The sequence below is a fragment of the Ambystoma mexicanum genome, chromosome 1p (genome assembly GCF_040938575.1).
Source record: "Ambystoma mexicanum isolate Mex_15411 chromosome 1p, UKY_AmexF1_1, whole genome shotgun sequence".
In the NCBI taxonomy this organism is placed as follows: Eukaryota; Metazoa; Chordata; class Amphibia; order Caudata; family Ambystomatidae; genus Ambystoma; species Ambystoma mexicanum.
In genome coordinates, this window is record NC_090921.1 from 1208449517 (window position 1) to 1208521605 (window position 72089).

Consider the following 72089-nt stretch of genomic DNA (forward strand, 5'->3'; position numbering starts at 1 on the left):
GAAGGTACCAATTCAGAATGTTACATTCATCAGGATATGATTAGTTATCAAAATGCATAATTTATTACTATCAACAAAATCATATAAGCAATCATAAAAAGCCTCCATTTCATTGTCCTTATTTAACCCATGTGTTGTACTCTCTAATCTGGAGGTGAGTTTGGCCTCTTCCTGTTTTAGGATTCATTCACAGTCTCCCAATCTGTTTCTGCGATGTATGTGTTTCACTCCAATAAATTTCACTTGTTACTTGTTGTCCATCTGGTGTACCACGTCCCAATTCTCTTGCAGTGGCAGTCTTTTCTCTGATGTAATAGACATCTTCAAATGTTCTCTGATAAGAAATCGTAATTCTCTAATTGTAGACCCAACTTCCAATTTGTTGCAAACACATATAACAATATATGACAAATTTGATTCTACAATTAATTCAATCCAGTATTTGTATCCTCTGATTATCTCCCGTCTCATATGTTTGTACATTATTTAATGCCTATTTGCACATGGTGCAATTCATACACTTGAAAAAGCCCTTTACAGGATTGCCACTCACTTCACCCCTTTTTGTGCAATCTACTAGTCATAAAACTGGGACTCAAAATAGTTTCTAATGTTGGGGCCCTAGTATATACAAAATCTGTTTCATCTTCAATATAATTTTTCAAGGCATCATCTAATTGCAAAATCGGCCAATGATTTTTGAATATTTTGTAAATTGTTTGGTTATCCCTTGAAAATTGGGTTATCATCCTAGTCCTTTTGTCCGCTTTGCAAAATCTTGCTTTAGGGGTTTATAGCATATCTCTATTAACATTGTCTGTCCTATTCTGAGCATCATCAATAATATACATGTAATATACTTTTTGCACAAATCTTTCCTCAATAATTAGTTTCTCATTATTGTAATCACACATTCTGATACAGTTCTGTTTTGCATGTATAAATTCTCCCTTTGGAATGTTGTCTATAACACGTTTTTTGTGACAGCTAGTGGAGTGTAAGATTGAATTTACTTTTCTATCTTTCCTAAATGTCCGTTTGTGTAAATTATCATCCTCAATATTAATATGTAAGTGCAAAAATGTGACATATTCAGTGCTTTTTTTCCAAAGTCAGTTCAATGCCAAACTCATTTAAATTGAGATATTCATTGAAGGCTGTAAATTCATCTTTGGTACCTTTCCATATTAACAAAATATCATCAATATTTGTATTTGTATTTTATTTATTTATATAGCGTGCCTGGCCCAAAGGCATCTGGGCGCATTGCTTGAAGAATATAATATATATATCATATATCTCATCCATGTACATACTTTATTAGTCACATCAGGATATTTCATCACGTGTATTCAAATTCTCCCATAAACAAATTTTCTAGGGAAATTGAGTAACATGCCTCCACTACTGCACCCTTAGTCTGTTTATGCAATCCTTGATCAAATAAAAAATATTATGATGTAAAGTAAAAACAAAAAAACGCTTTCAACATTGTAACCCATTTCAAGTAGGAAGCAGATTTGGCATCATAAAAGTAATCAATTGTTGACAGGGCAAATTGATGATCTATAGACATATATAATGCCTTGACATCCATTGTAGCCAGAATTACATTTGTATTCCATTCAATACTTCTTAGGATCTCTGGCACATGCATAGTATCCCTTACATATGCATTCAATTTCAAAACTTCAGGTCTCAGCAAAATATATCCATGAAATTTGACATGTTTTTAGTTATCCAACTGTTTCAACTTACAATTGGTCATACATCAGGCAGCTCTGCGTTTGTTTTATGCACTTTGGGGAGAAAGTAAATGGTAGCTGTACGTGGTGTCTCACATACCAAGAAACCCTTTTCCTCACCCGTAATCAATTGCATTCTATACCATTTATCAATGAGCTGTTTATAACCTGAAATGCTTTTGATCCAAAATTCTTGATTAGTTCTCTCATAACAACCCTGTTGATGTAAATGTTTTGCAGCCATTTTAATATAGTCGCTTCTATTAAGAATGACTATGTTTCCACCTTTATCGGCCTTTTTAATAATCAAATCATCATAGCTATACAGTGTCTTGACAGCTGCTTGTTCTCGATGGATTAAATTGCCCCCAAATGGGATACCTCTCTTGCTTTTTTTGTCTGTGAGTTTGTGGATGCCATTAATTACTGTTTGATGGAATGTGTCTATCAGTCAGTCGTACGAAATGAGACTTAGGTTTCAGATTAGTCTCAATCATTGTGTTACTTTCAATCTGTAAATCATCCAGGATCAATTCCGGTGTTGTTTCTGAAATGTCTAATAGTGACATTGCAAGTGAAGTGTTCTGAACATCTTTAATGGTGAGAGTACTTAGTTCTGGGTGATAACGCTTGTTTATGCTTTTCCATGATGAATTGTGGAAACACTTCTTGAGTTTAAGTTTTGTAATATATTTATAGATATCAATCTGTATAGTAGTGTGGTCACACTCCTTCATCTGTGGAAAGGACAGACCCAGATTCAAGATCCTCAATTCCGTCTCATCAAAGATACGATCCAATAGGTTAAGTACCAAATCAACTTCTTCCCTTATTTTTGTGGTTTTCTGTGCTTCCTGGCTTTTGATCTGGTCAACACACCTACCTTGTGTCCTGATGATGTGTTAGATCTTCTGCCCCCTGTTTGTCCCTTGAATGGGTCTTGGTATAATATTTGTATGTACTGGATTTTGGAATCTTACATGTTTGATAGGAGTGCGATTGCCTATGTGATAATGTTTTATTTGATCTAAAAACCCTTTTTTAACACTAGGATTGTTCTGATTGTCAGCATTATGTAGTTTCCCATCTCCATCTGAGCTGACTGGTGATGAGCCTGGCATACTGCTTATGGATGAGACCCTAGTTTGTTAACCATATTTGGGTTGGAAGGTGTACACTCTGTCTGACCTATAGTCCCTGTCATCATGTGATAGCGTCCTAGCATTTGTTAATTTGACTTCCTTCTGGTGTTTCTTGACAATTTCATCAAGTTTCTTGAAATTCTTCTGCATGGTAGTTTCCAAAGCCTCCATCTCCTTGATCTTCCTCTCTACTATTTCCATATTGCACTCAAATCTTTTATGTTCCCTATCTGCATGTTCAATCAAAAGTTGTATCATCACCTTTGAACTATTATTGTGATTTGCTCCCCACTGACCAGCAAGATCAGAATCCTCTGGTTAGTTAAAATTAGGAAATGTGAGGTTTGTCACCTGTGTCCCTTCAAGAGATAGTATAATTTTGAAGTGTTAGCTACCGGGACACAGCGCCCTGCTAACTAGTGATTATTCAGGAAGACTTTATCTAATTTTGAGAAAAAGCAATAACATCATTGCCTGAAAGGGAAACCACTACTTCAGCAACAGTGATTTGGTGGTTGAAACACACACAAAACAACATTCCCCAGAACAACAATATACATCCCAGTGACAGATTGGGCGATGGTGAACGAATCCTAAAACAGGAAGAGGCCAAACTCAACTGCAGATTACGGAATACAACACATGGGTTAAATAAGGGTAATGAAATTGAGATGTTTTTATGATTTATTATTTGATTTTGTTGATAGTAATCAATGATGCATTTTGATAACTAACTATATCATGATGAATGTAATATTGCAAATCGATAGCTTCTGGAATTGATGGAATGAGGATCTAAATAGAAGCATGCTAAGAACTTTACATCATTATCAACAATAATCAACTTTAATTTGGGGACCATACTTGACACTGACTCAATCACACCTCCATATGGATGACAGGCTTGCGCGTAGTCACCTATATTAATATCATGGAATTTTACTTATTCTTTCACCATAATCCAAGTGTACCTTCAGATGTATAATTTGTGACAAGCTAAATCGTATGTCAGAGACTATACCACTATTACAAAGAATATGTCAATCATTATTAGTGAAATCACAGTCATACAGCATGTGGTGTTACTAAATATGGAAACGCTATTCATTGTCTGAACAGATTTCGTTATCTTTACATGTGTCTCATGAAAACCAAAGACCTTTAGCCATTAAACCTGGTTGTAGTGGGTAAGGGTGGGGGTTAACAACTCCATGTATTAGCACAGCGAATATGGCCAAAACAGACATGGTGCATCAGTACAGTATGGTGCGATGCCACAAATGATGTCACAATGACACGTTAGGTAATATGTGATGCCATAAATACTGCTCCAAAGATGGCGGTGGTGATCCTAAACGAGAGATGTAGCCGCCAGGAGGGAGCGAAATGAAATTAAATACTTATGAGAGCAAGCTAAGGTAATGAGACTTTGAGCAATAGTGAACTTTGAAGCTAACAGTCTCTGCACTGTGTATACTTTTATTCTGATTGGCTTGGTAGAGTTCTAAACTGAGTTTTCTTTAATTCTTCAGTAATCCTAATCAGGATACAGAACTGAAAATACAGACCAGGATAGACCTTAATCACATTTATTGTAATCCTTTGGATTTATAAACCTGTTATAAACCTATTTCAGGTAAATCTCTTTTATTCTTCAATTTGTGTTACCCTTACGGATCAACTGATATGACACTATTAATTTAAAAGATAATTGACTCAATATTGGAAATGCTAGTTACAATGGGCACTTATCTAATACATGAACTGATTTACTGTACAGGACAGAACAACGGTGGAAACTACTTACAGCATACGTGGCAATTTGAGGACATGCAAAGGTACACTAGTTAGGTAAGATTGGTCAATTATTTATCCAATGTGGAGGGATTGAGAGGACAATTATGAATTTTAGCTAACATTACATCATAAGTAATTCGGAGTACCATAAGGGATGCAATAGAGGCCTAGTAGTGGGTGCAACTATAATCATAATTACAACGTATGTATGAGGTGCCATTTAGCTTAATATATAGTGTTGTGGGTTGCTATGACAGGGGTGCAGGCTTAGAATCCAAACTAAATGTAACCCAATGCATTAATTGACTGATGGATTTGCCCATTTCCTCCTTTGATATCTCATGAGTTGTTTTCAAGTCTCTAGACTCTATAAGGAATTATGAACACAAAGTAGCCTCGAGTTGTTCTGCTAAAACACAGGGTTCCCTTTGATACCTCATAAAGCTATGTGCTTTTTTCTCCCTTATCCTTTAGATCATTTTCTTTAAAAGATCATGGAACATCCAGGGCAATTAGAGCTTGATACATACCATTCGGTTTGACAAAAATGAACTGTATATGTAAATTGGAAATGTGTTTTTTGTAGAAAATGTACTATTGTGTGTGTCTAACTATACACATTAATTCTGACATTATCTAGACAAAGCTCAGTTGGGCAAAACATTGCCATATGCTGTCTAATCAGATATTGTAGGATATGAACATGTAGGATGTAAATATCAGGATATGGTTACCACTATTGACTTAAAACCACAGCTCACAAGTGTCTGCCCCTTTCCTTTTCCTTGTTATTTAAACCACAGCACACAAGTGTCTGGCCCTTTCCTTTTCCTTGTTATTTACATTGGTTGTTTTATAGTGTTTCAACCACCAGATCACTGTTGCTGCAATAGTAGTTTCTAGTTTGGGCAATTATGTTATTGTCTTTTCTCAAAATTACAACAAAATTCTCCACTTGAGCACCCACCCACAACATTCACACACAAAATTACAATGATGCCCATTCACCCACCAGTCACTCACACATACACCTTCTCTCACTTTCACTCAGACTGCATTCTGTACACAAGTACCCACCCAGAACATTTACATTTACATAGGCAGATGGGGAGCAGGTGCAAGTGGATCTAGGTCACCTGGCCTAAGCCCCGCCCACCTGGTGCCTTTCTGCCTGCCGCTCTTTTTCACCACTTAGCAAGCGCCACCCAGCTGGTGCCTTCCTGCTTGCCGCTCTTTTTCACCACTTAGCAAGCCCCGCCCACCTGGTGCCTTCCTGCTTCCCGCTCTTTTTCACCACTTAGCAAGCCATGCCCACCTGGTGCCTTCCTGCTTGCCACTCTGTTTCCATACTTAAGGAGCCCTCCAGCTTCTTTTCCTTTGTAGATGGGGAGCAGGTGCAAGTGGATCTAGGTCACCTGGCGTAAGCCTCGCCCACCTGGTACCTTCCTGCCTGCTGCTCTTTTTCACCACTTAGCAAGCCCCGCCCACCTGGTGCCTTCCTTCACCATCACTGTCTTGTGGCCAATGCTGGATTTGACTTTAATGGACTTCATTCATTCACGGTGCGTCACTCTTTCTCAACTCTCATGCTGGACTTCCTTTGCATCTTGTACTCATGGTGACCCCGAATCATGCTGTTCCCATCTTCATCATGTATCCTGGCTTGCAACATTATGTGTTGCTACTGACTTCTGCAATTTTATTCGTTCTCCACGCTTGCTTCTCCACTCTTTTTGACTGCTTACTCTCTTTTCTCTCCTCCTTTCCCGTCTCCCTTTTCCTATCTCCTCCCCTTACTTTCTTCTATGCACTTACTCTATCAGAATTGTCCCTGGACCTGATATGATAGCAACCTCGTCTGTTTCCTCCACCCTCCCATTACTGTTTTTTTCCTCCCCACAACCCCTCCAGCACTATCTGAAATGTTGTCAGGCCTAGTATGATAGTCGCTTGTTTTGTTCCTCCCCTCCCTTTCTGCACCCCTCTCCCTCACCTTTTGTTTTTCTCCGGCTCTACCAGAAATGTCGTCAGGCCTAGTAGGTAGTCGCCTGTCTGTTTCCATTTCCTTCCCACTCTCCCCCTCCCTTCCTTATCTATGTCTTAGCTCTTGCACTATCTGAAATGTCGGCAGGCCGAGTACGATAGTTAATTTCACATCCTTACTGTTCATGGCCTGTAAGAATGTGGTTGTATTTTCCCTTGTTCCCTCCCTTGCCTTGAAGCACTTTGAAACACATTGTGTATAGGTGCTATATAAATAAACAATCATATCATATCACATCATATCATATCATATCATTCAAGCATACATTGACATTCATACCCATTCACCCAAGAGACAATCACCCATGCACCATCTCTCATATTCACTCACAGTGCATTATCCACATGAGGCAGTCACCCAGTACATTCACACACACACTTATTCACATTCATACCCATTCACCCACCATTCACTCACCCATACACGTTCTCTCATATTCACTTACAATGCATTGTCCACACAAACACCCACCCAGAATACTGACACACAATCAAATTCATACCCACTCACCCAATAATCACTCACCCATACACCTGCTCTCACAATCACTCACACATGAACCCAGAACATGCACACTACATTCTCCACACAGACACCCACCATGTCAAATGTATACCGATTCATCCACCAATCACTCACACATACACCTTCTCTCACAGTCACACACACTGCATTCTCCATATAAGCACCTACCCACAACTTTCACAGACGCAATCACAATAATATCCATTCACCCGCCAGTCAATCACCCATACACCTTCTCTCACATTCACACTTCATTCTCCACATGCACAACCACCAAGCACATTCACACAAATTGCATTCTCATTCACCCAACAACAGGCACACTCACATCCATACATACAGACAACTCACATGCACATGCATACATATACATAAATACACATCTGACATGCATGCCTGCATCATAAACACATGCAAACAACACTTATACAGATTACACATACACAAAAAATACCCGTTTCCTGTGTTGGGTCCACTGCAGTGCCCCATGTCCATGCCTCTGTCTCCCACTCTCCACCCAAAAAGGAACACAAACCTCTTTAAACTTCCTGTCGTTGTCTGGATGGAGAGCGGTATTCAGAGGCTTAGAGATGGAGCCGCTCTGCCTCCCGCACCCCTGTGCACATCTGACATGCTTGGGGAGGCAGAGGTGGGGCGGCCAGGCAGGGTCAGTTGGCCCCAGCCCTTTGCACAGTGTTAGAGCTGAGGCGGGCCCCTCCTTCAGACATGGCGAAGCAGGCCATCTGTACCACGGGAGCTGAGGCAGCCCCCACTACACCACTGGAGAGAAGCCAAACTGTATAATAATGTTAGACAGAAAAGAAACAATAATAATGGCCGATTCTGGTTCTGATCTGACCATAATATCCTTAGATAAATACAAATAAATTGTAGGAAAACACAATGTTACAGTGAATAAGATTAAAAAACAATCAAAAGTCTTTAGTTGAGCCAGCATTCCTGAACTGAGGTATATAAGATGCCCTATGGAGTTCAAGAACATTAGAGCCGAAACAAAGTGCATTTATCAAGAACAGGTTTTACAGTATTGGGATTAGATGATTGGGGCAAACTGGACATCAAGTTAGAACCAAACAAAATTGACCAAGAATTGTCTATAAAGAGTGAAGAAAACTCTTTTTCTAAAGATGAATTTCCAGAGTTGTTTTCGAGTCTCTAGACTGTATAAGGAATTATGAACACAAAAGCAGCCTTGTGTTGTTCTGGTAAAAACCAAGGATCACCCAGTCCCATCTACCGCCTGATGATCATAACAAGGGAATTAATAAAAAAGGCTGCATTGAACCAGTGGAATCATCCAAATATGTAAGCCAGGTAGTCCTTAGAAAAAACATTTGAAGGCCCCAAGAATCTAAATTCACCTAGACAGCATGAACCATGAGGTGGTTACGGTCTGTTGCCCCCTTCCAAGTACAACAAACTAATATTGTTAGTGAAAGAAGTATCATCCTTTTGAAAATTAGATGTGTAGAATGCATACCATCAGATTGAATTGCGCAAACTATCAAGACCTCTCACAGAATTCAGCTCTGTTTGGAGCATACCAGTTTAAACCTATGCCATCTGATTATTATCATAAACCTCTTTTCTTAGGAGGATGATTGACTGCATACGAAGCAACATTGGAAATGTTTCTTCTTTGCAGGATGACATTTTGGTGGGAGTGGAGGAAGTAGAAAGCACATGTTAGAGTTTTAAAACATTTCAAGTGCAACATTAAATCACAGAAAGTAGATTATTTGAAGTATATGACTTCACCCAATGGAATTAAACCAAAGAGATACTTGCTACAAACTATAGTTAATGCAGCTGCATCAAAGAACAATGATGAATTGCATTCTTTTCTTGGGATGGCACAATATTATGCCACATGTGTTCCTAATTTTTTACATCCACTGTGCATATTAAACAAATGGGATACACTTCAACTGGTCAGACAGCCAAACGCAGAATTCAAAGAAGAGAAAATAATGATATTGAAGCAGTGTTCCTTAAGCCATTTCATCTGAAGTGGACGACATTCATCACAACAGATGCTAGGGAGAATAAAACAGCAGTATTCCTAAAACAGAAACAAAGGGATACGAATACCAATTGGCTTTTGTGTCAAAGTCCCTGTCCAAATCAGAAAGAAACTACTCCACAATCGAGAAGGGGATGCTAGCATCAGCCTAGTCTGTGGGTCTGTGGAGTAATTTAGATATGATGTGTGGGGACAAAGTTCAACCTGGTCACTGACCATACACTATTGATACAAATGCCGAGTGCAGAAGGCACCAAAACCTCCACACCCAGATTATCCTGCATTGCAGTGAAGCTTCAGGAATACACATTTGATATTGTGTATATACCGTGATGGAGGAACTCCCAGGCAGATTATGTGTCAATAATACCATTGAACGATGAGAAAGACAATATGTTCTTGAATGATTAATGGGTGTTCATTGAATAATAAGACAAACGCCGTTAACTTGGAAAACAAGTCCTTGACTCAAATCTCTTTTACTAATGGAGACATGTATCCTACCACAGGGACCTGCAGGACACTTTAACAAGGGAGCTTGTAGATCTTAAGCTAGGACAAAAACAGGTTCCCTCGGGGGCAAAATCTACATTGTGGAGCAAACAGTGTATTCATTTGTTGAAAAAGTACACAACATCATGGAAGACCTCAACTACCTGTATCAAATTATCCCAGATCTCCATGTGAATCATTACGTTATTGAACATCAATCCTGGCAAGATAATTATCTGAAGTATCAGAAAGATAATACTAAATGCAGGGGTTTAATGGGCATTCTAATTAAACCCTTCACCAATCTTCTGCCCAATGAGCCGGAAAGCAATAGGGAACTGGATATAGGCCACAGGATCAGTTTGGCTGAGGCTTAAGTGCATAATTACCATCTCAAAGAAATTCTGTTTACACCTCACAATTCCTCTTTTAAAGAAATGCTTCTGTGAGCTGCCATGGAGCATGTCATCCCTACTTTGTAACAAGGTTCTAAACTCCTTGTGATTAAGAACAATGCAAACACAGCAGCCCTCAATACCGAAAGACCCAATCTTGATTTGACCACCGGCGAACAGTAAGAATAAAGACTAGATTTTTGGGGAAGAAAGATGCCCTAAAATCTGCATTTTGGTTACAAATCTGATAAGCAATGAAATTCCTAATTGAACATCAGATCTTAAGTCCTAAACCGGCATTCACCCAGTGACAGTTGACCAAACTTTAAATATGCCACATAAACTCTCTCAGACTGGAGCATCACCACAACTATATATTTTCATTTTTAGAGACTGGTGGGTGGTTAGGACACAATACAGATTTCTTGTAGAGTAGGATCAATGGCCTTTAAAGCTGATTCATAATATACAGAAAATGATCAATGGGAATACAAATGCAAATCTAGATATTAATTGTAAAGTGTCATCCAACGAGTGACATCAATGAGTTAATTACATTGAGGTTGTCTATAGACAGACTTAAAGCTGGGGATATTGTTTTAGCCAAGTGGTACGGCTCGGCAAGTCCTTGTGGTTTTGCCATTGACAGAGTTTGGTCTTTAGCTTCCTGGGATGACCTGGTGGTTATACCAAGCAATACTGTTTGATATAGCTGATGCTCTGAGTCCAAAATCCAAAAGTTGTCTGCTCATAATTGCTACCAAATTGAGTATGTGCATTGGAGCATCTTGCTACATCAAGAGTGGCATAGTCATCAAGAATAGACTGAATTAAGGTGTATTTTGCTGGTAAAGAAGGTAAGGAGATAGAGTAGTCAAACACGTATTGTGAAATGGAAAACATCCATCACCTTGATGGCAGATAATGTATAAAACGCACTAATGTTCTTTTATTTGTTCCTAATGGCATCTGTCACCAGGGCCAGGCAGCTAATGTATGCAAAGCACTCATATTATTTTATTTATTCCTAATGGCATCTTTTACCAGGGCTAGGCAGTTCATGTATGCAAATCATTGCTAATGTTTTATGTATCCCCAATGGCACCTGTTACCAGGGCCCTGCTGTTAATGTATTACAAAACAATTATATTCCATTATTCATTCAATACAGATTTATCTGGTATATCTCTTGACCGGTTGTGTGAGATCATCATTTGGAGGCGACATATACTGAGTTCTGTTTCCACAGCTATTTCCAAACAGGGGACTGGCAGCTGGTAATTTACTCTCTCTCTGAAAATCCTGTAACCTATCCCCACTCAGGATTCTTAGACACGCACTGTGTGTAATAAGGTGTTTGGCCCTTTTCTTGTTCCCCAACAGGTTGCTAATCATAAATACGCTTCCCCCTATCATGGGGTAAGTTACGAAATAGGAACATAGGCTGAGAGAGACACTTAACTATTGATAAGGCTCTTTGAATAACTTGTTAAGACTGTTTTGTGTACTAGTGGTGTTAAGCGATCGACAGACTTGATCTTGAATTAATTGAAAATAGCATTGGAGGTGATCACCTCATTCTTTGATCTTTAGTATGTTATAATGGGTGGTGAGGTTAGGTTCTTTAATCATCATTATCATGATGATCTTTTTGGTGGAGTGTCCTAATGTTAGAGATGATGTCACCTCTGTGACGTTCAGCACTATTATGCTTCGAGCTATGTGAGGTACATTTTTGATCGATCCACTCTATTCTTTGTGGGTGCAACCGACACTGCTTGTGTTGCGAATCCACTACTTGATCACACGTGTTATTGTTTTAAGTAACCGTTGGCTAATCTCAAGTTATTTAAATTCCTTTTCCTCATATGGTTGTCTTTTGTGTATGTTTGTTTGTTATGTACATTTTCTTCCAAAACACAAATTGTCACGTTGGGGGCTTTGACAACCCCCTGTGTTCAAATATGATCTCATGACTTGTAACATGTCAACAACCTCTTCCTATTGGTGTTATTTCTTTTGGCTTTTTTCTATTTTTATTATTTTTATTGCTTGCATGGACTAAAACAGCTCTGATGAAGACCATAGTTGGTTAAACACGTGTTGGCCTGTTTTTATTTCAACAAGTTAAAAAGAAGAAATGATCTGTACTTATTGAGTTGAATGTGACTTCTTACATTGTACTGTGTGCATTGAAGTCTAAACTCATGTTCTTCTAGTTATGAATTGTGGCCTGGGAGATGGTGCCAAACCCCATTAAGACACTCTGCAGCACTTTTCTTGCATCATTCTTAGACAGAATAGCCCAGACCCTGGTAGGGCTCCACCCTCTGTTTGTTGATTTATTATTGATACCTGGACGTTCTGTAGCTTCTTGTCTACCATTGGATCGAATATGGCTGAGTATCTACTTTCGACGGACGAGGATATAAAAGCATTGTTTATCCCAAGGGCCAGTACTTGCAATGTGTTCAGGAGCATTTCTAGCTCACTAGAAACACTGAGACAAAAATTCATAACAGTAGAGCCTAAATGAGAAATCTATACATTATTGGAATGGACCACCATGAAAATTGACCATGTTCAGAACATAATTCCTAGAGGCTTAAGAATTTTGATCATGCAGATTTCAATAATACTGAAGATAGTGACTTGGCTGACAAATGGGAGGAAAATCTAGACGCCAGTTCAAACACCATGATTGAGCTTTTGATTGCACATGCAAGTAGAGAACACACTAAAATAACGAATCACATCGAAGCTCTTAAGTTAGAAGTAGAGCAAATTAACTCAGCAGTAGGCCAAAAAGAAAAAGAAAACTACAGAACAATGCACTAGGTTTTGAAAGCTTACCAGGATGAGGTAAAATGAAGAAACGTACAGTAGTGTACAATGTGCAGGATCAAAAGACAACACACTAGTTTCCTCAAAAGCGAGTTCTGATATAGAGAGTGACCCTAAGGCAGGTAGTTCCAACAGGACAGAATTAGTTTCTGAAGTCCAAAAAACAGTGAAGATTTTTTTTTTGTAGATCAGATGTTATAGGAAAGGGAACTCAGGGGCACAGCTCAAGCACGTCAGCTTTCAGGAACCAATACAGTCAGATATTTCAACAGACTCAGAGAAGGGGAAAGAGAGGAGGAAACCCCAGAAATAAGAGAGTCAGAAGACCCAAGAGGAAGGATAACAATATCATTGATGGAGAAGCAGCAGAGGTCAAGGCACCTAGTTCTTAACTAATCTGATAGTATACTCACCAACAATGATTATCAGGTTCTTAACAAAGGTTTATCATTTGCCCCCTCTGAGGAGACTAATTGGATTCATGTGTAAATTGACACAATTAAATTCATCAGTAACCTGAATTTAAAGAAATATTTCTGTCATAGGGCTTCATTACACGGAAGGCGGTAACCATGGCGCTATTAGCGCCGTGGTTGCTGCCGGTATTTTACCGAGTCCGCCATGGTGAATGGTGGAATTACCGCCCCATTCCAAGGTGTGCGGGGGCAGTAATTCCCCATTCACCATGGAACTTCCCCATTCCCATTTCTGCCCCCATAGGGCTCAATGGGAATGGGGAAGGCGGTAATTGCAGTACTGTAATTACCTTCAGAGTCCCTTTGCGGGTCCCGTACTTAACGGCTGGTAAAACCAGCCGTTAAGGTAGGGACCCACAAAGGGACCTCGTAGTAAGGCGGTAAGGGATTACCGGTACCGGTATCCTTACCGGTACCGGTAATCCCTTACTGCCATCCGTGTAATGAGTCCCATAGTGTTAAAGTCCTTAGGCAGCAACACCAATATTGTGATAAAACAAGCTGAAATAGGCAGCAATATCATGATACTCAATAGACTAGACTACATTGGTATGGCCAAGAGACATCTGGAAACACCAGGCTGGTATGAAAAGCAATCAGCAAATCCTACTAGAAATATTTGTATGGAAGACAAGGAGTTCATCATTAAATGGACATGATTTTGACTATCAAAAGATGATGAGAGGGCTTTTCTATCTGTTGTGCACCCTAGGGTACAGACAATATACTTTCTGTCAAAAGTGCATAAGGAATATACATTGATACCTGAAGGTCATCCAATAGTCAGTGGCAGGGGCTGGGTAACTGAGAAATGTTCAAAGTACACTGATTCTATTATCAGTAAGGAGGTAGTTAAACTCCCTGCATGTCTCAGAGACAACATGCATTTACTTCAAGTATTTGAAGCTTTTATTTGGGATACAAACCACTGATTTCTGACACTAGATGTGAACACTTTATATACTTCCATTGTCCATAGCATGGCCTTGAGAGCCCTTGGCTTTACATATGAAAAACAACCTGCCTCTTACATGGCAATGTTGTTATGCTTAAGGAAATGTTAAATTTCATGTTAAGCAACAATGTGTTTTTATTTTATGGTGATTTCTTCAGATAGACAAGAGGGGTAGCAATGGGAGCTAAGTGCCCCATCGCTAATGAATTTATTTATGGGTCATTTTGAACAAATGTATGTTTATTTCAACAATATCGATCTAGGGACAATGCTCACTGAACCAGGGGTACTATGCCAATTAATCTGCTGAACCAGCCATAGTATCACCATAGAAACTAGACTATCAATAAACCTAGAGAGAGAATATACCAACCCAATATGACTACCTGATACATAAACTAAACTACAGGGATTATGAGACATACAACTTACTAACCAAAATATCTAATTTCTGCTTACTTAATGCACACAAACCCACACAACTACCTCTCTCACAGCAGACTGCACAGACTTCACCACACCACAACAACAAACAAAAACAAACAATCAACACATAGATTGCAACAACAGCATGCGAGGACATGCTTCGATCCTATTTTCACCCCCAACCTCGGTGTATGGTGAAAACTGAACTGAAGCTGCCAACAGTACACCACCTCTCACTTTCCTAATCCCTCTTCACCCACTAACCCACCCCGTCCACCTTTGTTTACAGATCTGCCTGAGAGCCTGGAGACCAACTCTGTTGGTGACGGTGCGCTATATAAATACCTTCAACGTTAACATTAACATTATCTTCCGAGCTAGCATTCTCACATGGTACCTCTTCATAGATGATGTGTTTCTAATATGGAATGGGAGTAATAATTAAAATTAGATGAGGTTGTTAAGCATTTGAATGAGAATCAATTTGGCAATAGTTTCACCACTAACACCCATCCCTCTCAAAATCACTTTCCCGATGTCAAACTATCAGTTAACAATGATAGAATAATGTCTGTTACCTATAGAAAACCCTCTGCAGTAAATTCTGTATTGTTGGCATCAAGCAATCATCAGCAAAAGTATAATTAAGAATATACCGGTTGGTGAGTATAGTCATGGTCATCGAAATTGCAGTGATATGGATTCACTTATTCATGGAATGAGAATTTCTGGTCAATAGATTTGTACAACGTGGCTATAACTACCCTTTGATGGAATGAACAAAACAGAATTACTTGCAGATTGATAGGAGTAATTTGTTGACACCAACACAATGAACTAATACCGAGAAGCAGGCTCCCGAAGAATGATTACACAGTACTCATCAATTAGACATGAGTTATATAACATTTTCCATAAACATTGGTATTTGTTGTTATTGGATCCAGGCCTGAAGGATTATATCAGGGGAACACCCACGTTCACGTACACAAAAATTCAAACTCTTAAATCGGTTTTAGGTCCTTGTGTTCTGGGACCATATGAACCCACGAGAGTTAATAGGCTTCACTCCAACCTGGTTGGGTTATTTAAATGTGGGTCATGCAGTGTATGTCTACCTGCTCTGAACTGTAAACAATTTAGCATTGGCAATATGGAACCATTTACCATCAGAAACTTCAAATTTATTGTGTATGTTATACAATGTACATGTACATTTGTGTACTTAGGCATCACTATTCTGGAACTGAAGACAAGAGTTGGAGTTTACTTTTGGAAACATTACTTTTTTGACCTTTCCCGGTTCCAAGCATGACCGCAGAGTTGAAATATGATCATTACCATTGAATCTAGAGTGATACATTTGAGTAAATCAGACAATAACCTACTGTGAATGCCCTAGTTCTTACTATTATACCACAACAAATCCTAACACATGTAAATGGTGTGCTAGTGGGTGAATCCTTTATGAAGTGGATTGTTTCCATTTTCTCTGCTCCAATCCAAGCAAAATAACTTTCATATTTCACTGCTTATCTTGATATTCATATATCACAATCTAACTAAAGATTTACAATTTTAATAATCAAAGTATAGGTTGCATGGGTCTGGTAAACCTATGAATGTTTCAATAAATTAAGGGCTCACTTTGTGAGTGAAGATAGTATATCTTTATTGGCGTTTTGGTGACTTGATGCCCATGACATCACACGTTGATGTGTGATGTCTTCTTTTGCATTTAATTCTGATTGAACCTACATGGCAGCAGTTGCCATGCAAATGCAGTGGAAGATCCAAAGGATCACAGGTTTAACACACCCGTCTGAAATACAGGTATCAAATGTTTAGGTGTTCCTCTATGCTTGGTACAACTAGAATATTGACGACACCTTTATGTGATAATGAGGACTTTTCACACTTTGTAGCAATGTTTTGAAGAGTTTGTAATACTGTACCCTTACTTCATTTTTAGGGGCTACTATTAATTGTGAATTATCCCCCACCCAATTGGAAGGCCATGCACATTTTGGTACTGATATTTATCCAGATAAAATAGTGCACTATTAATTAGGTGTGTTTGCTATTCTTTTGTGAATTCGCAATGCCCTACATTTATTTATTTATTTCATTTATTGACAGCGCCCAAACACGTAAGTATCACAGAGCTAGTAACTTAGGAGCGCAGGAAGAATATGGTACAAAGCATGAAAATAATGTTGCAGAGAGACGGGTAGGGATCAGGGGATGCCCCAAAGTCAGGTTAGTTGTATTTGTCAAACAGCCAGGCTTTTAACAGTTTTCCGAAGATGAGGCAGGAATCCTGATCTTGGATTTGTGGAGGTAGGGCATCCTATGGGTGGGGGGCTAATAACCATGAAACAGTTGCCCCCAGCTCTTTTTTTTGAGAATCTCGGGGTGGATAGTGACAAGGTGGATGCAGAGCTTAGGCAGGGGAGTTAGGCTCTTTTGGAGACGCAGTTGGTGAAGAATGTGGGTGCAGTGTTGTGATGGATCTGTGAGTTAGGGAGATAATCTTAAAATCAATGCGTGCTTTGATGGGCAACCATTGGGTGTCACAACTGGCATGAGAGATGTGGTCCGAGTGTTTGAGTCCCCAAACAGCTCGGTGGGCATTGTTTTGGATCAGCTGAAGTTTGGTCATATTTTAAGAGGAGGTGCCTGCAAGGATGGTATTGCAGTAGTCTAGTTTGCTGCCTATAATGGCTCTGGCGAGTGTGAGGCAGTTGTCAATGGATAGGAATTTTCGGCTGAGGTTGATGAGTCTAGTGGTGTATGCCGCCGAGGAGGCTAGGGCTTTGACGTGTTTGTGCATAGATAGTTCTGCATCAAGGTGAACATTTTCACATGGTTTAAGATGCTGGTAGTGTTTCAGTCAGTGCAGAAGGATGCATAATCGGGATCTAGACTTTTGAGATGGTAGGGGGAGCCTTTTATGAGGAGTTCGGTTTTGTCATCATTCAGGCAGAGATGGTGTTCCATCATCCAGTCCTGAATGATGCTGTAGACTTGATTGATGTTAGAGGTTACCAGTTAGTGTTAGCAAGATTTGGGTATCATCAGCAACTTGTATAGAGGATCCCAACGTTGTCAAGGTGGTCAAACAGGGATTTAGTGTACATGTTGTACAGATTAGGTTAAGTGCAAGAGCCCTGAGAGACACCGTAGGTTACAGGTATTGGGTCGGCAGCTTCCGAGCCTATGAAGATCCTTGATGATTGCTTGGTGAGAAAGGCTTTGATCCAGCTGGTGGCTTCTCTGGAGAAATTAAAGTTGGTGGAGAGGTGTTGACAGAGAATCTTGTGATCAACAAGATCGAAGGCTGCAGAGAGGTCGAGGAGAAGGCGGATGGCTAGTTTGCCAGCATTACAGATGCCATCAAGATGGATTTGATTTCGAGAAGGGCAGCCTCTTTACTGTGCCTGGGTCAGAAGCCTGATTGCCGGGTGCCCAGTAGGTTGTTGGATTCTAGGTAGCCTTGGAGTTGGATGTATGCAGTGCAGTCTAGGATTTTGAGTAGGTAAGAAACGGTGGTAATGGGACGGTAGTTGGTGGGGAGGGTGGGATCGAAGTGTGGGTTAGGAGGCATTGACGAAGTTGGAGATGATGGGTGCCAAGTGTTTGGCACACATTTTAATGATATGGGTGGGGCAGAGGTCACCCTTGCAGTTGGATGGTTTAAGGTGTTGATGATGTGGATGACATCTGAGGGGGAGACAGGGGAGAACTGGAAAGCAGGAAGGGCAGGGGGTGGAGGTTCTTCAGGAGTGGAGAGGGGGGTGTCTTTGGTAGAGAGCAGTGATTTCTTGAGAAAGTTTTGTCTCGTAGTTGGGTGGCTTTGTTAGATAGAGAGCTGCTTGAACAGTAGTGCACCAGGCTTTGTCTTTGGCAAAGTTGGTGTTAAGAGTGCTGGGGCTTCAAGCTCTTTGATGATTTTAAAGTACTCCTTAGTGTTTGAGCTGGCTTCACTAATTCTAGAGTTGTAAATAGATGATTTGGTGAAAATGACGGCAGCCTTGTATGTTTTAGCTACAGTGTGAAAGGCTACTTTGTTGTCGGTGGAGACGTTTTTTCTCCAAAAGTGTTCTAAGGCTAGCTTGTGTTTGCGTAAGGAGATCAGTTTGTCAGAGAACCAGTTGTGGATGTGAGGTTTCTTTTGGATGGTGGACTTGAGAGGTGTGTGAGAGTCTAGTGTGTGGAGTATGAGGGCATTGTAGGCGGTGGGAATTGAGTCAGTGCCATTTTGTGCAGGAAAAGTGAAGAGGAAGGATGAGAAGGTAGGTTCGAGCAACTCAGCAGTGAGTTTACGTGTGTGTCTGGCGGTTATGGGGATGCGTGTCAGTTTTTGCCGGAATTGGGATGTTCCAAAGGTAGGAGGAAAAGGATCAAGGAGTGGTCATTCCAAGGGACAGGGTCGATGGCTGTGACTGAGATGGGCAGGTTAAGTTTTGTGACCGAGTCTGGTGTCCGTCCCTTGAGGTTGGTGGGGGAATTAATGGCTTGTGTAAAGTTCATTTCTTGAAGAGAGGTGGCGAGGGCAGTGGCTTTGGCATTGGTCCGATCAATGGGGCCGAGGTGGAAGTCTCTAAGGAGTAGTCATTTTGTTTTAGGTTTGATGAGTGGCATGAGGAGGAGGTCTGTGTCAGGAGAGGCGGCATAGTATTACATAGGATTCTACATCTCTCACGCCCAGTAGTCGCATTGTGAATGGTATTCTCTTTGTTTTAGATTAAGACTGATTAAGACATTTTTAGTGCACTGAATTCTGCCACATCAAATAACTTAAATTTTACATTTGCTAAGGCTCTTTGAACAACTTGTGATGGGTGTTTTGTGCACTGGTGGTATTAGGGGATACAGGGTCTTGATCTGGAATTAATTGAAGAACACATTGGAGGGGATCACCTCATTCTTTGGTCTCGAGTATTACATTTTATATTCAGTGGTATGTTTAGGTTCTTTAATCATCATTAACCCCCTGTCAGGGGGGAGCCAGCCAATCAGGTGGCTAAGAATGCAGACTTGAACCAGTGGTGTAAGCCTGCATTCCAAGCCGTGTGGCAGCTGGCTCCCCCCGCGCCATCTTCCGCCCACCCCCCTCCATCCCCTTTTTTATTTTCAACCACCCCACCCCCAAACGTACCTTATTGCAGCTGCGGCTGTGGCCACACGCCCACCTCATCTTCCTCTCTGCTCACATGTCACATGTTCACTAGTCAATTGTATTCTCTGTCACAACACAAATTGGATAAAATCCAAATGTCAGTGTGATTCGGTATGCAATTGTTGACATGAACTACATTGAGTATTACAAACTATAGAGTTTCTCACATGTATTGAGAAAGCCATAACTTTAAAAAAACACACACGTGCACTAGTGTTGGCCATTCTAAGACTCAAGAGAGTTTGAAGAAATGTTTCTATCAACTTCAAGTATAGATATCATAACATAAAATCAATAAAATGATCTATAATAACTTTTTAGGTTGCGCTATATTATTTTACGGATGGAAACATGTGACCAGGTTTATGGCACAGATATATAGTACCCAGGTGAAACCTTCCAATTGTATTGAGATCTAATGAATCAATTGATTATCATGCCTGATGTTGCCTCTAGTGCTCTCATCACAGTGCTTGTATTTTAGGTTGCAGTCTAGAAGCAAACAAATGTCCAATCGCGTTCTGCTCTTTCTTGTTGGGCTTAGCAATGAAGGCATGATTGCTGAGGTTATTTGCTCTTTTTTTTGCTTGCAATTTGTTATCTTGCCCCATCCAGTTATTCTGGGGGCACTGGGATACTGGTTATAAATCTATCCCTAACTTAGTTTAGAGCGTCACCAGTACCTGGATCTGCTGCAGGCCAGTTGGCATGTTGTGGAAGCCTTTGCCTAACCTCCTGAGCCATAATTACCCTCATTAGCTCATTCATATCTGCCTAGACAGGATTATAGCACTGAATTACAGTAAGAATTTCTTCAATTAAGTGCTGAGGAGCCTCCCATATGTTAGGGAACACTTTGTCCGAATTTCAAAAGATTCCCGGAGTCCAAGGAACATGAACAGTGAATAGGTCTCTTCCCAGTCTCCTGCAGGAGCCCTTGCACCTTTCTGAGTGGTGATTGAGGTACTGCAGCATTGAACACATACAGCGTATCTCCACTGGACACAGACAGGGTGTGAGAGGGAGGTGAATGAGTATCTGTATTAATCTGGGAGCTGTTGTGAAAAAGCACTTGAAGTACTTGATCATGGCTGCATCATCGCAGTCAGTGTCAGTGCATGTTGGGGTGGCAGAGTAGGTGCCTGCACAATCACTGTGGCTGGGGCAGTCAACTCTTCTACTGGTCTACTGGAGTCATAGTGTGCATATTAGTAAGGAATTAATAATGTCTTCAGCTGTTTTGTTTATGCTGCCTTCTTCCTGCTTCTCATCTATGATTTGGGGACATATCAGAGTAGATGATCTAGCCATATCACTCGCTACTTTACGCCTTTATAATTTTAATTGCCCTTTTAATTGCTCACTCAAGGCCTCAGGCGCTTAATTGTTGATGTATTTTGCCCAGTTATTGTCTCCTCTTGCCACTCACTTTCCCCTTCCATGTCACCAAAGCATATCTTAAAGCAACTAGTTCCTCCATATTAAAATGAAGCGAGATGGGCATATTTGCCACCTCTTCCCCCACCTATTAGATACATGAGTCAGAAGAAGGCCAGAAGATAACATGAACGCCCATACTATTTTGGAACAATGCCTAGTACTCCAATCCTTGATAAGTATGCTGAGAGATAGCCACTCAGCCAGCCCTGTAGACTATGGGCGGTACAGACTGTCCCAGGAGTGGACGAGAAGCCTCAGGCTGCAACTAAGTAGACTTCCATTGACAGTGTGACTAAAGCGCCAAGAGCTGAGAATCATTGCAATCCCAGGCCTGGGGAGAGCAACTCTAGCCAATCACAGTTCAGACACCTAGGGGTGGGTTGCAATGGGCAAGAACCAATGGTAAGACCCTCACACTGCAACATTGTTTTGTATTAGTTATTTGAGGATGGAACAGGCCAGCCACCTGACATGCAAGAGCCAGTGAACTAACATGTATAGGGTCCACTATAGGTGGACTATCACTCAATGCCCAATCCCAGATGGTGATAGTTTTTCTGAAGAGGAGCCCGGGTTGTAGGATCAATCGGACGTCACCTAGGTGCAAAACTGGCCTGCAAGTCCAGAGACATTGAGACCTTACAGAATTGTGTCTATCCTTGCACTGATCCCTGTTGGTTTTGGCTGTAATAAACCACAGTTTGAACTTGGTGTCTGGCTGGGTCTACATTTCTTTTGGGAGGGAAGGTGTTGGGCCTTCCATGAGTTCTGAGTGTCCGCAAACTCCTAGTAGCCCACGAACCTACCTGGGAGTTTGTTCTCAACAAAAAGTACCCTCAAGTAAGGAACTAAGTGTGTAGATTGTCTTGCAATAACAGGTGCGAGACATAGAAAAACTCAAACGTAGCACTATTGTAGTTGTACATAACATGGGCACTAGCCAGATTTTGGTGGTATGTTCACCTACTTCTTCTGTCCTTTACCAATTTCTATCCATAATTTTAGTACCACCCATATACCAACATTTACTGCTGAACCATTTATACTGTGACTCCACTGTGACTCCACTCTTATGCGATCCGTGTTGGCCTGCTTCTCTCATATATCAAGACAACTCTTTCTGTATAGAGCTGAATAAATTCACAAAAAACTAAATGAAAATGTGTGAGAGTGTCAACACCAATCTAAAAGCAGGCATATGGTATAAAGCATAGATTTGAGTTATTATATACAAGGAGGGCCTTTGTGCAATGAAAACAAGACATGCATGTAACAAAATAAGCAGAAAATATTAAAAATAAACAGAAATTGAGAAATGCATGATTCAGAGTCATGCGAATGCCCTAGGATTTCTCCATTTTGGAGTCCCATTGCACTCCATTTGCTCTAGAAGATATTAAGCATGCACTACTATCAAACCTATAAACAATAGTCTGCACATGTCATATTGTCCATGTTCGGGACACTACAAATAGACCAAATTATTTAATCCTGAATTGAAAGCAAGTCTTTTCAACCCAAAGTTGAGAATAACTCATGACTTACTTGTTTGCTGCTGATGGGGGCAGGTCTGTGCATAGTCAATTAAAATCCAAACTGAACTCACATAGTCATTCACCCTTCCTTCCAAGCTTGATAAATGAATAATGGTTGAACATGATAATAGCTATTATCCTAGAACATAGGAATGGGAGAAATCCAACATGAAGTATTGTATAAAAGTCAGAATTTATTACACAGCAATCTGAAATAAGAAGGCCATGCCCATGGCACATTGCTCCTAGTTTCCAAAGAGGATAGCCTGATTTCATGCCATGCGTTCATAATGTCTGGTGCTTGGTCAGTACCCATGCTCTAGATGAAGTATCCATTGCTTCACCCCAGAGGATTGGGAATTGTGCATGGGACATGACTTGTGACCACACAGTCTCTATGACCAGTGAAAGGATATATTTTTATTTTTTTTTTATTTTATGTTTTATTGGTTAAATTTCTTTTCAACCTTTAACAAAAGAAAGAAGATCCAAGTCCTTTTCCCCAGCCCCCCTTCCTCATGCTTAATGTTTTAAAGTGTGACCGTCCTCTTAATATTTACGTTTCCGTCCTTTAGTCCGTTTAGGGTCGATTCTATGAATCTTAGGGCTTCTAGGGTGGGGCCGATTTTTTGCACCATCTTGATTCATTCCCAGTATTCCTCAGCCGTTGTTGCATTTATGTTAACCTCCCATTCGCCTAAATATAGGCTCCTTTGGGCACTTAATTGTGGACAAAAAAGCAGCCAATGTTCCACTGTTTCCAACATCTCCGGGTCATTACAGAAACGGCATCTTGCGTCTTCTACTAGGATTTGTTTCCTTATCCATTGGACCTCTCTTGTTGGCAGGATGTTTAATCTGCATCTCATCAATAGATCCCTATATTTTGAAGAGGGAAATTGGCGTAGGTATGGCGGAGGTTTGTTCAGTGCTCTTCGTTCCCACGTAAAGATGTGGCAGTTTGTATTCTGCATTTTTCGATTATCCGTGGAGATCCAGTCGTTTTCCTGCATGTTTTTCTTCGCTTTCTCAGGGTTTTCTTTTAGCGTTGCAATTTTGATGTGGTAATATTCCAATATTTTGTGACAGTTCTGTTTCCAGGCCTCAAAATGGAAGTCTTCCTTTTTTATCTCTTTTTTGGCTAGCAATTCGAATGGAATGGACGGCTTATCAAGGATACACTTCCGGTATAAGGAAAGGGTCTTCCACAGGACTGTTGACTCCATCGATTGCAGTCTTAATTCGTGTGTTATTGTCGAGACAGGGAGGCAATTCGGGAGCCTGAGTACCCTTCTCGAGAAAGATGCCTCTAGCACATCCCATATTTTCCAATGGAGATTTAGCAGGGATTCTGCTCCGTATGTTAAGCGTGCCACTACCTTTTTTTTGTAAAATGTGATTACTGGCAGCATTGAGAAGGATCTGTAGCGTAGGTGGAGAGCTCGAGCCTGGTTAGTTAGTTTTTTCAGCTTTGCTTTGATGGAATCTAATTGCCCTTGCTCATTGATGTTCGTATTGATTAGTACCCCCAGGTAAACTGTTGAGTCCACTATTTCCAGTGGGTGGTTGTCCAGTGACCAGGTGAATCCCTTTTTCTGTTTTCTGGCTCTTGCTCCACGCGCCGACTGCATTATTAAGATCATGAATTTTTTTACGTTTACCTTCATGTGATTTTGATTTAAGTAGGACTTAAATTCCACAATTCGCCTTTGCAGACCTATGGGGGTTTGATCCACAAATACAATGTCATCTGCGTACACCATCCATGAGAGGGCTTCATCCTGGAATACTGGAGGAAATGCACGGATTTGGTCCTGGGATTCTTTCATATCTGCTAGGTACAGAATGAACAGGAAAGGTGCCAGTGCACACCCTTGCTTTATGCCCTTAGATGTCAGTATTTTTTCTGTCAGATCTCCTTGTTTTGTGACAACTATCTGAACTGAAGTATTGGTATATAGTTCCTGAATTGCCTCAAGCAGATCCTGCGGACAGTTCCACTTTCTTAATTTATCCCATAGGAGTTCTCTGCAGATCCCATCGAAGGCCTGTTCCAGGTCGACGAAGCCCAGGTATATATTTCTCTTTTGTTCTAATGCTCGTAGCTTGAGTATATTCAGGATGAGTAGGTTCAATGATGTTCCCACGCCGCTCATGAATGCCGTTTGCCTCTTGTCGAGGATCCCTGTCTTTATTGCCCAATTTTTTCAGATCTCTCAGCAGAATGGAATAGAAGAGTTTCCCTATACAGTCGAGTAGGGCGATAGGCCTGTAGTTCATCTGGTATTTACGATCTCCTTTCTTATATATAGGTATATTAGGGCCTCCTTCCAGGATTGGGGTATTGATCTTGTTCTTAAGATTTGCTGGAATAATATTAAGATGAACTCAACTTTTGTATCCTTGTTAGGATATCATCCAGTTCAATGTCAATTGACCATACATTTCCTGATATTTGCTCGGTCTTAATCGGGTCTTTCTCCTGAAAGAGATCTGTATAGAACTTCACCCAATCCTCCTTTGACACATTACTAGATGTCAATGCAGTCTGGACTTCTCCCCCTTTATTGATTGACCTTGAGTTAGACGTGGTTATTGCTGCCATAATTTTTTCAGCATCTAATTGTGCTCTCCACATCCTGGTGGATTTTAGCCAGTTTTTATAGGCCTGTTTGCAGAGTCTTATGAGTTCCTCTTTATTAATGAGCGAGCTTTTCCGCAGACGCCTCAATTCTGTACGGTGTTCCCTTCGTTTCACCACCAAAATTTTGTTGTGTGCATGTTTCCTTATCACCTCTTGTTTTTTGTTAGGGCCGATCTTAATCTCAAATTCCTTCAAAAGGCAACCATAGTCCACAGTGTCTTGGTTTTCTTCGACGTTGTGTTTCAGTTGCTCTACTAGTAGGGGAATAGAGCTCGCTTTGATTTTTAGCCTTGTGCGTCCACCCGCTAACATCAATTCAGGAAAGTTTCGGTACTTAGGCTCTTCCGTCTTCCAGAGAAGTTCAATTTCAAGCAGAGCATGGTCACTAGCCATCTGATGGACTACTTTGAAGGACTTTATCCAGGGTAAGGTGTTTCTGGCAACAAAGCAGTAGTCAAGGTAAGCCGCCCTCAAGTTCGCTGTCCAGGTGTTTGATCCTGGGAGGTCTCCTACTGTTTGACCGTTCAACATGGACATCTCCCTGGTGTCCATTTCTGCGAGCCAGAGTTTTTCATTAGGCGGCAGTGTCTGTCTTCTTTTCAACAGTCCCTTTTTATCCAGCAGTTTAATATTTAGGTCCCCACATAAAATAATCAATTGGCCCTCATCCTCTAACATCGCTGCATCGATAGCCCCCATTATCTCCACTAGATATTTACTCGTGGCTATTTCTGAGGGGTTCCAATATGTGTTTATTAGAAGGAGTCTCCTTTCATTTCTACCTCTGTTTTTCACCACTTTGAGTATCTGTAGGAACGGGTTCGGGGTTTGGTGTTCTAGTACTTGCAATTGACAATCCTCCTTTACTAGGGTTAGCAGCCCTGCCCGAGGTCTTCCTAAGGGTCCCTTCTGTGCCGGATTTATGTAGACTTGATAGCCTTCACACACCGGAGTTCTTCTGATCCAGCTCTCTTGTATACACATTAATTCATATTTCACTAGAAAATTACTCTCCCCCGAGTAGAGATGTCCAAAACCCTGTGTGTTCCATAATGCCAATAGAGGTTTAATTCCTTTTCCACTGCAATTAATCTATTGTCTCTTTTTTTCTGGTATGATGGCGGGGTTGCTTCTTGTTTCCACTTCTTTCAGTCTCTGAGTACCGATTCCAGTCCCTTTTTCCCTCTGGTTTGAATTATCAATCGTATATCTCAGTTTTGTTAATTGATCCTCTGTGGCCTTTCCGGTAGTTATTTATATTGCTCGTTAAATCTGAGCAACGATCCCTTGTAGCCTCCTGGTGTTGTCTGGCACTTGACTTTTGTTTTGACCTTCCTTCCTGCCTTGTGTTCGCGGCTTTCCTTTCAAAGGTTTTCATTATGTTTTCCACCCTCACTGTAGGAGGTCTGACGGTCTTTACCTCTCGTTGATCACTTTTTCTTCCTGGGTCATCAAGTCTGTATCCCCAGGACTCAAGGTTATACCTTATCCCCCACAGACTTTCTTTCAATTTGCTTGTCCTCAGATGTAGTAGGACCACGTCCGGCTTTTTTTCATCGATAAACTCGACTATTGCCACATCGTCACTATGGATTCTCAAGGTTGGTGGTAGGTATTTAAATAGTGCCATCACCCTCGCCCTGTTCAGCACTACCCGTTTTCTATCACTCCACATCCGTTCCAGTCTCAATGTATGAAATTGACCGTGCTTACCCCCAGTCTCCCGTTCGTCTCCTTGCTGGCTTACTTTTGTTTTCTTTTCTCGATTCCTATGTCTCGGAGTTTTTCTCTCTTTCGAATAACGCTGATTGAGTGGACTTGTTTGGAGTCTTTCATTTCACCTGACTTCCAACTGCTTTAATAACTCTGGGTTTTTTGTTGTGTTGTTAGGGCTCCTTTTCCTGTCCATTATAATTAATCGATGCTCTTTAGCTATGATGTCTCTCTTCTTTTCTTTGCTATCATTAAATCTTTCATCAAAATATTTGTGGGGAGATCTCCCTCTGTTTCCATGGTACCTGTCCCCTTTCTTCCTTTGGAGGCTATTTCGAGAGTCACACCTCCTATGAGATCTGTTTTCTTGGTACCTTTTCACAGAACTTCTTTTCTCATTTCGATGCTCCTCTTTCAGACGGTTGGTACCTTTAGATCTTTGGTTGTCCACTTCATAGTTTGTTATTTTTTCATTGGGTTTCTCTTTTCTTTGGTCTTTGGGTTTTCTCGCTTTTTTTCCATCGGGGCAGAGTCCAAATGGTTGTCTATTGCTTGCCATTCAGATAAGCTGATGTTGTCCCACAGCTCATCCTCTTTGGGTTCTTCAGCTGTTTCTATGAGGTCACTCAGGCAGACACTTGTATCAGAATCTTTTTCATTCTGTTTGCTCGCTGGTTTTCCCTTTGATGGTCCTGACAAGCTGAGTTCTCTCCTTGGCTTCTTAGGTAAGGGCTCCTCCCTCTCCTCAATAGGCAATTTGATGTTCCGCAACAATGCTCTGGATCCATTTGCTTTGCGCTTTTGAGCTTGATTTTTTTCTTTCTTTTGACTTATTCCTTTCTTTTCTTTGGCAGGATCTTCTGGGCAAACGCTCCTTTTTTCTGCTTGATGCAAAGGTTCTTTGAAGATCGCATACATTGATTTCTTTTCCTCGTCGTCTATTATCAACAGGCAGTCTGAATTATTGGGTCTAGTTGTCTTTAAGCCCTTCCCTAGTATTAGGGGACCGCCTGTTTTTTCCTTTGCATTGATCACTTCAGGGTTTTTCCCCCTCGACACTTCCGGGTCCTGATCCCTTTCAGAGATTCGTTTGGGATCTATTTTCAAAGAGGACTGCTGATTTTGCTTCCTTATCCACTTATGATCCTCAAGTATGGCTTCCATCAAGAGTTGCTTACCGTTGGATTCCTGGCGCGCCAGGTCACAGAGGCGATTTTGCCACTGATGTGACAAGTCAGATTCTTTTTGCAGTCTCATATCCAGTTGCTTCGTGAAGCTTACAATTTCCACCATTCCTTCCTCAGTTTTTAGTGCTAAGGTGTGTAGTAACTGCAAGTTTTCGTTCATGGACTCATAAAGCTTCAAGAAGGGGGCAAGTGTGATGTTTAAGGATGCCATCATCACATTCTGAATATGAGCCATGTCGTCCCTTTTTCCCTTGCAGAGTAGATCGCTTATTTTTTCCATAGAAATGTCATCAATACTCATAGGCTGTGTCATTTTCAATGGCCCCTGCGGGGCTTTACTTCTGTAATCCGTTTGTCTGGGACCTGTATTATTCTGTAGATTTCCCCCCCTTTGTGAGATATTTGCATCCAGTTGGTCTGTCAGGTCCACCTCATCATCAAGCGCTGCCAGTTTATCCTTGATGAATGATAGACTCCTCCTTTTCTCCCTTACTATTTTGTCAGTAATGTTTGAGATGTCCATGATTCATTTAGCAGTGAGGTTTGAGTTACTAAACGTATCCTGGGTCATGCCGTTGCAACCACTTTGGGGAAGAAGGGTCGGCAAAGGGCCATTCCTCTGTTCCCTGTGATCACCCGGACTTAGGTCCGAGACAGTCAAAATGTTTGCGTCGAACATTCTCTGCCCCTCAATTGGTTGTGGGGGTTCCCCCCAGCTAGATAGTATGCACTGGGTGGTCAATTTTATCTGGGGCATCTCTTTCTCAGTAATAGAGGGTACTGTGGTCGCCCCCTTCCGAGTTGGTGTTTTATCCCTAGGGGTTAGTGCCTTCCCTGCTTTGGGACAGGCTCCTGATGCGTCTTTTTGGTCGACCCCCTCCTCTGCTGTAATTGGGTCAGATGTTTCGACCCCTTTCCCCCCCACTCCAAGCACCTTCTCTAGTGGAGCCTCCCGCTCTGATTGTTCAGTAGTCAGATTCTCCTCGATTGTGTCAGGCATTTCCTCAACAAAGTCTTCCCCGCTGAGCGTCTCTGAATGGATGGACTCACTCTGGGCCTCATCAGTCTCCGGAGACCTCTGGGGGCTTATCTTGTCACCCTGTTCGTTTGGCAGAGTTAACTGCGTTACCCCTGCCTGGCCCTTTCCCACTCCAGGAGGGGTCTGATCTTGGCCGATTCTGACCTTGCTAGTAATTTGGTCAAGATCTCCGTCTTCGGGTGTTAATGCCGTCGATGCGGGGTCTTCCCTGGCCATTTCAGTCGCCAGGTGCTGGTCCTGCTCCGGGACTATTTTTTTCGGGAATGCCAGTCGGCTTTGTCTCCAAGGCAACATGCCTTTATTGAGGCCTCCCGTAGTTGGTGATTGGCCCCCAGCAGGGACCGGATAGGAAGCAACCTGCTGCCTTACCTGTTGTCGGGTTTTCACCCTTTCATCCGCCCCTGGATCTGATGTGTCACTTTTCAGGCATCCCATCATCGTGCAGCTCCTCTCTATTTGCACCAGGAGAGAGGGAAACTCAATCTCCTGGTCGGGTGCTCCTCTCCGCCGCATCGCTTTAGGCTGACTTGCCACCAGCCGGAGAGTAGAGTCACAGCCACAGCAGGCAGCCAGGTAGTTCAGCCAGACGCCCTTTGCGCGCTCTGGCTTAGTGTTTTATTCTCAATGAAATGTGTCTTTGAACACTGCTCGGCACACCACAAGGGTCTGCCCCTATCAGCCACCTAACAGTCACACAACAGTCAGCGGCCTTTACCCCTGACGGGCTTAACGCCGCAAGGGTGGTCTGTGCTCCTTTTTGTGCCGGCAACTAAATCACGTGGCCTGTCACGTGATCGTGATGAACCTCCGCCTCCTCCAGGAAGCGAGCGTGAGGCCGTGAAATGAAGGCAAACAGATGGTATACCAACCAGCAGCAGCGGCGGCAGCAGGAATCAAGTTCACGGGTAACAATTGTCCAATGAAGAGGTATGCCAATGAAGAGGTAGTGAAAGGATATATGTATGGTGTACAGTCTACAGCATTGACACTCCACACAGTAATTATATAGCATGGCATGCTATGTGACAGGGTCAGAGGCTTAACCCCCTCAGGGGAATGGGGACCCATCCCAAACTTGGGCAGCTGGCCTTACAGCACATACACCAGAGCTGATCCTACCCTTTCCACTCCTTTTGTTTTACGACCGGCTGGGGAATAGGGAAGCATAGGCTAGGGTAGAGGGAGGCCTATGAAGGTGACAGGGTAGTACAGGGACTCCCATAAATCTGGCCTTCCTGCAGTCCATCTTCAGATGAACTGTGAAAGTGGACAATAAACGTTCTGAACTACAAAACCAAATCCTTGAATTCTTGAAGCCATCTGGAACAAGTTGTGCCATTGTGTGATTGTTCAGGTCCCGATACAGAAGCAGACTAAAGGATGGAGATAGAAGTTAAATAGGAAACCAGAGAGTCTTGGGTGACAACAGCAACTCAGCCTATAGATTAATAAATCTGTGAGCTGAGAATAAAACTAGAATTCCTCAGCATGGGCAAATCACCCAAAGGGTAAAATGACTCCTGGTAATCTGTGTAGTCAGAAGGTACTCCAACCACCTTATAAGATATAGGACAATCTGGAATCCTGGCACAGGAGCCAAGTATAAACAAGTGAAGAGAAGATCTGCAACCCTTTCAAGAACACAAGACAAATAAAGAACCAAAGCCAGTGGGAGTGGGCTAACAGCTAACCCAGATACCTTGGCAGTCCAGGCGTGGAGGAGCCTAATCTCAATGATGAGGAAGGGAAGGGGAAGAGACAGAACCCCAAGAAGAGCAAGAGGAAGACCCAAAACCCATAAACCCTAAGCACCCATCCACCACCATGGAGGATTTGCTAAATGCCCTAGTGAAAGGGCAACTTGCCATAGAGCAACAAACCAGCAGACACTAACTGCACTACAATGGACCCTAGCAGACAGACAAAGTAAATGCAGGATTCCTCCCACAGTCCTCCAAAGGTTAAATAATGGAGAAGATCTTCCTGCCTTCTTTGTAAATTTTGAAACGGATCATTGGGCCAGATATATAGCACCCCTTCTTTCAGGGCAAGCCCACGGCCTGTAATTCTCTTGTCGTTAAGCACAAGATCACTAACTCTGCCATTGTCTCCAACCTGCGTTGATTTAACCATTACTCAAAATGCTACTCGAGACAATAACATTTGGGTATTACATCTGCGCGTGGATTTACTATATCTTTATTACAGTGCTGTGTCCGCGTCCCCACTAATCATACCGTGTCCCTTTATCACATTACTTTGTGCTAAACAATTCCGCACATAGTGCATTGCCCGCGGCTCATGTTTACTTTCTACTGCAGCCTGCTGACTCATATGTGTGTATCAATCCAAAGCTATAGCACTACTGGTGTTAGTGCCACCATTAGTGCTAATGTTTACCTGTACCATGCCTTGCCGCCCTAGTCTTTGCATTTATTAAACTGCCTAGCTTAGCTATCTTTAATGTGGGACAATAGCATGCTCCATATCATGCAGTAAGTTCATCCTGTATCCCCCATGACTTTGCTATGCTAATGTATTTGCAGCTCTCTTTTATAAGGATACTGAATGATATATCAGCCCACACCTTAGCATCCTCCCTGAAATTACTACTAGGTACTCACTGCAGTTATCTTTACTGTACATGAGGGAACTGTCTGCTATTACCCGATGCCTGCTGTCAACAGTACTGCCCCTCCATGACTACATTTCTACCAATGATCACTGCCTGATTTAATTGTGACACGCATCTTATCCAGCCTATTAATGCCTGCCTCAGTTGTGTTTTGCATTTAGACTAAGCACTGCCTAAATCTGTCTGCTTCTACCTACTATTGCCCACTGCCTGTTTCAGTAGCGTTTTGCATCCAGCCTAGCACCGCCCAATCACATTAGCATGAACCTTCTACCACCACTGCTGTGTCTGTGATTTTCGAATCTAGGTGAACCCCACTGCTGAAATTGCACCTACCTACCTGCACACTGCTTTTTTTTGCCGTTACTGTGATTTTTGCACCTAAGTGAACCCCATTGTTGAAAGTGTGCCTACCTACTTGCACATTGCTTTTTGGCTTTTACTGTGATTTTCGAATCTAGGTGAACCCCCACTGCTAAAACTGCGCCTACCTACTTGCACATTACTCTTTTTGCCTTTACTGTGATTCTTGCACCTAAGTGCACCAACCTATTTGCACATTGCTTTGTTTACCTTTACTGTGACTTTTGCACCTAGGTGAACCCCACTGTTGAAATTGTGCCTACTGCGCACACCTGTTTGCACATTGCTCTGTTAGCCCACACTGTGATTTCTGCACCTAGGTGAACCCCACACTATTGAAATTGAAATTGTGCCTACCTGTCTGCACATTGCCTTCTTAGCCTTTACTTTGATTTCTGAATCTCGGTGAACACCTACTGCTGTAGCTAGCCACCTGCACACTGCATTGCTTCTTAGCCTACACTGCGTCACTTGATTCCAGGCGAACCCTATTGTCAATGATAGCGTTAGCGAAGTAATCACTACTTTTAACTACCATGAGTAGAAATTTGAATACCCAGACCTTCCTACTCACAATTGGTCTCCTCACAATCATGGCCGCTGTTACCTATAGCACTAGCCCACCCACAGAAAGAAACATGAGACTTAGGGCAAGACTACCTTGCATCTATGAACCTAAAAGAAATAGCATAAATAAGACCACTGGACTCCTCTCTACCCTTGACTACCTGGATAAGCAAACACAGGCAACTAAAACAGACATCCTAAACTCTGTGCCTACCCTCTCTTACACTAAGAAGTACCCAAACCAGAATAAACACACAACCAAACCCTCACTTAGTCCCAATCCTAAAAGTACCCTGACGTTAACTGGGTCGCTCATAAACGCCAGATCCATGGTAGCCCACACCACTGAAATTACAGACATTCTAAACAACAGTAGTCTGGACCTACTTGCCATAACAGAGACTTGGCTCCACGAGGCAGCAGGACCTACCCTGATGTTAGCTGTACCTGACAGTTACCAGATCCTCAGAGCAGATAGACCCAAAGCCAAAGGCGGTGGACTAGCCACATCTCCAAATCCAACTTGCCCATTAGGCTAACCACCTCACCTCCCTGCACATCCTGTGAAACACTTTCAGCTAAACTGTTGCTATCCAATAACCGAACGCTCACTATCCACTTGATTTATAGGCCTCCAGGACCATTAGGAACCTTCGAAGATGACCTTATTAGTCTCAAAGCGAACAATACCCAAAACCACTCCCAGACATTGCTGATGGGCGACTTCAACATTGGCTTCAACGATTCAGACAACAAACACGCCCACTACATAACAGCCCTACTTAATGACCATGGGCTTACCCAAAAAGTCCTCTCCCCCACACACATCAAAGGCAGAACCCTCGACTGGATATCTGAATTCAACTGCAACATTGCCATTACCGACATCGTCCCACAACCCTGGACGGACCACTACTTAATAAACTTCACTGCCACACTTCATCTCCTCAGCCCCAAATCCATCTGCATGATACCACCTCTCCCTACTAGAAGCAAAAAAGATATTACTGCCGAAAAACTCATCACTCTCCTCCTTCCCTCTATTAATGGTCTTGAGAATAACACCGACCCAGACACCTTAGTGGACACCTTTAACAAAGCTATGACCACTGCACTTGACACCATCGCACCAACCAAACTACGCAAAGGCAAGCAAGAAGCTCACCTGAATGTCTGGTTCACACCCCAACTCATGGATCTAAGAAAGCAGAAAAGAAAGCTTCAAGCTATCTGGCGCAACTCTCCCACTGACAATAATAAAGCCAAATCAGCCCAACTCTCCAAATCTTACAAGAAAGAAATTATCAACACAAAAAAAAATCTTTTCAATGACAGAATCACTAATGCCAAATCAAATACTAAGGAACTCTTTTCCATCCTCCGGGAAATGGAATCCCCCCTTCAACCAGTTGACACTGTCCCCAAGGACAAGATATGGTGTACTAACATACAAAACTCCCTATCAAATAAAATCGCTACCCTCCAACTTAAAATAACCAAACAAAAGGTCTCCCTGCCCGTCGCTGATCAACAAACTGCATTGCCCACTGAGCCTAACACTACCCCGCCCTTCAGCTTCAAAGCCATCTCAATCATTGATACTAAAAAGGTCATTCTCTCCCTCAAACCCTCCAACTGTAAGGGCGACAGTTGCCCAGTGCAAATAATAAAGGATGCATCTAGAGACTTGGCCCCGTTCATCTCGAAGCTCATAAACTCCTCCTTTAAATCAAACACAGTACTGACTAACTTGAAAGAATCTTGGGTCCTCCCCTTACTTAAAAAACAAACCCTTGATCCATCTATCCCAACTAACTACAGGCCCATCACCACTGTGCCCTTCCTACTCAAAATTATCGACAGAGTAGCCTACTTACAAATTCAAGATTATTTGGAAGTGAACCATCTGCTAGGCTCTCGGCAATCAGGTTTCCGCCCCCTCCATGATACCGAAACAGCCTTGCTAGACCTCAAGACAAAAATCGAGGAGTTGAAGGATCGCGGAAAAACAGCTTTGCTACTCTTACTGGACTTGTCAGCAGCTTTTGACTTGGTGGAACACGCAGTTTTATGCAACCACCTTAGGCTCGCTGCCAACTTCACAGGGGAAGCTATAGCCTGGGTCCAATCCTTTCTAGCCAACCAAACTATTCGTTTTCTCTACCTCCACCTGTGCTGATCCTATCAAATAACATGTGGTGTCCCTCAGGGTTCCTGTGTCTCACCCACCATGTATAACATTTTCACCAAGCCATTGTTTGACAAGTTGGACAGACTGGGCTTCACCTACACTGATTATGAAGATGACACCCAGATCCTCATACCCCTTTTCGGGCAACTATGAAGCGGACCTGGCCCTGGTGAATAAGATATACATCCTCATTCAGGCATGGATGGCAACCCATGGCCTCTGCCTGAACGACGACAAAACTGAGATTCTGCTCCTCGGATCTGACACTAACCTAAAAAAACTGACCACTAAGTACGCATCTTTTAACATCGATAACAACATCATTAAGGTTATGCCAGAGGTACAAACTCTAGGATTCTATCTGGACTCCTCTCTCACCCTTAAGAAGCAAGTCAGCTCCCTCTCCTCCACAACAGCTTACACATGCAAATTAATCCAAGCTGCTAGACCATTCCTCTCCAATGCCAGCTGTCTCACCCTGGCTAATGCTCTTATTATGTCTATACTAGACTATTGCAACGCCCTGTAATCAGGAGCCAACAAGTCTATCACTGACAAACTCCAAAGATTGCAAAATAACGCCCTAAGAGCAGCGCTATACATCCCACTTAGAGAGCATATCTCTAAATTCCGGACAGAGGTCCACTGGCTCAAAATAAAGGACAGAATCCTCCTTAAAACCATCTCTATCATTTCCAAATGCCTAAATAATCTAGCACCTCCCTACTTATCTGAAAAAATCACCAGAAGATCCACAACCTGACCAACGAGATCTGCTAACACATTTATGCTTGAAATTCCTAGATTTAAACTGACTAAGGCTGGAGGAACCGGCTTCCCTGTCATAGCTGCGCAATCATGGAACACACTCCCAATTGACCTCAGATGCCCACTACCTTACGCCAGATTTAGAAGTAACGCTCTCAAATGGCTTTGCACTAACAACCAGTAACCTTCCTTCCCCCTACACTGCCACACTATCCTGACCACTGCACCTAACATCTCCACTGCAACTTACACTCCGAACCTATTTGCCTATAGCTGCTGGTGCTCCCTAAACTTACGCATTGTTAAGCCTGATCTATGTTATGCATATGATCAGATATTCCATTTATGTTTTTTTTTCTCTACTGGCAATTGCCTGTACTGTTTTCGTGTATTATATACTGTATTTTACATTGTACTTACATGTATGTACCAGCCTGTGGCAGGCACTGTAACTAAGCTTCGAGACTTCTTGTACTGCTGTGCCCAGCTGCCCAAGGGCTTGGTGCGCATTATCAAATAAACAAACAAACAAACAAACAAAATAGCACTGAACCCTGAAGAAAGTACATTCTATGTCGTCCTGAAATGAGGAATCTTTGGAGAGAATGGGGCAGGATTAAGATCATTATCAGTTGAGGCTTAGATGTATCTGGCTAAGAACAAGGAGAAACACCAAGGCAACTAGCCTACTAAGTGAGGAGCATGTTAAATAAATGACTTGGTCAGAGGACCTATGAGGAAATCAGATATTTATCCTAGAACAATTCATTGGCTCCTTGCCCCATACCTCAGCTTGCCTTGCTTATACATTGATTGCATAATCCCCACTTGAGGAAGCTATACCAACTGCTTATACTTACCAGAGAGCCTTGCAATTAAGGGAACCACACATCGGGTTGATGAAAACCTGTGGAAGTAAACCCATGATCCGTGCTAGAGAGGGGAGCTTTGTCAGGGAAGGTTAGGTCCACTACCAACCGCTATTGGGAAGAGAAACTAATCCTCAATTCAGGAAGACCATAATATAACAGGGCCACTACCCCCACTAAAAAAGACAAGCATGTTGCATTACATGCAGGAAACCTGGACGCATCATATGATTCAGTCCAGAGCTGAAGACAGGGTCACCCATGGACATTGGGCTCCTCACACCTGAACACCAAAATCAATGCCCTTGAAAACCCTGTCAGGAGTGCAAAGAAGCAGTCAGTCATCCTTTGTGTGGTATTCTCCAGACCTATTCCTGGATGGAGAGGATCCTCATGATTTTATTTTGAATTTTTTTACATTTGTATAGCGCACTACAGCCCACAGGCATTGAGGCGCTTTTTCAAGAAAGTGTACGTAGGCAAGAATACGACTTTGGAACATGCGGTTACTTAGTTACATCATAGGCGGTAGGTTGCAAGTACATTAAGCAGACATAGGTTTCAGTTAAGTACCAAGCAAATGCTAGGCATGAGCATTTCAAACAAATAGACTGGTTTTGACGGCTTTGCGGAATGCCACATGGGAGTTGATAGCCCTGATGTGAGTGGGGAGTGCGTTCCAGTGGGCGGCACTCTGCATGTTTTGGGCTTGGTGATCAGGTTGGTGTAGGCTAGCCTAGGCGGCCTGGTGGATGTGGGCATGGAAATACGTTGAGTGAGGTAAGGGGGCGCTAGATCATGGAGGCATTTGTGGGTAATGGAGAGGATTTTGAAGATAACTCTCTGATTAATGGGAAGCCAGTGCACCTGTCTCCTAAGGTCCGATATGTGATCCTTTTTCGGAAATCCTGTGGTGGCCCTAAGTGCATTGTTTTGGGCTAGCTGGAGTTTGGCAATGTTTTTGCTGGATGTGCCTCCGAGGAGAGCATTACAATAGTCCAGTCTTGAACCGATAGTGCCCCTGGCAATAGTAAGGCAGTTCTGTGTGGTTAAGAAGGGTATTGCTGCATTGAGCAGTTTAGAGTAGTAGGCCGATGAGGATGCAGTGGCGTTGACATGCCTGTTCATGGTGAGGTTGGAGTCAAGGTAGACTCCCAGAGTTTTAACTGTGTGGGACACTTCGATGGGTATATTATCAATGGTGAAGGAGCAATATTTCTTGTCAAGGTTACCCAGGATGGTTGGTGACCCAATGAGTAGGAGCTCGGTTTGGTCGCTGTTGAGGCACAGCCAATTTTCTGCCATCCAGGCTTGGATGGTGCAGTAAATGGAGTTAAGGTTGATCCTGTCTGCCTCGTAGTCACCTGTGAGAGGGATGAGCACCTGCGTATCATCAGCGTAGTTGGTGTATGAGATGCCCAAGGTGTCGAGAAGGTTTAAAAGGGGCCTAGTAAATAGGTTGTAGAGGGTGGGTGCGATGCAGGACCCCTGGGGTACTCCACATTTAATGTTGCTGGGAGAGGCACATGCCGAGTCGGAGAAGACTTTCATGGTCATGATAAACCCTTGTGGGTGGTCTACTCTATTCAGGAGGCAGACCAACGTTTCCATATTAATGTTGAGGGTCTATGGAAGCCCCATTGCAGCATCTCTGGATTTAGGGAGTCTGCACACAGTCCTTCAGGACAAACTGGGAGATATTGCTTCTGGACCTCTTTCCCAGATCGTCCTCATCCATTAGGATTTCAAACTCTATCCCCAATTCAAACGAGTAATTGACATACTGGAAAGTTCTACCAAAATAGCAGTTACGATGAAGTCCAAATTACTTGAGGAAGTATTCATAGTTCCATTTTTCAGTCAATATTTGAGTTTTTATAATCCTGATAGGAAAAGGTAGATACATAACGGAAAAGCGGGATTTAGAAAAAGGTATGTGACATGGCCAGGGGCTTGTCCCTGTCAGGTTGGAATCTGGACCGCTCCAAACATGGCGTCACCAGCATACCAGGGTCTATGCCAGAGCCTATTTTACCCCAGAGGCAGGGTGAGGAAGTTGGTGGTACCTGTCCCTAAACCCCCCGGATGATCCAGGTATGCTGAAAATGTTGGTACAACCGTCTGTCACACCATGCCAACTAGTGTTCTGCCTGGCCAAGAGATATTTCTTATTACTTACAGAACTGTAATCTCTACAATAGAATCCAGTTTTTAGCAACAGAGCACACCACACAAGGGGGGTAATTCATAGAATTTGGCGCAGAAGTGGCGCACGCGACTGGCGCACAGAGTGTGCGTGCGGCAGTCTGCGCCAGCCGCATTCACCAAAACCGATTTCGGTGCACAGCGTATTGATGGATTTATACATCCATAAGCAGCCGTGGCGCAGAGTGGCGCAGCGATCTTGCATCAGCGCCAGTTACGCTCCCAACCCTGCCCAGTGCGCCAAAAACATCGCACAAATCCAGTACATGGCGCAAAGGCCAGTGGACCAGCATAAAGCCCCCAACCATGAAAACGTGTGTAAAATTCTCCGCGCACCCCTCGGAATACACGTGCCCCGCTCGCGCCAGGTCAATCGTGTGTAAAACTCCCCGTGCACCCCTCTGAATACACGTACCTCACTCGCGCCAGGCCAATCGCGTGTAAAACTCCCTGCGCACCCCTCGGCAATACACGTACCCCGCTCGCGCCAGGCCAATCGCGTGTAAAACTCCCCGCGCACCCCTCGGAATACACGTACCCCACTTGTGCCAGGTAAATTGCTTGGAAAAAGTCCCCCCTGTGGTGTGGGCTGCCTGTGGGGTATGACCAGGGTGGATGGGCTGCCTGCGGGGCATGGGGAGGGTGAATGGGCTGCCTGCAGGGCATGTGGAGGGTGGATGGGCTGCCTGCGTGCATTCCGGGGGTGCGTAGGGAGTTCAACATAGGATAGGCCTGGCGCAAGCAGGGTATGTGTATTTTGGGGGTGCGCAGGGAGTTTTACACGCGATTGGCCTGGTGCAAGCGGGGTACGTGTATTCCTAGGGGTGCGTGGGGAGTTTTACACGCGATTTGGCGTTGTGTGCCCTCCTGGTTGTGCCCTTTCCCCCTCCCCATGCCCTGCATGTAGCCCACACCACAGTGGACAACCCACACCCCTGACCATGCCCTGTAGGCAGCCCACATGGCACCATGCACCTGTGAGCCCCGACTCATGTCCACCACCCACCCACCATTGACGGGCACCTGCCAGCAGGCCCCGACTTATGTCCCCTCCCCACCCCAGTGACGGGCACCTGCCAGCAGGCCCCGACTTATGTCCCCACCCCACCCCCAGTGACGGGCACCTGCCAGCAGGCCCCGACTTATGTCCCCACCCCACCCCCAGTGACGGGCACCTGCCAGCAGGCCCCGATTTATGTCCCCACCCCACCCCCAGTGACGGGCACCTGCCAGCAAGCCCCAACTTATGTCCCCACCCAACACGTCATGACAATCCAGATCCATTGCCCTTATGGCGACCCAAATCCCACCCCACGCCACCCCATGCCTAACACCCAACCAAGCATTCCATCCACTTCACTCCACATTGAAATCCCCATTTCATGATAGATCCCAAATAACCAGTATGCGCATGAGTACAAGTCCGTCAGACCCACACAATGGCGACACATGCATGAGAAAACCCACATTGTGACATGCACAAAACCAATGAGAGAAGACCACACAAATGAAGTTAAATATAAAAATGTATTATATACAAAAATGAATGAATGAAATGAAATGACACAAGAAATAAATGATAAATAAAAGGATGTCCGAAATGAAGGAAAAAATATTAATGGTGAAATCAATAAAATGCAAAGAAAAATGCCTCCAAAGTGTCCGTCCATAACACCAAATCCAAAGTCAAAATGAAAACAAAAACCATTCCTCCATGGTAAAAATAAATATGTAAAATCAGGTCCATAACTATATACAATGTAAAAATCAAGGGTCTATGTGCCCAACAATCCAAAGGAAACCTAAGAAAATACCTACCTAATAAATAACAATTTACAAAAAGGCGGGGCATAGTCCATGCGCCCCAAAGGAAAAATAAATAAAGGAAACCTACAACTACATAACTATTTACAAAGGCGGAGGGCTAGTCCCACGGCTCACTGTTTGTTGTTCCGGGCCAGGGCATCATAGAACTCCACGTCAATGTTCTGGAGGCGGGACTGTTCCCTGGCCTCGAGGTCTCGCAGGGATGCAGCCATGGAATCCCTCAACTCCCTGCGAGTTTCCTCGAGGCCCTCCGCCCGCCTCAAATCCCGGTGCATGGAGTTCTCTGCCCTGACCATCCTGAGCCATGCCCTCTCCGCCTGCAGCCTCTCTGCATCTATTTGCCAGCCCAATCACTGCCACACGGAAGACACTCCCAGCCCGGGGTCCTCCTGCCCCTCGGCGATGCCTGCCCCCGGGGTGTTGATGGCCCCGAGCCATGATGCCTCCCATGCTGAGCATGCTGCTGCCTCCGACGCAACTGCCTCTGCCACCACAACGGCATCCGGGCTGATGGAATCCCCCGGCGCCATCGTGCACGTGCCCTGCCCGATGATGCCGGCACATCCTCCATCCGCTGGGGTCCAGTTGGTGGGGTGGCCACCCCTGCTGGACCTCCGATTCCCGACTGCGGCAGAGATGGGATCTCCACCTGACTGGCTGCGTTGGTTGGGGCAGATCCAGAGGGACCATGGTGGCATCTGGGCCGGAAGAGGGCACGGAGAACGACTGGCGTATAGTGTGCACAGAGGAGGAGAGGGCCGCAAGACTGGCCGACACATTTAGGAAACCCCCAATCATGGACCCTCCCAACTGGGCCACATTGGCACACAGCTCTTCGTGATGATGTGCGTGCTCCACCCAGGAAGCACGCACGTCATCACAAATGTCACGTGTGCGCAACGCGACACCAATCAGGATGGACTCCATCCGGTCACGGGCCCCCTCGTCCATAGGTAGAGGAGTGCCAGATGACGTGGACCTCCCCCCTACCTGTGGAAGGGCCTGGGACGGGGCATCCCTGCTGGTGCATGGTGATGCAGTCACAGTGTCAGGGACAAAGACATGTACAGGCACATCTGCGGCGACCTGTGCAGCCTCCTGCCCCTGGACTGCACCACTTGCACCAGTGGTACCACCCCCACCAGTCCCCATGTGCAGCTCTGTAGCGGCCTCCTCCTCCTCTATACACACCACCGACCTGGATGGCTCTGCACCGCCTTCTGCCGTTGCAAGCCCCTGTGGGGTCATCTGCCCCTTCCACTGCAGCCGTAGTGGCAGACGTGGCACCAGTCCCCTCGCTCCCGGATGATGGAATTACCTTGGAGGGTGACTGGGCCTTGTATCTCCGGCCGGTCGAGACATCCCTCCACAGCGGCGTCTCCGCCCTCTTCTTCACTTGCTGCTGTGTAAAGGGAAACATTGAACACAAACATCAGGGTACTGTACAATAGACCCCTAGACAGGAAGCAATAGCACATGAGTGGCACTGTCAAACGTCACTTCCATCATGTCTCCCAACAACACATGGGTCAGTGCAGGCAACACACATGCAGGAACCGACATGGCACATGCAACAGACATTTGCATCCATGTCCACGGCAGCGTACAAACATCCAATGGTGGGCTGTAACTCACATGCATCATGGGACATGCTGATCACATGCACACGCATCACCGGAGGGTCATGCATCTGGCCCCGTATACCCACATACACAGTGGATACAAGCATGACTAGGCTGTGTCAGTGAATCAACACATCGTCACGGACATGTGTCATGCATCCATTGCGCACACACTACTCAGACACACAGACATGCACATCATACATGTCCATGACAGCAGCACACATCTCTCACACCCCAAACATGTCAAAGTACAGACACAGGCATGCATAGATGTGTGCGTTCCGCATTCTGCTCCTAATGATGCATTGTAACACATACACCATCCATGTGGGTCACGCCTGACTGGACTCACATGCAGCACCATCATGTCCGTGCACACACACTGCAACATGCTCTTTTTTGAACGTGATTGCATGGCCACTTACTGCTCGACTCCAGACGGGCCTGCATCCTGGAAATCTTGTGGTGAAGCACTGGGCGAATGCGCTCCAGGACCCTCATCTGCTGGGTCGTAAGCTGGACCCGGCACCCCACTGCATCCGCTGCCTCCAGGAGGTGCCGGGCCTTCTTGAGGGTCCTGGACTTGCATTCCTCCCAGCTCTTGTGGACATGTTTGATGTCGCGGGGAGCCACCCCCTCTGCGTTGATGGCACCCACTTTGTCCTTCGATATCCTCTTCCGTCCTTCCTTGTCGGCAAACGATGGTGTGAAGAGGGCATCATAATGCCCCAGGACTTGCTCGACCAGGCTGCCAACTTCCTTTTCACTGAATCTGGTAGCCCTCTGCCTCTGTGCTGGGGGGTTACCACTGGTGCCGGATGGTGTTGGTTTGGACATGGCAACCCCTGAGGCAGGTGTGGGTGGGCAACTGGGTCCTGGGGCTGGGCTGTGGAGCGATGGAACACCAGTCGGGAGTGTTCTGTTCCAGCAGGGATGGTCACAGCAACTGGACCCCTGCAGATGGCAGATGTGCAGGCACCAAATGGCAGGGCACAGTGGCAGCAGGCAGCCAGCAGCAGATGGCTCGTGGGAGGCTGCTCAGGGCTCTGGGGGACAGTAATTTGGCCTTCTGGGCAGGAGCGTGGTCTTCCGTGTGTTGTAGCATGGCCAGCTTGATACAGAGTGGTTTGGCACGTGAAAAAAACAGCACGTCAGCATGTAATTCGAGGAAAGGCCCTTAACGCGTAAGCATGTAAGTGACGTGACACGCGCGGGTGTTTCCTTCTGCACATGTTAATGGTCCGCACAGGTCTGCAGTGCGATGTACGTGCTTTCAGTGGAGACCAACGCGTGTGTTTTTCCTACTTTGGGGTTCACACGCAATTACTTCACAGCGGTTGTAGTGCCTACACATATTTCTTTTACATGCACACGGTGAGTTGCGCACGCTATTGCACGCAATTTTCCCCATTGCGGGTGCCACTGTTGGTTGCGTACCCCATTTATTGGGGTCATTGTAGCCCGCGTGTTGATCGCGTATGCTTTTTTGTGTTCCTGGGTGCCACAGCTTACTGCATGAGGTTATTTTACACGCACGTGGGCTACAGGGGTTGCGTATACATTTTTCTTGTATTTTGGGGTGCCTGAGCATTGCGTGACACGTCATTTCTCCTAAGGGGCCACAGCATGGGACATTCATCATAGCTGTATATATGTGTTTTTTGTTTGTGTGCACTTTTATGTTGCGCTGGGATGCTTCTGCCTGCCTTCGTGTGGCGGACGTGTTTAGGCCTGTGCGTGTCTTTTGGTGTGCGCATGTTTCCCCTATTTGATTCCATGAATACGTGTAGTTCACTTGTGTGTGGGCGTTCTGTGTATTTCCCAGCAGTACTTCCCCAGTTATGCCCTCATTTTCAGGCATTGTTCCCCATTCCGCGTGTTCCACCCCATGTTCCGCCCCCTTTTGGTGTGTGCGCTACATGTTGTGCACTTTATCTGTGCGCATCTGCGCACGGCGTTCGGGATGTTGCTGTGACGTGTGCGCCTGTGTGCGCCACGCTCGGATTTGGCGCACATCCCGGAGTAAACACGCGCAGGCCCTTCCATGAATCGCACGCGTGCACGTGCGCGTGCTTTTTTCCGCTTGCGGCAAGATTTTCGGCGCACATTTGTTTCATGAATCGGCCCCTAGGAAACAGGATTGCACTACAGTGTGAAGACAGACTTTTAAAAGTGAGAGTGGTAGAGTGTGGTATAGAGAGAGGGGGAGAGGATGTAAAAGAAAATATGGGAACAGAGTGAAAGAGAGCGGACAGGTGTACAGGGGAATCTTGGAAACTGGAGGGAGAAGTAGGGGTGAGAGAAAGAGGGAGAGAAAGAGAGAGAGAAAAGGAGAGAGAGAGAGGGAGAGAGAGAGGTAGAGAGAGAGAGAGAAAGAGAGAGAGAGAGAGAGAGACAGAGAGGGGAGGGCAAACCCTCCACGTATTAAGAAAGATAAGGCTAGGGTATTAAGGCCCTTACTTGTAGTCCAGTACCAAACCAGATAGTAGGGCTACCTATCACTAGCCTTGCCTTTTGACCATGTGGTGAATAGGATCAGATTGAAAGGATCCCACGGGTGGCTGAGGGGTTGTCAAGGGACTCAACCTTGAATTCTTGAAGCTATATGTGACAGCTGCCATATACTATGATTTGTAAGCCTGGGATTTACTCCATGTGCCTGACACTGAATTTATATGCAGTGTACCAACTATGCATTCCTTAAGGACATGCTTCATACGGTTTGCATATCGAAACCACAATTCCACTACACACGTTCCCCCGGGGCATCCACATACTGGTGATGGCATCTATGATTTCTAGATTGATATCATCAATGATGCAATTTGCAATATCATCTGTGATGTTATGTGTGACATCATAAAGTGTGCATGGTGGGAATTTGTTATGGTTGCATATGTGTAACGCTCACCTTTCAATCTGCGGGAACGCCAGAAGAACTCCCTGGAACTTCAGTAAATCACAATCCCTGTAGAAAAGATGACAAGATAACAACCCTCCTTAATAATGTTCCTACCCTATTCTGAGAAAACTCTCCAGTACTGAAAATAGAATGATAACCAACATCAGGAAAACTCACCTAAGGTTCTTTTTTAGTGAGCCCTACATCCTGCATTCATACAGGGGCGCATGTCCTGAAGAAAACGGTGTAGTCTAGATATCAATAGTATTCTTTTATAAAGGAATAAAGGAGACTGGTGACAAGGGGAAGATAATGCCTATTTTAGTCATATTTGAGTGTAGCTGTGAGAAGGCCTTAGTACAATCAAACTGGAGGGCAATAGTGGAAATATAGATGACACTCTATACCGTATGAGAGGTGTAGCGCTGTCCTATCGGGAACTGACTAAACAACTATCAGCAGAGTGTAATGCGGAATGATATAGAACCCCTTCTTGCAAAATGAATGTTGAACTAGCTACAACAGCTACACAACTTGTAAAATTTTTGGGCAGAGTGACAACAACCTGGCACAGCAAATGAGTTTCAAACATTGGCACACGGAACAACTACGTATAGTATAAACCAAAAATGCGAAAATGCACAGTGACTAATCTGTTGCTAAAACACTCGCAACAGAGAACAACCAGGCACTGGTAACCCACTGGAAACCTAAAAACTGGTACTTGCGTGTGTGTAAGATGTATTCCTCACGAAACTCTGACAGGAAAACTTCGGACTGGAACTGAGGACGCTGTAACTAGGGAATATCAAATAAATAAGAAAACTACTGACTGTGAGCAGTGAAGGAGACTATGGGACAGGACGAAGAAATTCTGACTGGAAATATGAAGGGCGGGGAAACTCTGACTGGAAGTCTACGGAGACCGCGGTGAGTGTCCGTACTGCAAGGCAGTCAGCAACGCGAAGCGCGAGTCTCCTCAGAAATTGAGTACTTATAACAGAGGTCGCAAAAGACTAGACCTACAGATTGGTTCCTGGTTACACCACTAGGCGGCCATTTTGGAATCCCAATTTTCCATGACTTACTATATGGATCTGAATGGGAACAATACCTTCTCTCAAATGACAGAGCAATAATAACCTACGGAAACATAGGTTAAATCAAGGAACTCGTTGGGAAATCATGACAGTACCCCCCCCTCAAAGATTTCCTTCCCGGCTTGGTTGGGTGATTACGATGAAATCTTTTTACCAATCTTGGGGCATGAATGTTCTCCAAAGGTTCCCAAGATCTCTCAAGGGGACCATAACCCTTCCAGTCTACCAGGTTAAATAATTTATGATGCATTATCTTGGAGTCCAAAATCTCCCTGACTTCAAATTCTGGTTGGTCGTCTTCAACCTCCACTGGGGGTGGGACTGGTGGCAAACGTGTCTCTGCTTCTACCGGTTTCAATAGAGAGACATGAAAAACTGGATGTATTCTCATTTTCTTCGGGAGTGTCAACCTCATAGCCACTGGATTAATAACAGCTTCAATGACAAATGGTCCTAAATATCTGGGAAGAAACTTCTTAGAACCCTTTAAGGCCAAATTTCTGGAAGACAACCAGACAGAGTCACCAACTTGGAAACTGGGAGGAGTACTTCTATGTCGATCAGCGAACTTCTTTTGGGATTCCTTAGCCGTCACTAAGTTAGTTTGGGCCTCCCTGGTTGCGGTTACAATCTTGTCGGGAAGGTTCCTAACTGCCGGCATTTCTAGTGTATCTGGAGGGTCAAATGCAGATGTTCGAGGATGTCGACCATGCAAGGTATAGAACGGTGTGAGACCAGTAGAAGAGTGGATAGAATTGTTGTAAGCGTATTCTGCCACCCACAAAATGTCTAACCAGGAATCATTAGTTTGATGAAGCACACAGCGTAAGTACTGTTCCAGGGTCTGGTTAGTGCGCTCCGTTTGACCATCCGTTTGTGGGTGGTGACTAGTGGATAGTCTAACATCAATCTGGGCCAGGTCACAACACTTCCAGAATCTGGAAACAAATTGACTCCCCCGGTCAGAAACGACTATGGAAGGAAACCCGTGTAGTTTGACAATATTTTCTAAAAAATTCCTTGCCAGGCCAGCAGCGGTGGGAATCCCTTGTAGGGGCACAAAATGAGCCATCTTCGAAAATAAATCTACCACCACCAGGATGGTATTGTAACCTTCACATGACGGCAGATCCGTGATAAAGTCCATAGATATGGTATGCCATGGATTGGGTGGAACATTTAAAGGTTGCAGAAGACCGGCTGGTTTCTTCTTCAAATTCTTGTTTTGTGCACAAATTCCGCAAGTCTGAATGAAATGAGTCACATCCTTACGCCAAGTTGGCCACCAGTAGTACCTCTTGATCTTCTCCAAGGTCTTGGTCACTCCGGGATGACCCTCAATGAGGGAGCCACGGTAGTTGGAAATTACTTGTTTTCTCATTGTCTCTGTAGGGAGATACATTCGATCTTGATAGTAAGGTAATTCATCTTGGACCTTGAATGGATTTCCTCGATTAACCCATGTTAGCAGCTCTTCCCGAGTAACGACTTCTTTAACTTCCTTCTTCAGGTTCTCGAAAATATGGTTCTTCATTGTGCAATGAACCAGGACTCTTTCTCCGGCGATGACGTTCATGGGAGCAGAAGAGACAAATGCTTCCTCTCCATTGCCAATTCGAGATAACGCGTCAGCCTTCCCATTCCGTACTCCAGGTCTAAACGTGATGATGAAATCATATTCTGCGAAGAACAAGGCCCATCGCAGTTGGCGGGCAGATTGGGCCTTAACAGAACGTAAATACTGGAGGTTTCTATGATCAGTGAGGATGGTAATCGTGTGCTGAGCTCCCAAGAGATAATGTCTCCACTCCTTCAGGGCACTCTTGATGGCTAACAACTCCTTGTCAGTAATGGTGTAATTGCGTTCAGCTGGAGAGAGTTTCTTCGACCAGAATGCCATTGGGTGCAAGACCTGGGTTTCTGGATTGCGCTGCGACAGGACGGCACCCATAGCTACATTTGAGGCATCAGTTTCCACGACAAATGTTAAGTCAGCTTGAGGATGTTTCAGTACTGGAGCCTCAGTAAATTTGGTCTTTAATTTCTGAAAGGCTTCCTCAGCCTCCTTGGTCCATTCAAATCTTTTATTTTTTCTAAGCAAGGACGTAATGGGGTGTACCAATTGGGAGAAATTATCCACAAAGCGACGATAGAAATTAGCAAAACCCAAAAAACTTTGGACTCCTTTCACAGACGTTGGAGCCGGCCAGGTGAGTATAGCCTCCACCTTTCGCATGTCCATCTTGACACCTTGAGAGGATAGTACAAAACCCAGAAATTCGACTTCGGAAACATGGAAAGAACATTTTTCTAGCTTCACAAAAAGATAATTTTCTTGTAGTTTTTGAAGCACAGCTGTAACATGTTTCACATGTTCTTGGTGGTTTCTGGAGAAAATCAGGATATCGTCAATATAGACCACTGCACATACATCCAGCAGATCCCTTAAGACAGCTTTCATAAAACATTGAAATGCTGCCGGAGCATTGCACAATCCAAAGGGCATCACTTGGTACTCAAACAGGCCATATTTGGTGCGAAAAGCAGTCTTCCATTCGTCACCCTCTTTTATTCGAATGAGATGGTATGCACCTCGAAGATCTAATTTTGTAAAGATCTGGGCGCCCTTGATTTGATCTAACAAATTTGAAATGAGGGGAATGGGGTACCGATTCTTGACTGTAATCTGGTTTAAGGCATGATAATCAATACAAGTCCTGAGATCTCCTTTTTTCGGTACAAAAAAAAGAGGAGAGGCAGCAGGGGACTTAGAAGGCCTAATGAACCCATTCGCTAAATACTGGTCTAGATACTTCTTCAGATGGGCGTCCTCCTTCTCTGTTAATGAATATATTCGATTACAAGGAAGTTGACCTCCTGGAAGTAAGTCAATCTGACAATCGTAGGGACGATGAGGAGGCAATACCTCAGCCAATTTCTCTTCAAAAACCTCTTGAAATTTCCTATAATCCGAGGGTAAACTTCCAATCAATCCAAGCGTTGAGTCAGTAGATGCTCTCTCGATAACGAATTTCTTTAGGTTGCCAACCATAGAACAGGAGTCTTCACATTCAGCAGCAAAGGTGAGGGATCTGGAGCGCCAATCTATAGTGGGATTGTGCTTCTCGAGCCAAGGCATACCTAGAATGATTTGAAATTGTGGAGCACTTATAAGGTCGAATGTTATCCTCTCTTTATGACTTTCCTGGCAAAGCATGATAAGGTCACTCGTACATTGTGTGACTGGCCCAGAAGCTAAAGGAGTACCATCTACTGTAGATACATTGTCTGCTTCGGATTTGTCCACAAGGAAGAGATCTAACTTGCATGCCAGTTTAGAATCCATGTAGTTCCCTATGGCACCACAATCTATGTAGGCTTGTAAAGCATGCATGTTAGTGGGCTGTTCTGGACTAAATAAGATAATTGGAAAGACAAAGTGAGAGGTCATTACTCCCTCTTTCATGCTCGACAAGCTGACCTCTATACTTGCCGGGCACTGGAGTTTTCCGAAATCTGATTCGCTGTTTCCTGGTTGATGCCTCCAATAGGTTTTCTTGGAGGTTTCACAGGGCAATCTTTTAGGAAATGTCCAGGTTTGCCACAGTAAAGGCACAATTGCTGTTGACGCTTCTTGTCCCTCTCAGCCTGCGAAATGGGCCCCCTAACAACCCCTAACTGCATCGGTTCTGGGCGAGTATCCGGGCCAGCTCTTGCTGGGTTTTCCTTTGGGCGCACAAAATAAGTCCGATTTTCGGAACGAGAACGATCCACTCTTCTATCTTGCAATCGCTGGTCTAACTGGATAGTAAGGTCAATAAAGTCGGCAATACCATCTGGCGGATTGACTACTTGAGCCAAGACATCCTTTAATTCACTTTGCAATCCTCTGTGAAAGAAGGTTGTTCTTTTTTCATTGGGCCAATTGGATTCTGCTACTAGTCTATTGAAGGTTGCCACATAAGCCAACAGTTCTTGGTTTCCCTGTCGAAGAGAGAGCAGCTCATTATCTAGGGCCTGACCCTGGGTATGTCGTGCAAATAATGTTTCCATTTCTTTCTGGAACTCTGATAGATTCCTCAAGATTGGGTCATCTCTACTGACTAGGGGAATTGACCAATCCGCAGCATAACCACCCAGGTAAGATAAAATAAAGGCCACCTTGGCCTGATCAGTGGGAAATACTCCTGGACGACAGAGGAAATGTAACCTTCACTGATTCATAAACACAGCAAATTTCTTAGAATCCCCCAGAAAACGCTCAGGAGGAGCTAAGGGAATGCTTCCAGGAACAATTACTTGGACTGGAGCCTGGGGTGTAGCGGGAGCAGGGGCTGATGGATTAGCTGCGGGTAAGGGAACTTGACCAGCCTGTGTTTGTAAAAGTTGGCGTGCCAATTAAGCTGTACTGTCCCTATTAACCACTAGCTCCCTACGCAATGCACACGTTTCAGAACGTGCGGCATGAACCTCCGCCCTCAATTCCCCCAATAACTGAGCCAGCTGATCCACCTCAGGAGTCTCCATGGCGCTCAGGCAGATATTTTCAAAATGCGGCTTCGCGTTCTGTAACACTCACCTTTCAATCTGCGGGAACGCCAGAAGAACTCCCTGGAACTTCAGTAAATCACAATCCCTGTAGAAAAGATGACAAGATAACAACCCTCCTTAATAATGTTCTTACCCTATTCTGAGAAAACTCTCCAGTACTGAAAATAGAATGATAACCAACATCAGGAAAACTCACCTAAGGTTCTTTTTTAGTGAGCCCTCCATCCTGCATTCATACAGGGGCGCATGTCCTGAAGAAAACGGTGTAGTCTAGATATCAATAGTATTCTTATATAAAGGAATAAAGGAGACTGGTGACAAGGGGACGATAATGCCTATTTTAGTCATATATGAGTGTAGCTGTGAGAAGGCCTTAGTACAATCAAACTGGAGGGCAATAGTGGAAATATAGATGACACTCTATACCGTATGAGAGGTGTAGCGCTGTCCTATCGGGAACTGACTAAACAACTATCAGCAGAGTGTAATGCGGAATGATATAGAACCCCTTCTTGCAAAATGAATGTTGAACTAGCTACAACAGCTACACAACTTGTCAAATATTTGGGCAGAGTGACAACAACCTGGCACAGCAAATGAGTTTCAAACATTGGCACACGGAACAACTACGTATAGTATAAACCAAAAATGCGAAAATGCACAGTGACTAATCCGTTGCTAAAACACTCACAACAGAGAACAACCAGGCACTGGTAACCCACGGGAAACCTAAAAACTGGTACTTGCGTGTGTGTAAGATGTATTCCTCACGAAACTCTGACAGGAAAACTTCGGACTGGAACTGAGGACGCAGTAACTAGGGAATATCAAATAAATAAGAAAACTACTGACTGTGAGCAGTGAAGGAGACTATGGGACAGGACGAAGAAATTCTGACTGGAAATATGAAGGGTGGGGAAACTCTGACTGGAATTCTACGGAGACCGCGGTGAGCCTCCGTACTGCAAGGCAGTCAGCAACGCGAAGCGCGAGTCTCCTCAGAAATTGAGTACTTATAACAGAGGTCGCAAAAGACTAGACCTACAGATTAGTTCCTGGTTACACCACTAGGCGGCCATTTTGGAATCCCAATTTTCCATGACTTACTATATGGATCTGAATGGGAACAATACCTTCTCTCAAATGACAGAGCAATAATAACCTACGGAAACATGGGTTAAATCAGGGAGCTCGTTGGGAAATCATGACAATATGTATACCTAACTGGTGTCATCCAAGTATGCCATGCAGAAGTCCCCCATCCCATTCAGAACTTGATTGACCATCCTCTGAAATGTAGCAGGTGCATTCTTTAGTCCAAAAGGCACTACCTTGAATTGGTAGAGGCCAGCTGGGGTAGAAAATTCAGTTTTCTCCTTGCCATGGTCTGTCTGGGCTATTTGCCAATAGCCTGACGTTAGGTCAAATGTGCTGAGTGTTAGGAAAGATTTCGTAATTGTAGGTAATTTTCCATCCATGTGGCAACCCCTAAACTTTTTGCTGTTGTTTTTCACCTTGTTCTCGACTTTGCCAGAGAAGTGCAGCCTTCTGCCGCACTCCTCGGGGCTTTCGCTCCTTTCTTACGGGGAAACTGACATGCCCTTAAGACAGTCAGTACCGGGGAACGCTGTTTCCCATAGTTTCTTTTATCATGTTGCGGCTTTCGTGCAACATGACACAAGAGGGCACTGTAAGCTAAGTTACAGCTCTCTTGGGTCTCTAGCCTTCTACAGGCCCTAGATACTCGTTTAGGATTGTATCTGATCGGTGCAAGAGATTCAGGGACGGGAATGGTGGCAGCGATCGTTTCTTGTGTTTTGAGCTCCTTTTGGCGTTCTAAGCGCGTTTCTCGCGCTTAACCCAAAATGGTGGCCTGGCTCCCAAAATGGCCAGACCACGAGGCTCCTTTGTCCTGTCCGCTGACCGATTTGCTCCCTTCACCTTCCCCAGGTCGAGCCGACCCAGGGCCTTCCTTATTTGGGCATGTACTTTCCAGCGAAACACGGATGCTTTCGCGGGCTTCTACATGTCTTGTGTGTGCCTCCAGGATGTGGGCTGGGATGTCTGGTCCCAATACACATCCTGGGTGCCAGTGAGTCTAGGGTGGTGTGAATGCCTGGGACCACCGTGGTCCGTGATTTGTCCACGAATGGTGTGAGTGTTGATAAACAGATCTCCCATTGGGTCCCCTCTGTTTTGGCGCGAAGGGAACCGTGGATAAGAGGGGGCTGGAAACACCACTACCATGTCGATCTCCTGAGTTCTCACGAACGAAGCAATACAGGAGCCAAGTATCCTGCAACCAAGAGGCTGGACCGAGGAATCGCTGGTGACCCGCTGAAGGACTTCTCCTCTGCACTGCTGTCGCCTTGTGAAACCCTTTTCACCTTTGATTGAACCAGAAGGCCTGTACTGGTACTTCGACCCTTAGAATAGCGGGAACAGCTATTCTCGGCATCTTCACCATCTCCTGCCAGTAAGCCTTCGTCTCTGGGCCATCCAGCTGACTGACCAGCTTACACGGGAGTCTTGCTCTGTAACCGCCGCCAGGTTGTGTAGTATTTCGAGTCCTTGTCACTCTCACACGCTTCGTACACTTGGCGTTCCCAGGTCTGAAGTGAGTAGTGTACATTTGGCTCAGAAACACACGGCCGCTCTGTTGCCCTGCTGTGGTAACAAACTGTGCGGGTTTCTTCGATTGGGACGTCTTTTTACTCAACACGACGACGAGGCGTTCCCTGCTCTTCTGAACCTGCCAGCTGCTGAAACTGACGTGGAGAAGCCTGGGTCTGCTTGCATCGGGGACCGGTGAGTAGCATAGCTAGGATCTGGTCGCCCTCCTGCAGGAGCCCATTGCTTTTCCCCGCTGTGTCAAACAGCACCCTTTTCCGTACTCGCGCTCTGCTTCTGCCCACTGTGGAGGCTGCACTTGAGTCGTGGAACTTGTTCTTCTTCTTTTGTGCACTAAACTGAACTGCCTGATTTCCCTCGAAGAGCTTCTCCTTTTGCCCGTTGGCACCAACGCGTGCAGGTACTTTTGAGCACAAGGCTCCACTCTTCGCAGGGCTCGGACTTCCATCTAGTTAGGTGCCTCTGAAGGCGAACTGGGTCTAAGCATTATTGCGCACTGCCTGTTTTCCCTCCCTTTTAGGTGGACTACACATTTCGTGCATATAACGCTTGAGACTTGTTGTATTTGTATATATATTGTGTTGATATGGTATGTGTTGGTTTACTATCGTTATATTGTGATTTTCTCGCTACGGTCATTGTTTTAAAGGCCTTGAAATAAATGTGTATATAGTTTTAATATAACAAATTTTTGGAGTAGTGTTCTTGCTTTGTGTGCTCATTGCGGGCTTTCAGTCACCCTCACCCCTCTTGAGAGCTAGTCTTGACCGCCGCGATCGCTACCTTGATTGGTCTGGCTCGTCCAGAGGTTACCCTGTTCCAAGTAATTAGGTTGGCCTTCTGAACTTCTGCGCCACCAGGACAGAGCTCAGAAATCCGTCTTAACACTGAGGTATTTGGCTGCACCAAGTATGTCCACCAGCTCATCTGTCCTAGGCAAAGGATGGACATCAGTCGTGGTGACTGCATTCAGAGCTCTATAGTCCACGCAGAATCTCAACTTCTAGGATCCTGCCTTTGGTACAAGCACAACTGGGCTAGACCATGGGCTAGTAGAGGGCTCTATAACCCCGAGATCAAGCATCTTGTTGACTTCATTCCTTATATGGGTTCTTACATTGTCAGACATTATGTAACCCCTGCTTTTGACAGGCAAACAGTCACCTCATTCCCGAGATTCAAACACCTTACGAAAACCTGGCTGGCCGCGCAGGATATTTAGCTCTGGGTTCTCTGCTTAATTTGTACATGTATATATAATCTGCTTGTCCTCTCATTGCTATTATTATACCATTAAATTCTGTATTATACTTGTAAACTTTGTAATTATGGTTATGTCTGTTTTTCTTATGTTGTAACTAAGTGATGCGCCCGGTTGCCCCTGGGCCTGGTGCGCTATTCAAATAAATAAAATACAAATACAAATATCATGCTGTCCCCAAGGGGTTAAGCCTAGTGAAAGTGAGGACAGGGAGGCAAACTGATTCAACAGTAACTTGCACTCATCCTGCTGGTTAGATGTGAGACTGGAAGAGAGATTAACTCCTTCCACTTGCTCATCTAAAGGTAAGCCTCTGAGGAGGTCAGGCAGAGATTCACTCTCCTCCTCCTGAGCGGAAGCTAGAAGCAAAGGTCCTATGTCAGGTCGAGAGACATATGCCTTCAAACGGTTGGTGTGAAAGACTCTGGGAGCCTCCTTAGGATTGCCTAGGTCCATCAGAGAGTTCACCTCTCCCAGTTTACCCACAACTTTGAAGGGTCCAATCCATTTGTCCTGCAAGGCCCTCTGCCTTGTGGGGTCCATAACAAGAACAAGCTGGTCTTAAGTAAACTCAACCATGTTAGCCTACTGGTCATGCCAGTGTTTTACCAGAGCTTGACCAGCCTTCAAGTTATCAGTTGCCTCTGTCATCATGTGTGACGTTCTCCTCCGGAGACCGATCACATAGTCAGTCACTCTGACTGGCTTGGGGAAAGGAACACTCTCCAACCCCTCCTTAATCAGGGCCAATGGACCTCTGACTGGATGGCCATAAAGAAGTTCGAAGGGACTAAATCTTACTCCCTCCTGAGGGACTTCCCTATATGCAAAGAGAAGGCATGGCAGTAGAAGCTCCCACTTTCTCTTAAGGGGTTCTTCTAAAGCACCTATCATGCTCTTCATAGTTTTGTTAAACCTCTCCACCAATCCATTGGTTTGGGGATGGTAGGCAGTTGAGAACTTGTAGGTTACGCCACAGTTTTTCCACATGGCTTGCATGTAGTTGGACATAAAATTTGATCCCCTGTCGGATATCACCTCCTTAGGAAAACCTACTCTGGTAAAAATACCAAGTAGGGCCTTAGCCACAGCCGAAGCCGTAACAATCCTCATAGGTATGGCTTCAGTAAATATAGTGGCATGATCCACTACAACCAGGATAAACCTGTTGCCTGAAGATGTGGGAGGGTCAAGAGGACCAACAATGTCAATCGCAACCCTCTCAAAAGGAACTCCCACCACTGGGAGAGGCACTAAGTGTGCCACTTTTTTGGATCCCCTCTTGCCAGAGGTTTGGCAAGTGTGACATCTTCTGCAGAATTTGTCTACTTCTGAATCCACCTTAGGCCAATAGAAATAAAGAGAGAGCCTTTCCATGGTCTTCTTTAAACTTAAGTGACCAGCCAAAGGTATCTCGTGGGCTAACTGCAGAAACTGGAGTCGGTTCACTAGAGGTACTACAAGTCTTTTGTAGTCTCAAGGGGTTGACTCAGTTGGTTCACTGTAGAAGAGGTAGAAGAGGCCATCTTCCCAGTGCAACCTATACTTCCCAGGCTCAGTCCCATTGAGCTGAGAAGCTGCCTGCTGGCGAAGACCTTCCAAGGTAGTACATTCTCTTTGTACCTTACTGAAATCTTCCCTGTTGGGTCCACCTTCTGCCAGTAAAGACTGCAGCTCAGGATGGTCAACAGGGTCCAGATCTCCTACCAAGGTAAGATCTTCTCCTAGATCTGATTACTCAGTATCTAGTTTGACCATACAGGGTTGAACCGCACACTCAGCTGGTGTAGGAGTCACAGATGTGACTTTGGACAGTCTCGGAGATGTCCTTCTGGGCACAGGAGTGCTTGCTGTTTTCTTGCTGGCAGACTTGGGTTTCCCCTTTGTCTTGTCCTGACCTGCAATGGCAGTAAGTAAGTCCTGTGGACTTGGGGTGATAGCTTCCTCTATCATGGCCCCAGGAGAGCCTTTCAAGGTTTGCTCCCTTGCAGACCTTGTGAGCTCCTGCTTCCTCCTGCTGGGAGGTCTGGGGGTACTAGACAGAACCCCAAGAGGTTTAAGGTCATTACCCAGCAGGACCCTCACAGGTATGTTATTTTGCACACTTACAGGTATTCTGACAGTCATGTCATTACACTGGATGAGAACTGGTAACTGGGGAATCATTTGCACAGGGCATCCAGCTAACTTGGTCAATTGTTTGGATGCCTTAGCAACATCCTCCACTTTGAAAAAACATTTGTCAACCACAGTTATGCTGGCTCCAGTGTCTCTGATGGCAGGGGTTTCCTGACCATTCACAAGAACACTATCTTTGTAATACTCCTTAGTATTATCTGGGATTCAGTTATAGACATCTAAGTTCTGTTGTTCCCAAAGACCCAAGGGCACTAAAGAAACACTAGCTGAGACTCTCATGGGCTCATCACCTAGTAACTGAAAGTTTCCACTGGCCATGGGCACTTCATCCACCTGGGTGAAGGCTAGGGAGGCCGTGTGGACCCCGAAGGTTTACCCCTACATCTGGGATCCCCACTCACATGATCAGGGAACCCACAAACAAAGCATTTCCCAAATGCTCTTTGGAATGGCAGTTTACTCTAACTTCCATCTGGTTTGGGACCAGATGGTACACTAGCCTGATTCGGTTTTCCTTGTGGCTTACCTTGGTTATGTTTGCGGCCCTCTTTTGGATTGGAATTATAGGAATTCTCTTTGTTGTCTTTCTTTGGCTGCTTTCCCTCATCCTTTTTCTGAGTTGCCCCAGAATCCTTGTGAGTGGCCCTGTTGGCAACCCACAAGTCAGCAGCCTTAGCTAGTTTCTTAGGATCTATCTCCTTTGAATCAGCCAAGTGCTGTCTAAGCTCAGGGGAGCAGACATCAAACATAAACTCCAATATTACAAGATTCCTCATACTTTCATAAGTGTTCACTTTGTAACCCTTAACCCAACCATCTAAGTTTTTCAAACATTCACAAACCCAGGTAGCCCAAGGGGTACCATCATGCTTTTTGATGGTTCAAAACGTCTTAAGATACTGGGGAGGGGTCTTCCCAAATCTAGCTATTAATGCTAGCTTCACACAATCATAGTCCCTTTTATCCTCCCCCCCCCCAACTCCATTACAGCATCACTTGCAACAGGGGGAAGCCTAGAGAAAATCCAGGGAATCAGCTGATTCCCTGAGATACCTTGAATCCCATGATTGCACTCAAACATTGCTAACCAATCCAAAACATCAAGTTTAGTCTCATACATACCAATCATTTCCTTTGGCATACGGGGTCTCTTAGGGCTGGCAGAGAGAAGCAGCATCTACAGACAATTTCTTCATCTCTAGTTCGTTCATGATTCAGTTCCATTTCTCTGAGTCTTAATTTTCGATGTTTCATGGCAGTTTTTGCATCAATACGTTTCACTTCAAATTCAAGTCTCATTTTCTCAAGTGCAATAAATTCAGGAGTAAGTGTAGGACATGTGGGGGTCCCAGTGGACAGAGGTTGTGCTTTCTGAGCAGGCAAATAAGTTGTAGGGTTACCTAACAAGGACTCATCTACTTCTTCTAAATCAACACTCTCAGAATCAGAAACATCAATATCCACATTTGCTGGAGGGGTAGGCCCTTCTGACCCACTCTCCAGACTATGTTTTCCTATTAACTTTGCAATCAATTCAGATTTCTTTCCTTTACCAGAGAGACGCCTCTCTCCACACATGGTTCTCAAAACCTCAGCAGTGTAGTTCAAGAGACTCTCTTCAGTGAAGCTTTCCATATTTGACATGATTTCTCAGTAAAATAGGATTAGTGGTGTTAACCTTGTGGTTAGTTGATCCCAAGCAATGCAGCACTCTAAGTGTAGTCACTCTACTTTCAAATCCTCACCGCTGTACACCAGTGTTAGGCAGAATGCTGTGCAGTGCCCTTAGGGACCACTAGACACGATTAAGACTACAGGTGGCAATACAAGTTTTACCTTTGGTACAAGCCTGTACTACTATGTTAAAGTGGTAGCAGTAGCAGAGCAGCCAGGCCTATCTCAAGAGTATATGAGCAGTAGAGAGATTACACAAAGGGACCTCCATTACTGTGACTCAAGCAAACACTGACTCAAGGATTCAGGTAGAAAAATATAAGTGCATTTATTTTTAAACCATCTGTTATAAACACAACACTTCTATTAAATTTTAAAACCACACGTTAAATGCACTACAACTGGCCAATTCACTTTGTACGGTATAAATCAAGGTAAGTACCCTGTGTTTGAGAGAGGCGGTATTATAAAACAATACACGTTACCGTGAATACGATTGTGATCACTTTTTGACAGTTCGGTCTACTAGATAAATGCGTATCCGCGGCAAGAAATGCTACTGGGGCAAAAACACACTTAGCACCTGAGATACCCAGAGCGAGTTGGGGGCAAAAATCATAGGCAATACTTTAGTTAGGCAAACAGAATCGAAGAACACTCATAGACAGAATTGCAAGAGTCAAGAGGCCGGAGCCAGTGTCAAGTGGAACCGGGTTCCTGTGTCGAGGATCACACGTCGGATAGTTCAAGATTCAAAGTTGCCAAGAGTACTTTAGATATTGTCAAAGTTCGGAAGCAAAAGTTATAAGAAGGAGGGAAAAGTAAGGGCAAGCCTTATAAACGAGAAATAGGGATTTCACCCAAAATTCCTCAAGCAGGACACCGTACCTTTTCACTGAAGAAGCTGGTGCCACGGCAGTTGTTCCTGGTAGTTTCCTGCAGACCCACGATTCCTGGCTTCGGCATGAAATAGGACGATGAAGGGGGTCTACACCACACAGGGATGAGGCTGACAGCAGCGACGATGAATAAAAGGTGCGCTCCTTAAAAACAGGAGAGGTTCTTCAGGTGGCTATCCGGACCACTACAGCAGTGTGCAGCGATTTCAACCACGAAGGGGACCTCTGGCTGAAGAAGATGAGCTGGTTATCCCCACCAGGCTCAAGGGAAGAAGACTCCGCACTGGATCTCCTCTTAGTCGTTGAAGGGTAGATAGCTCAGGTCTGCATCAGGGCTTCACCGGGATGGGATAGTTGCAGCAGTCGACCTCTCCTCCACTTCTCTTCGGTTCCTTGTAGTTCCAGTGGCGAATCTCTGACTTCCAGCCCAAGAGACCTGCCTTTTATGCGAAAATCCCCCATTCACACAGCCTGGCTGTCAATCACACAGCAGGGGGGTTGTCCAGCCCGGACAACCACCTCAGCCAATCATGAAAGAGTGCGACTTGGGTTTCCTAGGATACCCTGTGCAGGGGGTGGCTACACCCCTCCCCCACATTCAGCCCACCTAGACATCCAGGCGCCTTGAGGAAGGCTTCTTGGCAGAAGCCCGCCAAAAGACAGTGAACAAAGAAGACAAACCTGGTTTGCCGTGCAAAGTAGAACACAAGAAGTTTAACAAAGAGAAATGGCGAATAAACCGCACCAGGGCCAAAAGAAAAAGTATTTGGTCAAGCGGGTTTAAATTCGAGGTTAACACAATAGCCTACAATATTTCCACCGTTATATAAGATAATCGCGGTAGGAAAATTAGGGTAGAAACCACTGCCACCAGCCATGTCTCAAAGTTAAAAGAGCGAAAGAATGCTCTAGGAGGTACAGATAAAAAGGGCTAAAGAGTAACCCTTTCCGGTACTCCATATAAGATGCGGTGCACCTGATCTGTGGTTAATTTGACTAAGTAAAGTTAATGGTAACTTTACCCTTTTCTGCGGGACAGTAGTCGCCTCAGAAATGGAGTCGGTGGGAAGTCTGAACAACAACCCTGTGTCACTGCACTGAAGGTGCTGTGTGACACACAAAAGAAGGGGGCTACTGAAGTACTCCAGAGTCCACAATCACAAAAACAGGTAAAAACACATAGCAAAACACAAGTAAGAGTGGTTGAAAAGCTCTCACTCTTACTAAGTGGAAAAAAATAACTCCAGATTTCCAGCAAAGCTGCTGAGGGACTCACTAGGTAAGGGAAATTAGCCATCAAATGAGAATTCTCCCTAACACTGGGCACTTGTTGCTCAGAAGGTCAGTGCTGTTAGGAACACCCCACGCACTATCAAAGACTGTCGCAAGCGCATTGGACGACCTGCGACTGAGAATCCGAAACATTCTCTCAGTGAACCGGAGCCAGGCAATGGGAACAGGAGGAGGTCCCAGCTCTCCAATCAAGATCACCCCATGGGAGGACATCTGCGCCAGCATGATAGGGATGGAGGGGTTTGAAGGTGTTGGCGAGATGGAGTGTGGCGCCACAACATCGGGCGATGGAGGTGAGTGTCCTAAGAAAACATTGTAATGCCAAGTCTGCTGAAAGTCAACCAATATGTCAGTCCAAAGAGTCAAGTCATGGTCCAACACACACACACTCCCAGCAAAGTAGGCAGACGCATCACAGAAACATGCAGATGCCTGCTGCAAGGAAATGCCTAACCTCACACATACCACACAAAGTTGTAAATGCCATGAGTCACACAGCGTGCAGTCGCAAAATACCATGCATGTCAGATAGCATTGCTATTGGCCAACATGAGTGATGCCGATGTATGCCTGCATAACCCACCCATGTAACAAACAATGTGCTCTTCCAAACACAAATGCCTATTACCCCCAGTGTTGTGGAAGATCGATTGTCCAAATGTATGTATGATGCCTATCAAAACATCACTCATGCCGTCCCTCTCTTCCACCCGCACAGGCTCCGACCATGACAGCGATGGGCAGGACGCAACCGCTGCACAGACCCAACCCCGGAAGAGGTCCCAGGATGATGCCAACTGCCCTTCGACCTCGAGGGGACAACCCAAGGCCCGCCATGCAACAACTGGCAAGACACCCCAGGTAGCCATTACCCCGGTGCCGCCAAGGACCATAGAGGGCAAAGCACCACCACCCATTGGCCACCCTGAGGAATCAGGCGAGGTCCAACATTCAGATGAGTCCAGTTTGGCTGGGGAGGTGGCAGCCACAGCACCCCTGGCTGTGGAGGACACACTGGATGACATATGGGTGCCCGTTGAGGACGATGTAACGGAAGTGGTCCTTACGCCAAGTCCACCGGCATGCCCACAAATATCGTCCCTCGACACAGAGCACGCCACCACCCCGGTGCACTCTGGTCAGGAGCGTCAGTCCCATTTTGGGGAGTAGGGAGGCTGAGCAGGCTGTGCAGGACAGGCAGGGACCAACAACATCCACGGGTGCACCAGCAGGGCCGCAGAGGTCGGAAGAGCTTACTTCCCTTGTGTGGCAGTTTGTCGAGGACAACAGACTGGCCAAACAGGAGTGGCATGAGAACTTTGCCTCTCTAGGCCAGTCCATCACAGACAACACTGCCTCCATGGCCAAATCGTTTGCAGACAACACCAGCCGCCTCTGCGAGGAGGTCTCGGCCCTCCGCCAGGTCTTAGGCAGCATAGCGGATGCCATGGAGGCAGGGAATCCCGCTACCCAATTCCAGCAGGCGCCCACTCCATCTTCATCCAGTTTGACCCAGACAAGCCCACTCAGCAGGTCGGCACATACCCTGTGCCACCAAGACATGCCACCACCTGGACCAGGGAGTGCCAATTGAAAGTCAGGGCAGCCTCATGTAGGCATTGGACACCTGATGGGACATGTGTGGGGGAGTTGTGGGAGCAGGGTGAGGGGGGTGAGGGTGTGTGGGGGAGTTGTGGGGGGAGGGGGTAAGGGTGTGTGGGGGAGTTTGTTGGGGGAGGGGGAGAGGGCTGAGGGTGTGTGGCGGAGTTGTGGGGGGGGGCTGAGGATGGTGGAGGGTTATTGCACATTTGTCAACATTGTTATATTTAATACACCCGTTGTGTGAAAAGCAATACCTGAGTGGACATTCATCATTGTGCATGTGTCATTTATTCATATACAGTGCATAGTGTACATGTACCCCCACACCCAGTGCCCTCTGTCGAACTATCATGTCACCCTCGGCTGCCATGTGTGTGTCAGAAATATTGTGCAATCACTGACTGCCGCACAGCACGTCCCTCCTGTGCATCCGCACCGCGATGTTGTCCAGCCACATCTTCTTCATCCCCTTCATCATCACCAGGTGGTAGCAGTTCAATGTCAGGTGGCAGGGGCACGTACCGGTGCATACACATATTGTGCAGCATGACAAATGTCATGAGGATCTCGGCCACCTTCTCATGCCTGTATAGGAGGGCCACACCCGACCGGCTGAGGCAGCAAAATCATGCCTTCAACAGGCCAAAGGTCTGCTCGATGACCACACGGGTACGTGTATGGGAACGATTGTAGTCCTCCTCATGCCTGTTCTGTGGATTTCGGACAGGGGTGAGGAGCCACGGCTTCAAGGGATAGCCATTATCACCTGCATGAGAGGCAATAAAAGGTAAATGTTAGTTGATTCATGATGGACAGCTGTACTAGTCACACATGCCTGCAGGTTATCGTTGCCCACATGCAAATGTCCCTGGATCTATTGGCGCCATTTTCAGTCCCTCAATGTGTCCAGTGCCACGGACTAATGATGTGGGTTACATCTTCAAGATGATGCATGGTGTGCACTGACGTCTCGTTGCACATGCATCGTGTACGCATACAGCTGTGTTAGTGTCAAATTAGTGAGGTGTTGTGTTCTGTGAGATTTACTTGGAGGGAGCGTTGGCAGTAGTATGTGCAATATTGGGCAATCAGCGCTGATCATTCCCATGGTAACATGCAGCACTCCTGTGGGTGTGGCGGCCCTGTGACAGACAGTGGATTCCCTAGTTGGTTCAGTTTGATGCACTCACAGGGATGCTTGTCCTGTGTGGTGATATGCTGGAGACGGCAACATAGTGCATATGCACTGCAAGGTGCTGGATGGTGTTAGGAAGGGTGAGGGCCGCTGATGAGTGGTGCACGTGTTGTGGGATGTGGGGTGGTTTCCTGTTAGTCATGCAGTGATAGGTGTCGACCTCACTTCATTCATATGGGATTTGGGTGTCATGTACCATTTGTGATGCTTTGGGGCACATTGTTTGGTGATGTGCACATCGTGCATTCACATCAACATTGACAGCATGGTGGTGTGTGCATCTCTCCCCCATTTCAATGCCATGTGCCAGTCCTGCCAATTACCAAGCAGCTAGGCACGTCGTCCAGCATGTCGCTCTATGAAGCATGGTAGCGTGGAGTTCCGCAGGACCATAGAGTCATGAGTTGATCCGGGATATCGGGCACAACAATGTGTGATGATCTTGCTGGCGTTGCATACCGTCTGCACATTGATGGCGTGGTATTGCGTGCGGTTGCAGTACACCACCTCCATGGCATGCGGGACCACCAACTCCACGTGGGTGCAGTCGAGGGCACCTACACAATTTGGCATGCCTGCCAGTGCATGGAAGGCAACTTTTTTATAAAATATCTTCTGGGGAGTCCGTGGTAGGGATATGTAGTCCCTTGTGTGCTTGAGGAGGGCATCCAGCACTTGGTTCAGAATCAGAGAAAATAAGGGTTGTGATATGCCATGCATGTGCCCCACTGTGTGCTGGTAGATGCCTGTGGCAAGGAAGTGGAGCACAGACACTACCTTCAGTAGAGGGGGGATGGCGGTGCGTATTTCAATGAGGCTCACTATGTCGTTGTGTATCAGGTCCACAATGGTGGTGAGGGTGTCCCGGTCCAAACAGTACAGGGTGTGGATCTGCTCAGGGGTTAGGTTGAAAGGACTGGCTCTGATGCGAGGGATTGGGGGCTGCCGGCGTGGTAACGGTGGCTGCACTGGTGGGGCATGCTGGGCCTGTCTCACCCTCCTTCTCCTCCTGCATCTCCTCTGTGGTGCCGGCTGTTGTTGTTGTTGTCGTTGATGTTGTGGCAATGCAAGCATGTCCTCCAGCTCCAGTAATGCTACTACTATTGGAATCATCTTGGTGTGGGAGGGGTGTGGTGTGTGGGTGTGCTCCTTTTGTACTGGGCCAGACTCCATTGCCTCCACCTGTGCTGATTGTGTGCACCTTTGGCAGTTGGGAACACTGCTCAGGACATTTTATGGTTGGTCGGCGATGCCGGTATTTACGGCATGCCGGTAACCACTTTTTAGGCCTAGATGAAGCCGTTATTTGCATGTCCGCTTCACTTGTGTTCTTCTCCAGTTTACGGCATGCTGCTATTACCGGCATGATGGGTCGCGTGCCCGCGCCCAGACCCTCATTAACGGCACCGTACTGAACGATGTTGCTAATAGCGGTAATGCTGATCAGAATAGCTCGTAGCGGAAATCAATGCCGTTATTCCTTTACCGGCGTCGTTGTTCCCTTAGCACCAACCTCGGAAGAACCCCCATAGATTTTTCCCTAGACAAATGTGTGCTCTCAATTTCACCCCCAACCATTTGACACATTCATAGCAAACTTTCACAAAGGGGGGCAGTCTGATCCCAAAAGAATGGTTTGCAAAATGGCCGTGAATCCAGCTCACTGCGTCTTTTAAATTCTACCAAGCGTGGCCAATTACCAAATAGTGATATCAGAGTTGACCCAAGTGATAATAAAGAAATGTATTCGCTGAAGCCAGTCATACAATGTTGTGTTTGGCTGCAATGTACATGTTTGTGGACTTTGGCTGTGTGCCTGGGTAGCCAGGAAGGCAGGGCTATGCAATTGTGTTTATCCCCTGACAAACATAACGTGACAGTGTACCATAAAGTGGCAATTTCTGGAAGCAGGATCCACACAGGGAAAGCAAAGTTACATGGGCATTCCAAAAAATATATTACCCTCTTAACTCTGTTCCCTGCATAATTGCATGAAACATTCCAAAGCACATGCCAAGCCTACTCTGATTTATGTTAGAAAGTTTCATGAAGTTTATTGCGTGAGAGTAAAAGTTAAAATGATGATCAAAATAAACCACTTCCCATTCAATTTGTCAAAGAGAAATATTGTGGAAATGCAGTGCTGAAATCGGGTGGATATCAAACATGGATGAAAAGTTGGCCTGCAGGGGCACTCTGTGCAGAGCATGGCCTCACAACTAGGGAAGGGATACAAAGGTAAACTAATTCTAAATGGGAACATTACTGGGAACCCAAACTGAGTTGGGAGAGAACGTGAAGGGGAGAGATAGTTTTCTCTACAGGAAATCGTCTAGGCCCTTCATTTTCTTCTCAAGGTAGAACCCTTTAATGTGCCCTCTGGCAGCAGAAAAGGTCAGAGCTCCGTGCCCTTTTTCAAACCCAAAGCCAATGGTTTCCATTTGCGTGAGCACATGTAATGAATGTTTTCTGAATACTTGAACATTTTAACTTGAACAGTCTATGACAATGTTTGTGGGTAGATGTACATTTATTTGGATGTCAATATAATAAGCTATGGTACATTCTGACAGTAATCTTTGAACAACCACATTATCCTGCATCCTTTACTAAATGACTTGGGAAGTTGTGTAAAGCAGTCAGCAGTGGGTCTGCCCCAGCCATCAGTATGACCTTTTGTACAGTGCTTCTTAGCAAAAGACATTTCAAGTTAAAAAATAAAAATAAGTTCATAGCTTCCATGATGCATGGAAGTAGTTCTTACTACTTATTGTATGGTTTCTTTTGAGGGCTGTGATCTAATTTGAAAATAAAGAAACACTTTTGACACAACTCAAGGAAGCCCACACTGTGGGGCCGATTCATGGAACAAATGTGCGGCGAAAATCTTGGAAGGGCCTGCGCGTGTTTTACCCGGGATGTGCACCAAATCCGTGCGTGGCGCGCACAGGCGCACACGCCATTGCAACATCCCGAACACCGTGTGTGACGCGCACAGGGAAAGCGCACAACATAGGCGCACACACCAAAAAGGGGGCGGGACATGGGGTGTAACACGCGGAATGGGAAACAACGCGTGAAAAAGAAGGCATAACTGGGGAAGTACTGCAGGGAAATACACGGAACGCCAGCACGCACGCGAACAACACATATTCATGGAATCGAATACGGGAAACCTGTGCCCGCTAAAAGACGTGCACAGGCATCAACACGTCCGCCACACGAAGGCAGGTGGAAGCGTCCCCGCGTTCAGTATAAAAGTGCGCGCAGAAAACAAACACGTATATACAGCTACGATGAATGCCCCATTTGTCGCAGCACTGATCTTGGGACACCACAGGAGGAGAATAGCCTGGCCCCGCATTTTTTTTCCCCGGACTAGCCTTTTTGGGAAGCCTGACGACCAGGTCTATGGCAGGTATAGGTTTCCACCTCGTATCATCCTAGACCTGGTCAGGGAGTGGGAAGATGACCTTACATCCCCCACCCTGTGCTCCCAAGCATCGAACCCCTTGGAGAAGGTGCTCAATGTCCTGCATTTTTTGGCCACTGGGTCATTTCAGCGGACAACTGCCATAGTGGGGGGGGGGTCTCACAGGCCATGCAGTCATGCTGCCTACACCAGGCAATCATGACTGCGCGACCCTCAGTCCGCAGGCACATATACATGCCCAGAACACCTGCAGAAAGGCAGGCCGTTTTCCAGGACTTTTACAGGGTGGCACCCTTCCCCAAAGTGCTTGGGGCCATAAATTGCACCCATGTGGCCCTACGTCCACCTAGGGCCACTCAGCACATCTATCAAAACCGCAAGCACTGGCATTCCATCAGCGTGCAGGTCGTATGCAATGCCAAGGGAATCATCACCTCTGTCTATGCAAACTACCCTGGCTCTACCCATGACAGTTTCATATATAGAATATGCGCCCTGAGCCGGGCCCTGGAAGGTGGGAAGCATGGCGACACATGGCTCCTAGGTGAGCACAAATGCCTGTGCACATGCATGCATGTCACACACAGACAAATACACAAACCCAACTAGTCACAAACATGATCACCTCCCCAGGGGACAGAGCCTACCCTCTGAGAAACCATATGATGACGCCAATCCGGAACCCCACCACACCACCCCAGGTAAGATACAACGCTGCCCATATTGCAACCAGGGCCATAGTGGAGCGCATATTCGGAGTGCTCAAATCACGCTTCTGCTCTCTTGACCGCTCTGGCGGCCAGCTTCTATATGCACTCCCAGTAGTGTGCAGGATCATTGTGGCAGCATGTGTCCTGCACAATGTTGCAATACGGCATGGTGTACCGGTGGACATGGTGGTGCCCCCACATCCCCAACCACAGGCACAGGCGCTGCTCTTGGGAGGGGAAAGGGCACGTGGCAAGGCACCAAAAAACCCTGGAAGAGGCTCCAGTACATGACTTGAAGTAGCAGAAAATGTCCAAGCACATGTCCAAGCAGAATGATAGAACAACCAAGGTAGCACAGTTCAACAATGGTCCAACAGGATGGGTACCATTTCCTGTACATAATATACAATGAGGATGCAACAACTGATGGGTAGTGTCACAGCTCCAGTGTCAAGGCGCAGGAGTGGCACGAACCAACCACCTCCTCCGTGGTCTGGCCATCTGCAAGGTCAAACTTACACAGGCCTCCGAAACTCCGTCGGGGAAGGAGGGTCAGGGATCTGTTGTTTGGACAGGCATTGGTATTCTGGATAACCGGAAAGAGGGGCAGGAGAGGGGAGTTGTATTGGCAAGGGAAAGTAGGCAAAATACAAAATGCAACTATTGACAATAACACATACTCAATCAGAGAAACCATGTTCATCATGCACATTGTACCAAATGAGTCAAATGCAAGCCAAAGAGAGACTTATCTCTGGGGGGAGTGCTGGCCTCCTGTCTGCACACTCTCGGGTCCGGTAGCAAGAGCAGTTCAATGCTGCAAAGAGAGCATGAGTTACTAATCTGTGTGTGTTAACAACACACACACACAACACCATTTATGCCCCAAAATAAGTGACTTCTCCACAAAGAAACACTCTTGTCTGCTGCTATGTACGTATACGTTAGCTTGCCCCCGTGATGGTTCATACACTGTCAATGCAGTAAGGCAGGCGCACGTGGGCGCGCGGGAATTGGAAGACCAATGCGTCAAGAATCACACAGAATACAATGGTCCCTGGGTGAGCTGATAGACGCGTATATTGAGGTGCAACTTCAGTACAAGTCGTGTTCTGGCAGCTGTGGATTTCAATAGGTAGTGCACATGGCAATTTGCACATGCAAATGATATGCACTGCACAGGAGTCTCGCTGGGTGTCCCTGTGTGCTGTATCAGTTCCTGGCTCGGAACGCTACTGTGCTAATAACTCAGCTTCAATGGGGCAGGGTGGACTCGAGGATATGTTCGACGGCCACTGCGTGTGCCCCTGACAACTTGTAAAGCTACTTGGCATTTGGCCCTGAACGCATCTTAGCTGTACTGTGCACTTCTACAACAATGCCTGGCCAAGCTCCCCAGCACTGGTGCTACATAGCAGGCATGTGCAAGTGGACTGGTGGAAAGTTGGCTGCGGTGTGGCCCCTTGTGCTGCTCACCTTGCTTGGAGCTCCTGGAAACACATCTGCTTCTGCTTGTGCACACATGCGCACGTCTGCACCACCGAACGTGCCCAGGTTTCAGTAGTACTTGGCCCTGTGTCTGCTAGCAAAGGTAGTCTGGAGGCTCATTTTCCTGCAGAAAGGGCATAAAAGATATTAATAAGGCTGGAAAGTTCCCTGTGTGTGTGTATTCATGCTGGTTGTCACTGGGCCAGGTTAGAGACCTACATCCAAACTCCTCCCACCATCAGTGTGACTTTGACAGGCAAAGGGTGCAGGGTACTGTCTACAGCATGAAGTGCATCAAGCACATATACAGGCAAGAAAAGAACATACATCACAATCCACATCAATTAATGGAGATATCAATCATGTTTGTTATACCGAACCAACCTTGCGAGCCCATGGATAAGGGAAGCAGGAGCGGCCTATGTGAGTCAGGACCCCAATCTGCAAACACATACACGAGACACGCTTGAAGGGCCCAGCTGGAACAGACAGTGGATGCTTTCAAAAGCCACAAAGCACCACACCATCACATGAATGCACAATAGACAAGCAATTTTAAACTATATTAACTAATTAAACTAATGATAAAAAACCTATATTACCAAATTAAACTAACTATCAGAAACCATATTAACTAACTAAACTAAAAATAAAAATAAAAAAGGCCACATACGACCTGGGGGGTGGGGGGAAGGCACCCAGGAGGGGGGAGGTACAGGGTGCACCTCAACACCCACATGCGATGATGTTGAGACAAAAAAGAATTACCTCCATGGGCTCAACACCTTAATAGCTCGACCTGTGTGGGAGATATCTCGTCGTCCGAGTCACCCTCTCACTGAAAAGGTTGACGTGGCACAGTACCCTGACCATGCCTAGGCACAGCTTGCCCCTCGTCGGCAGCAAGTCTGCGGGAGGGGTGAGCCTGGTTCTGTGCGGCGATGACACATAGGTCAGCATGTAGAACCTCGTGTGATACGCGTGCTTCCTCTTGCAAGGTAGCACGTGTAACACGGAGTTCTTCCTCCGTGGCCTGGTCGGACAAATGGTACACCTCCCGGCAAGCACGTAGCTCAGCCAAGATGGTATTCTCTAGCAGCTCCAACCTCTCCTCTGACCACGTCCTCTGGGACATCATGAGCACAGCCAGAGTAGATTTGAGGGATTCAAAGTCAACCCTCATGGCCTCCATGTGTGCCTCGGCGTGAGCAGCAATTGCTTGATGCAAAAACACCATTTCAGCCCAGTGTGACCTGTCTGAGGCCGCCAAGCCTTGCTGAGCGAACGGGCCGTGGACTGTGCCGCCCGCTGCTTGAGTTCCACCTGCCCAGCAGGGGGGAGCACGGATTGGGCCACATGTTCCATGCTCACAGCGATGTTATCAATTGCTGCCCCTGGTGTTCTGAATTGGCAACCATGGCTTGCCCCCACTCAGTATACCCCAGTGGCGCACGGAAGAGTCCCCAACAAGCAACAATGCGGCACCTTCTTTCAACCAGTGGACAAACCTTTTCAACCAGTGCACATCGTTTTCTGGGCTGGGGCTGCAGCCATGCATCCAAGGGGCTATGGACTTACCTCACACAGCACACCATAGTACACGCTATGCTTGAATCCTCATGTGTCGTGCAATGCACTCCCCTTCTGCAAATGTGCCTGCCACCACTCATGACAGAAAGACATTGTCACTGTAGCTCGCATGCCATAACAAAGACTGCCCACAATGACCACACAAGATAGTTGCCTGTTGAGGTATCCGCTCATTGGTGGAGCATGCATGGATAGCACTGGCAGACCACCGTCTTCTTGTATAATAATATATATTGCGTGAAGCTATTCTCACTCCCGCACCGTTTCCATCCTCTCTTCTCACCACCAGATGCCGTATACTATGTTTTTCAGATACTTTTGCCGCTGCATTGTCCTCCGATACAACATACCATCATGGAACACTTTTTACACATCCCATCACTGCACACTGCAGATCAGTCAAAGTTTTGACCATGTTGCGAACAGGGAAATGGGAGCGCAGCCAGATATGACAAATTTTAGTATGCACACTGCTACGTACAAGAGGCACAGCCATGCCCACAATAGCTTAGAGCCTTGCCATGCACACCTCAACACTATCCTTCGATACACCATGGCAGCGTTTCCCAAAACCTTCGACGCACAGCATGCTTCCCTCCAGCCAACCACTGGCTGCGTCCACTGTACACCGACAGCACGGCGTACCGCTGGCCAATGAGACTTCGGTCCGTGGAGCAAGCAGGGAAGTGGGTCAGCGGACCCAGATATCACACATTTTTTGGGACGTACATTTCAGTATTTTGGAAAATAATTACTAGTTGAATTTCCACCAAACACACAAAAGCACGCTTTCTGACCCAAGCCCCCGCTCCTGCCACAAATTTGGTGAAAATCTGTCTAGCCGTTCCGGCTGTAGCCGTGCGCAATGTTTTTCTCCATTCAGTCTATGGAAAAAAAGAAATGTTGGGAGCCCCCTATCACGTTGCCCTCCCCTGCATAAAACCTC